The 72,089-nt window shown below is 36.0% G+C and overlaps 1 long non-coding RNA gene across 2 annotated transcripts; it reads left to right on the top strand.

Annotated features, from left to right (window-relative positions):
* Nucleotides 1-38,042: 38,042 nt before the first annotated feature.
* LOC108501663 lies at nt 38,043-64,228 on the top strand. Of its 2 annotated transcripts, XR_001876257.1 has the most exons (5): nt 38,043-38,097; nt 51,969-52,240; nt 52,354-52,554; nt 54,559-54,659; nt 64,186-64,228. It is a non-coding gene; the product is annotated as an uncharacterized LOC108501663 (long non-coding RNA). The 2 variants fall into 2 exon arrangements; XR_001876256.1 differs by lacking the exon at nt 64,186-64,228 and having other exon boundaries at nt 54,559-55,217.
* The last annotated feature ends 7,861 nt before the right edge of the window (nt 64,229-72,089 follow it).

Raw genomic sequence — 72,089 nt, 5'->3', positions numbered from 1 at the left:
AGAGCCATTGCTTATCAATTTTGAATCAATTCATATTAATAGAAACTGGCATTTTTTTACCAGAAGATGATGTACTGAAATTAAAAGTAATGACCTTTCTTTTTAAATGTGTTTGCTGTTACTATTGCAGTCAAAATAGTGAGTTATATGATGATTTGAGAAATCATTGCTATGAAAGTTGCTGTTCTGTTTGGTTGCTTTTTAAATTTCCTGTTGCCCATGAATTGTCTAGGAACAGACCACCAGAAGAAGAATATATCTAACTCTCAGAGTCTAGGCATGGTTTTAATTCAAAGCATGGTTTTATGCCCTATTTCTTCACTCTTAGAAGATAAGTTATAGTCTTAAGGCTAGAATACAACCAGTGGCTCATTCTTACATTAGCACATTTTGTGTTCAAACAGATGAAGACATCTCTTTATCATATCATGTTATACACTGGAGGAAATGGTAGCAGCCTGAAAAATGGCTGTGAATTCACTGGCTCTGGCACTGGATATAGTGTCTTCATAGAGCAAAATGTAGGCATTTTGTAGTTAACACTATTATCCTGTGTGAATTGCTTTGACACTGATTGGCAACTCCCAGTTCATCTTGTGAAGGCTGATCCTTTACCATATTTTCTTCTTTGCTAGATTTGTAGATACTAACTTTAGCAATAGTTAAGACTTGTTGACGCATTAATACTTCCCATTTCTGAACATCAAATAGCAATTATCTCTACCTTTCAGTGGACTGAGTACAGTAGAGCTAAGGAGATTTAAGGAGTTGCTATGAATCCTGCCTCTGAAATCTAGCATATGATAAAGGATTTGAAATCTAGGTTTTTATTTTGAATCCTCATATTTACCATCCAGAATAAGTGGATCTACATTTTCTCTAAGATCTGGTATGTTCTCTAGGCCTTCTCTTAAAACATTTTCTTTCTAAAAGTTAGAAAAAGTTGCGTTGCTAAACAAGAGCGTCCTCCATTCATCTGAATTTCATTGCAGACTGCACTGGAAGCATGCAATATTCCCAATCTTTACAGTTCAGACACTTTTAGATAGCCTGTATTTCCAAGAATTAACAAGAAGCCATCAAATCAGATGAAGGGATAAGTACATACGTGCTGATTTGGATACACATGTGCTCACGATATTTTTAATTTAAACTCCTTTTAACTGTATATATATTAATAAGTTCTAAATATATGCACTTTCACCCAAACTAATATAACTTAATACCAATGCATATTTATTGTTACTAGATTTTTATAGCATTTTTCCTGTATGGCACCTCATAGGCGTTAAGTTAGCTGGATTCTCTAAAATTTGGACTGTTTAGAGAACAATAGGCCCATTCACAAGCAACATTAACTGCTCAACAATTTATAGCTCTTATTTACACTTACCTTGTGCAATATAGGTTGCATAAATCTTCATTGAAACCAAAAAACTAATGTATTTGGATATAATGAAACAAGAAAATATCTGAGATGGCTTTTTTTGTGTTTCATGAAAACGGTTGTTAGGGTTGTGTGTAAGCAAAAATATCCATACTGAATATAAAATGCAATTTCTGAAAATAGTTTTCCATAATAATGTTTCATTTACCTTTTTGTTCTCCCTGCTCCTCCTGCCCCTGTCATTTACTGCCTTTAACAGTGAAAGCCTACAATAAAGATGAGCTAGGAACAGAAGAGGAAAATCAACCTATTTTGTTGGAGCACTGGCTCCAACAGTGTTATAAATGATGGCAAGGCTCCAATTTTTAAAATTGTTTCATTTAAAACCTAAACACTGAATCCCTGTACAGTGTTTAGAGGCTTCTCAGCCTTCTCTGATTCGATTTAGAGGAAACATTTATGGGGTCTAAATTGTTCCTGACAATTCTGAGCAGGGTTGCATTTTAAACAAATATACAAATCTGTGCCACATATAGTCCCAAGAAATATAAAATATCAATCAAATTTCTTTTGGAAACCAGTTTTACTAATAGTCAATGGTTCTATTGTTCTTGGAAAAAAGGTTAGTTTAAAACTGATAACTGTGAAACACACATTTCCAACAACATTCTTTTTCATATGGAATGACTAAAAGACTTCTATGTCTAAATCAAATAAAGGCATCAAAACATCATGTAGATTTCTTGTTCAGTTATATCAATCCAATACAGTAATCAAACATCAGATAAATATCAGATAAGTTCAGGACAGCAGTGTTTGGATACTAAAACTCTTGGTTTGTTTATTTATTAATAAAATAAAAAGACATACAGAAATTCAATACTGCCCTTCTGGTTTTGAGATGTTATAATTAAACAACAGGTAGACTACTCTCAGTGTGTCAACTATTAATTTTTTCTAAGATTTTTCTCTTCTCTTGGCTGTTGCTATACTATTCTATATATGCCTCTAGTCAAAGTGACACACCTGTGGTGAGTTCAGCTGATTTATTCTTCTTTTTGTGAGCTTTACAAAGAGGATAGGTCTGTTCTAAATCAAGATATAAAATGTATACTTGTATACACAGATTCGAAGAACACCTAAAGATTGAATAAGGAGTAACACGCTTCAGTTCTCAATGTGTTGTTGGCAAGTCCTGTACTCTCGTAGATTCTAATTATGTATGTATGTCAATAGCTACATAACACTCTTAAAATACTTAATGTTCCACTAGGTTTTTTAAGTCCTCATTTACTTTACCTTTTTAATATTTTGCTTGTCCTTTTTAAAATTTCTTTCTCTTTTCTTGACAGTTGCCTGCCTGCTCAATTTTTTCTTTTCAGTGAACTTTAATTCTATTTTGTCTTTCTTCCTTAACTTTTATAATTATTTTTTTCTTGCTTCCTGCTAATTTAAATTCTCAAACCTGGAAAGTAGCCTTTATCTGGGTTTTTTTCCCTTTTTCTTCCTTCTTATTTTTTTTCATTTAGAGAGTATAATTGCCTATTACTTTATGTTAGCCCACTTAAGGTGCAGATTGTCACATTTGTTAGTTGCAGCCTGATTTTCAGAGCTGATAGATTCTTTCAAAATCCACTAACTTCAGCCAGATTGCATATTTCTGTGCCTTTCTGGAAATCAAGTTCAGAGTTAAGTTTTCATCTTAATTTACGTCTTTCTGCTAAGCAAAACTTTTTTTAAGTACTCACCTTCCACCTTTCTCATTGTGTGAGAACTTGGCAATTCTTTCAGCTCAAACCCTGCCATTGAAATGACTGGCAGCACCTCCAATTAGCATAACTTCAACTAGTCTGGTGAACAGTTACCATTTCTTTTAACTTTATAAACTGATTGAAGTTCAACCAGTACATCAATTCTCTTTCTAGAAATCTAAAAGATTTACACCAACTGTTTAGAGAAAGTACTTTTTTACTTGCAGCTGTCAAAACAGCCTGTCAGTTCAATTATCTGGATTGCCTATTAGTCAATTTTTAATAAAGCTTCAACTACTTTTCTCTGCTGTTTAATGAATAAGGTCCTTCTGCACACCTTTTAAATATGTGTTTCATGGCCCCTTGGAATTCAAAGTTATAAAGAAAATGTGATTTGATTTACTCATAAGATGCATTATAATTTCACGTGTTGCATGAAACTTCCATTAATTCTGCTTACGGGACCTCCTGCGCTCTTGACATTATTAGACCTTCTGCTGGAAAAAGAATCTTGTGTTGGTAAAAGCACTTTGGAAAATGTGGCACTGTTAAAATGTTTTATTTTAACATCTTCCCATACTCACTAAGTAAAAGAGAGAGAGGTAAACTAAGTGCTTGCTTGCATAGTAATCATATGAAAGGGTTGTAACATTTTATTTTTCTTAAAAAACTATAATTATTACCACTAATAATTATTACTAGTAGAGTAGCAGAGGGCAAAATGAGGAGGGATTGGGCACCATGTACAGCTGTACATGGTTGGTTCCTGTTCATTTGCTTCATCTGCCCCCAAAGTGGGGTCAAGCCTCCTACCAGACAGCCGGGCAGGTCAGATGTTTGGTTTCCTGTGGATACATGTAAGGAGATGCCTCTTTACTGACACCTGTTCTGTGTGTTCAAAGTGATGTTCAAGGGAAACAGCACTCTCTCCTCCTCTTTGCCAGAAAGCAAGTGCTTGGCTGCTTAGCCATGGTATAAACTGAGCCTGCAAAATTTGCCTGTGTGGTTGCCCTGTGAAGATGGTCCTATCACTTAGCAGCAGCAGCAGCCTCTGGGTTTCTTGCCCAGCAGGGTCAAATGGCACTCAGCCACAAAATTGTTGCAATTTTGAGGAGCTGAAGTGACCTTATTACTTGACCTTATCTTTCCTGGCAGCTGCTTTCTTGATACAAGTTTTCATGGGATATTGTCTTTCCGGCTGTCTTCTGCTCAAGCAACAGGATAACATTTTACTCACATCTCTAATGGGAATTAATTTTCTTTCTGTTCTACTTTACACAGCTAATCCTCTATGTGGAATGACACTGTTGATGTCACTGATGACAGTGGACCTTATTGCCTGTGTTAAGCAGATAATCCAGCTGTTCAGGTATTAGTTTTCTATTGTATTGTCTTGTTTTGCATTGCTTTGCTTGGTGGGTGGGGGCAGTGGGTGGTGTCACTGTTTTCCCCAGCATGAAAACTCCAGTCATGTAAGTACACCTGAAATTTGATGAGGCTTTCTCATCTAGCCTTATCTGAACCACTGAGACACAGCAAGTCAAAATCCTTCCCATAAGTGAATATCTACAAATGTTTTAAAATAATAAAGATTTACTGAGTAGGTGATACTTGTTGAAAAATGAAAAAGAATTTGAATAAGAAACATGTCTGACTGTGATAAGACTCAGTGAATGTGAGATTTGAGATTAAATTACATGAACCTTTTATTTAAAGTGACCACAGCAGGACATCATCAGGACTTTCAAGCTAAAAGTTAAGTTTTGTTTTGGCATTACTATAAACAAGAAATCCTAAATCTTCTCCTTAAGGGAAAAATAACCTAAAAATCCCTCCCTCCCATATTTATTGTCCTCTAATAGTAGATATTCTTCCAGTCCTGATCTTTGTCCAGAAACTTTTAGCAGTTTCTCCACTTCCAGCAACCTCTCTCCCTTTCCTATCCTAAGAAAAATCTTTTTTTCTTATAGCCTCTGGGAGACCTGGCTATGTTCCTGCATACTTATCCTCTCTGGGGCTGCCCAGACTCTTCCTGCTGTGGACCCTCTGCTTGTTGTGTCCTTCACACTCTGCTACACACGTCCTGCTCTTCAGAAGCTTCTCCCAGCTGAGCAAGGTCAGCTGCTGTCAGGGAAAGCAGCATCTCCCCTTCTTCCAGAGGATTTCTCCTGGCCCAGGCTCGAGCTGTGTTAACAATGCAAAGCAAAAAGCTTTCCCCTCTGCTGCCCATCTAGGTCCCTAAAATGGAACAGAATGTATAAAAACAACAAAAAAATAAAACAAAAAAAAATATCATAATTGCAAATGGAGCAGATAAACATCCATTTTACTGTAATGTAAAGCCTAACTCTACAAGTAGCCTCTCATCTTGGATGCTTGGAAGCCAGAGAATTTGAAAAGAGATGCTGTTTTCAAAATTACAGCCCGTGTCAGGCATAAATGGGGTCATTCGAACAGGAGATTAGTGTAACCTGCTAAGAATGAAATGAATCATAAGGGCTAAAATGTATCTCTAATACTGTGCAACATTGTAAGTGGTATTATGTCATATTATTTTTATCTAACTTCCTAGATACTCCTATCATCATCACATTAACTCTATATATCAATTTCATCCCCATAATAGCTACATACTACTGACAGAAATTATTGATGGTATACATGGAGAAGCTGAAACACTGAAAGACTAAGGATGAGATTTGGTACTGTGGTTAGGCATCTAAAATAACCTCTACTGGAATGTTGGTCTTTAAAGTAAATCTGTGATCAAAATTAATCGTCTGTGGTACTTAGTCCTGAAGGTGCCTAAATTTTATAGACTTCCTAGTTTTTCACCTGTAGGATGGTACTTAGGGGTCTGAGCTATTCAAGCACAGATTTGTTCAAATTCAGGCCTTCTCTGAGAGTTCAGTTAGGATGCCCAAAACCCGACTTAGCCTGTTACAGGGTTTTATGTGACAGCAACTTGTCAGTTGAAATGCAAAGGCAGTTTAAGTTTTCTTTAAAAAGGAAAAGAGACTGATGGTACCCTTTGCTGGCATTGTTTCTCCTTTATTGTTTAGTAAGAGATGATACATTTCCCTAGGGTGTAAAAGTGGGTTAATTCCATTCTCTGTCTCTTGGAATTTAAATATACTATTTTCCAGGTAAGTGCCCTCATCACCAAGACCATGTTTCACCCATAGCCCTTATGAGCTTCTCTCTTCCTCTGCACAGTGACTTTAATGGGAGGGTTACCCCATTACCCTTTTACCCGAAGAGTTGAGCAACCAATACACTTACATAAAAATCATTTTAAAGAGAGCTTAAAATTCAAGTCTTTCTAGGGATTGCTCAACTTACAATTTGCTGCAAAAGGTGCATTGTGGAAACACAATCAGTGCAGTCACAATTGCAGTTTGTGAAAGTTTTGATGGGTGTTTATCCGTAGCTAGAACATACCTTTTTTCATCAAAGTCCTCACAACTGAAGGCATGATGCCACGTAGGTTCTGAATATCAAGAGACCTATGTAGAGGGGTAGAATGTGAGAATTATATAAGTGGTCATGAAATCTTCAGGATGAATGAGAAAGACATGGAAGTGGCTGCTTAGTGGCTGCTGAGACCATAGTTTTTGACTACATGCCTAACAACTATATTTGATCTTCATATTTTCTCTTTGATGCAGTTGTAGATTTTGAGCTTTAATTCTTTATTTTAGCAGTCCCAAAGTCTTGATTTACAGCATTAAATTTTAACTGCAGGACACAAGGCCTTTTCAGAATGTATATGGCTTATAATTAAAAACATAGATATTCAAAATCTATGCACAAAAGGCATACAATTGCCAGTTGAATTTAATACTGCATATCTTGAGCTTTGATCCCCTAACTGGTGGATTGTTTTGCATGGAATACTCTTCTTAACTCCTTCTGTAGCCTCTCAGCATGACATTCCTTGGTCCTCAACAAAAAATAAACCCCATTCAAGTGAAGACAAAAATGATTGCCAAAGATGCAAGACAGTAAATTACACTGGCTCACTTTATTGCTTTACTTATGGTTTAGCATTTATTAAGAAAAACAGCACAGTGGAAATGGGATTTCTAATTCACAATCCTCACACCCAGTGCTTTTTATTGTTTGTAAAATACTGCTGTTGTTTTCATCTGTAAAAGATGTGACACTAGGGGGAAAAAGAAAGTGACTGTTCATTTAAATAGAATGCTCACAGGACAAAATAAAGTTTTATATCCATTGGTTACCCAGTAAATTGAGATAATTCTTGTTCAAACAGAACCTGTTCCTCCTTATTCTAAATTTGCATTACAAAACTATGAAAGAATCCTTCAGGGAGAACAAGAAGAGTTGTAAGGGAACAGTTTTTGGACAGCTGAAGGAAAAGATGGGCACCTGCTGTTCAGCAAGTTGAGGGAATTGTTGCATATTGCAAATTTTCTGTGCGTTACCAGGACAAGCAGATGGCCAGAGACAGCATTTTCTCCTTATGAGAGGTTTATCTCCTTACATCTTCTAATGGCCTATATTAAGGCTTCCCAGCATTACATTCAGTTCAATTTAACGTAGTTAATATACGTTTAAGCAGTACAAGTTGCTGTCAAAATTGCCTATTTGGAATAGATAACACTTTCAAATACTTTAGCAAGGATGGCAGTAAAAGGGGCAGAAATGTTTGGATGATATTTCAGGTGCTAACTCAGACCCCTGGGGATGCAGCTGCTGCCTCATTCAACATTAGTCACTTGTGTTTCTCAAAAAATTGCTTTGCCTTGCTGAGCCTTCATAGGGGAAAGAATATAACAGCTTTTGTCTCCTGAGAACTATTGCGAGGTTTAATTTATGCTGACAAATGCAGAACTGGTCAATGTTGTTTTTTCTGTAATGTTAGACCACCTTTTCTTTTTTGAAAATGTTGTTTTGTTCATAAAGTTACACTGTCAAAAATATCTTTGTGCAAAGATTATCAAGCCTTTATCAGTTTTGCTATTGAATGTTGCTAACATTTATATTTAAATATATTAAATGCAATTATATAAATATTTAAATATTAAATTATATATTAAATTATTAAAGTACATTAAAAAGTAGTGGATGCTCAAACAGAAAAAACAGGAGGAAGTATGGGTATTCCATAGCATTCAGTAGTATAAGAGTATCTTAAGCAGGACACAGAAGCTGGAATAGATTTTTATCTGATACTTATACATGCTTGAACTGCCTCTTTTCTAACAGCTGCTCAAATGAAGTTAAATGAAAACAATCTCTGAAAATACAGGCTGTGTCCCAGAACTTTTTTATATATCTTATTTTTACTTTCATTTTTTCTCTTCTTGATTTCTGTATTCTTGTCTGTAACAGTTTAAACGGCACAGTGGGGTTTAAGTATGGTGGTCTTCAAACTGGTGTAGTTTCAGTTTCAGTGTTGGACTGAAAACATCTAACATCTGTCTTAAACAGATATATCCCTTTTTGGAAGTAATATTTACCATGCGGCAGCAACCACTGTCACAAACAAAACGATAGACTCCATTATTTTCACTTTAGTGGGATGCCACACAAAAAATATTTGCTGTTACAATATTTCCAGTACACCTTCCAGTTTTTAGTTTTAGTTATTTTGTTTACCTGTTACTCATCATTTATAGTAAGATCTGCTACCTAGCCTAGATCAAATGATTGGAGAATACAAGAAAGAATCTCTGAGAAATAGAAATGTATTTTAGATTTTTTTTTTTACTTAAAGCCAATGTCAGCTGCTCAAGGCAAGACAATTTCTGAGGCTTTTCAAATTGGTTTTGGATTTTGAAGTGGAGATTTAACAGTCTTATCCAAGGGCAACTTGTATCAGCTCTCTGATCAATTCAAGTAACTTGCTCAAGAAGTGGGTGCAGAGCAGAGCTATATGAAACTTTCCATCAATTGAGTTCTGAATGTGGGATTTATGAATCATTTTGGAAAACAGCGATGAATTTCCAGGAGAATGTTTTATTTCTTGTCAGTTACTTGGAGACTGGCCATTTTGATTGGAATACCAAACATCAACTCTTTCCAAGAGTAATGAGCTGACCACAGGCACTGCCTGACCACAAGAGCTCAGACTCAAAAAGTGATAGTTTACATAGTGCCAGGAGTGTCTGGTACTAAGCCTTTCACTATTCCATGAAGAGTATTAGGTTGTCCTTCTCCCATGAAATACTTTACTGCTGATCATCTGCTCCCACAAGTAAGGATATAAGGGAAATAAGTGTGTTATGAAGCTGGAGTTCAAGAAACAGGATACAAAGGCTGATATTGGGAGAGTAATTAAGGTAGATTTTTTTATTAAAGAGAAGTGATGTCTCCTTGAATGATTACGTCTTTAGTGTTTTATTTGTTTTTCTGATGCTTTTGCTCAGCAGTAAAAGAGTAGATGCAAAAATATAGATGATCAAAATGATGTGTTATTGACAATATCTACTGTCTACTTGCTATGTTACCCCTTGAGTCTAATCTTGTGAGACTGAATCATCACTTATGTTATTCAATGTATGTCTTTATAATATTATTTCAAATTGTTTCCCTATATAACCAGTGTTATATGAAACGCACTATAGTTTTGGAAACAGGAATTGAATCTTACTTGAAATAAAAAGCTTAATAGCTTGTAAGTGTTGACAAAAAGCACAGTTCAGCTCTCACAAAAAAACTCTCAATCTTATAATCTCTATTTTTCATCATGAAAATTAGAAGTATAATCTCTGTCACTTGTTTCCTGCCTCTCTCTTATGATGTATCTTTACCAGGACAATGTTCTGTCAGAAGCCTTCTGGAAAAGGACTAAGAACTGGAAACTAGAGCATTACCAAATTTGTTGCATCAGCTTTGACTAAGAAACTTTTATTTCAAGACAGATTTTTGATAAATGTGAAACAGGAATATGTATTATAATAAAATCTAAGTATAATTTGTAGTTAAGAGAACTTTCATGAGAAAACGGGATTTTCATTTTTTTATCTCCAGCTCTCAGGTTCAGTAAAACCCAAAATAACTTTAATTTTTTATTTGCCATAAAATTGAAAAATAAATACTTTCCAGTTCTAAAACAGAATTTCAAGGAACATTTTCATATGATATGCAAAGCACTGAGAAGAATGAAATTTTTATCCCAACTGGCTGTTTCAGAGACTGGCTATCAAACAGTTTCAGTTATTAGAAATTAGTTGTATTTGGAAAAAAAAAAGTGCATAAATTAACCATGCTGTAAGACTCTGAAGCTAGCTCACAAAAAAAGTACACATGGCATATATGTACATGATATATAAGTACACAGACATATATGTATAGAGCTGGGACTCTATACAATTAAGACAGTCATGTAAACAAATGCACACTGAGATGATTCCTCCTCCCTTACACCAAGAAGATGGTAATGTCAGGTGTGTAAACAAGTGTAAGTGCATACATTTCTACATAAAATAAAAAGTTGTTATAGAATTGTTATAGTACTGCCAATGCCAGATTGAACTACAGAAAACCTTACACGTTATAGCGCTTGTGATGAAATAACAAACCAAAACAAAACTCCACAGAAGCAAACCAACTTCTAAATGGTTATGGATGCAGATCCTGCTGAAGTGTTCTTCTATGATGACATAGGATTTTACTGACTTTGCTCACTCCACCATTTTTACTCTATGCAGGAATAACGGTCACATTTTAAAATATTAGTTGGCTTGGTTTTGATAAGCATCCAAAAACTCTGCCGCTCATTTAAATTTTGATGATGCAAAATTGCTTTCTTTGCATTCTGTCATTTTACATTGATTTTATGTGGGGTTTTTTTCCTTCGGAGAAGGTCTGAGAATATCCTTGTTATCAAAGGGGTCAAAAGGACAGTAAAATATGCTGAAAATGTAAAAATGTGATAGAAAGATATCTTTTTAGTTAAATGGCATAAAATTGAGTTCCATACCAACTTCAGCAAGTAGACTATATTTTACAGTATCTTCATTTCTGTAAGTCAAAGTACAGAGAATTTATCTAATAATTATTTTGTTTTATTGCTAAACAGTTTTTATCAGAAATGTTTAGTTTCAGGTAAATAATTATTTTTATCGCTTGAACTTCAGTGATTATTTTTAAGTTTACAGAGCACCAAGTTTTGTGATGAAGTCAACACACCGGAGGGAAGCGACACCATCCAGAGGAACCTTGAGAGGCTTGAGAGGTGGGTCTGTGCAAACCTCATGAAGTTCAACAAGGCCAAGCACAAGGTCCTGCATCTGGGTCAGGACAATCCCAACCACAAAAACAGGCTGGTCACTGAACAGATTACAGCTGCTCTGGGAAGAAAGACTTGAGGGTGTTGGTAGATGAGAAGCTCAACATGACTCAACATGACAATTTGTGCTTGCAAGCCAGAAAACCAACTGTATCCTGGGCTGGGTCAAAACAAGTCTGGCCAGCAGTTTGAGGGAGGTGACTCTACCCCTCTACTTTGCTCTTGTAAGACCCCACCTACAGAGGGGTCCAGCTGTGTCCACCTCTGGAGCCCACAACATAAGAAGGACATGCACCTGTTGGAGTGAGTCCAGAGGAGGGCCACAAATATTTTCAGAGAGTTGCAGTATCTCTCTTATGAAGACAGGCTGTGAGAGCTGGCTTGCAGAAGATGAGGCTTCAGGAAGACCTTATAGCAGCCTTACTGAAGGGAGCCTACAAGAAAGCTGGAGAGGGACTTTTTACAAGGCCATGTAGTGATTGCACAAAGGGGAGTGACTTTAAACTGAAAGAGGATGGGTTTACATTCGATATTAGGAAGAAATTCTTTACTGTGAGGATGGTTAGGCACTGGAACAGGTTGCCCAGAGAAGGTGTAGCTGTCTCGCTCCTGGAAGTGTTAAAGGCCAGGCTGGTTGGGTTTTGAGCAAGCTGATCTAGTGTCCCCGCCCATTGTTCGAGGGGTTGGAACTAGGTGATCTTTAAGCTCACTTCCAACCTAAAGCTGTTCTATGATTCTATGATTCTATAAGGTGTTAGGTGCAGGATTGCATTTCTCAGCCCGAAGCTGTGGAGGCAGCAATATCAGTGCAGTGCCATGCTTCCCTTGGCATGCTTATTCTAGGTACAGTGTCCCTGGAGCTGTAGACCTCATGGTGGTCTGAACCCTAACCCTAGTGGCAGCTTAGGGGCAAGGCTGAGGTCCTCAGAACCATAGATGGCCCAAATCTGAAATTTGCTCAAGTAAAGATGTTTGAGCAGTGCTGTTCTTCTTTTCATGTCTCTTCTATCCCTTCTGTCCCTGAATTTGTAATCTACATTCCTATCTGAAGGCCTATCCTAACCTTAACTCTAACCATAATTGAACCTTGGGACTGAGACTAACATTCCCAGTGGTGTGGATGGCCCAGTTGTGGAGGCAAGGTGCAGTGCTGTGCTTCCCTTGCTGTCTCTTCTACCCCTGGCATCCCTGAAGGTGTAGGCATTGTTGGTGTCTGAACCTTCACTCCAACCTTAATGACAGCTTGGGACCCAGCACTATGGATAGCCCAGAATAGAAATGTGTGCAGGCAGCAATGTTGGTGCACTGCTTTACTTCCCTTGGCATGTCTTTTCCATCCTCACTGTCTCTGGAGCTTGTCTCTCTGAACTCTAACCCTAATGGCAGCTTGGAGCTGCTGTCTATGTTTATGCAACCTAGACTAGAGTTAAAAACATTTCCATTGCATAAATCAAATTGACAACTGTATTGTAATATATCCCCTACTACCTCGCTAAGTCCAGGAAGGAGAATCGGATCATAGTATTGTCTGGCTTGCAGTCCTGAAACATCAAAAAATATCTGTGGGTTTGGGCTGCATTTGTCTAGGGGATGAACAGTATCCACCTGTTCACCGGATGACTATGGAGCTAGATTGTTTGAGTCAAAGTTCAAGGCTGCAACAAAGAAAAAATTGTTTCTTCAGGATTGTCTTTGATTAGGTTGCTGTTTACAAAGAAATCTTTTAAAAGGAATATTCCAAGATATGTGGGAGCATCATCTTTCCTTGATATCTCTTTATTTTTCAGTTATGTTCTATTAAATGCAACTGTTTTATGGGCTATTTTCATTAAGCATTTATTTCCATCACAGTGACTCACGGTTGGAATCACAACATATGTAGTTCTCTTAGTTCAGAAGCCATAGAGCTGTAAATTAACTCTAAATAAAAATATCAGGGAATGGGTATACTCACTCTCATAGTCTCACTCTATATACGTACATGGTTACAGATGCGTACGCAGGCATAAAGTAAAAAATATATTTTAATTAATTAATTAATGCACACATACAGACAAACCTCTACATATATATGTAGTGTGAATGCATACTTAGTGATATTTACATGTATTGTAGTGATATTTAGATATATAAGGATTTGTGTGTGTGTGTATGTGCCTGTAAAATTCCAATTTTGTGTTCTTCATCCATTGAGTTACTTAAATTTGGAAAGGAGAGGGCAGAAGAATCTGCTTTTTGTTTTGTTTTTTGCATCTGAAATGGCTGGCGATGGACACATTCTGCATTATAATATCCTTAAGCAAAATGTTAACATTTACACATTACAAAGTTTTTCTCTAAAACAGTTGTAGCAAAAACATTAGAGGCTTTTAACAGTTTTTCCTTGACTAATGTGTGCTTTGCACATCCTAGAAATAGAAGTGATCTGAACGTGATTCTTTTACATTTACATAAATTGAAACAATTCAAATATAAATCTTCTTTATTCTTTTGTGCAGGCTATTTACACCTTGAGTTTAACGGAGTTTCGCTGCACCTTGCATAGGCAAGGAAAGACTAGAGGTAGGTAGGGAATATGCCCAAAATTTTAGCTGTTTATCTGCAGATTATTACAGGTTGAGAAATACCTTTTCCCACTGAGGTGGAGGATGCAGTGTAGAATACTGTTTCCAAGTGTCAAATGGCTTATGAGGGCTGCACCTGGAGTGACCTGTTGAGGGAAAAATCCTTCCCAAAAGGAATAATAAACTTGCAGAAACTGGAAAAAAAGCTTTACTGTAACCTAAATGTGCACATTGGTAAGTTTGCTTAACCATTACCAAAGGTATAATTAAATAATTGTGGTTTTTTGGAGTAGAATAATTTAATTCGTAAAATAATGTTTATTTAATTTAAAATGAAATTATAACCCATTTTCTAATGCAAATACTCTAAAAAGCTGGTGAGAAAGGGGATGAAAAAGCCCTCTGAGTTTGAGAAAGACATTTTGATGACACTTACAAAATATTTAGATATTTTTACAAGGTCACAACATGTTACTAGATAACTGTCTAGATGTCTGAATGATGAAGGGAACAAAGTAATTGCCATTTGCAAAGTTGTATTTATGTATCTCAGTTGATATGAGAGGGACATATTCCAATTCATTGGAGTCACAAATGTCACAACAGTGCATGGTCTTCTAACTCTACAACAGAAAAAAAAATAAAAAAACCCACAAAATATAGTAGAATAAAAGCAACAAAATCCTAGTGACATAAAAATCATTACTTTTTGTAACATGGGAAATTTAGGGAACATGGGGAATTCATATTATGAATTTTGTTGCCGCTTTGTTTTTTAACCATCAAAGCAGTAAAATCCTGTAGCAAGCTGCCCAGAGAGGTAGGGGGATCTCTGTAATTGGAGGTGTTTGGCAACCTGCTTGGATTAGACCTGCTTTCAGTAAGGGGTTGGACTAGGCAACTTCTAGGTACCCCTTCCAGCCTGTCAGTCTGTGACTGTAATTGCATCATTCTGCTGAACCATCAGAAGATTTTAAAACCAAACTAAAATAATTAATTCATAATCTCTCATCTCCTGTGTTGTTCAGACTGCTATTTACAGTGGCACTTTTAATATTTTTATTCATGATGGTGCCATAGGCTTTGTTGCCTTCTCTAGTTAGCTGCAACCCTCTGCTGTGTTTGTATATCACCACATGGGAGGCATGCATCTTTTTGTGTTCTGGGGTCCCAGTAGGCTCTTGGTTTTAAGTCTATTCATCACTGTAGGGTTTGTCAGCTATTTACTTCATGAACATACAACCCAACATTGATCATTTCTGAAATATGTTGACTTTGTTGTAAATAAATAGTTCTATCAGCCACAGGTCATGTCAGATTTTCTACAATTCTTTATATATATTGCAGACAATATTTGAATACTTGAAGTAACAGTAATTAATCTTTCAAAGTATCTTTCAAATGGGGAAAGTAAATTAACAATATGAATGCTGTTCAGAGTCCCTGCAAAAGAGGATAAAAAAAAGAATAAATGAAGTTGGAGAATTTGGAAAAGAAATTTCCTTTGTCTCATGTGAAAAAGGACAGACACTCCCAATAATTCTCAATACCAACTTTCAGAAACATATACAGCTGTACATGTATCATATATATCTGCATACACAAAACCACACACAAATGAATGGCTAAACAGTGAGCTTTGTCACCACAACTGTCCTTCTGGGATGATTGGGAGTATGAAGATGATCAAATATCAAACCAATAATCAATAAGATTCCCTAGTTGTTCATTTTTATATACATTTGTTTTCCTGCAATTTTTCTCTGTCTTCTTGGAAAAAAAAGATTCTCAATCTTAAGTGCACTGCATCCTTTCAAGTTTATCAGATTTGAAACAGTATTTAACCACCACTTGAAAAAAAAATTCATTGGGAGGAAAAGCAATTGTCAGGACAGTAAGAGGAAACTTGTTGTCGTTTAGAAATGGTATTCTCCAATTTAGTGCTCCCACTAAAACCACACTGCCATGCATTCCGCCCTCCCTCCACCCCCTCCCCCCTGCAGGTAGCTGGTGAGAACTGGAGGCAAAAAAGGCAAAGATCGTGTCTAGAGATGAGATAAGAAAAACTTACTGGAAACAACAATGAGACAAGAAAACAAACAGTAACAGAAACAATATTAATAACAGCATATAAAAGAGTAATTCACATACAGAAATGCTCACAGTGGAGCCCGTGACCCAGTCAGAGCCACAACTGCTTCCTCCATCTCAGGATAGGCATTACCCAACTGCTCTCTCCACCAAGTTTGCCCGATCAGAAGCAACCTCTTCTCCCCATAAGAGAGAGTCTCTTTCCCCCAGCTCCAGCAATGGCGTGAGGTGGTGTAGAATAACCTCTGGGTCCTAGGCATGCCCCTCCCAGTACTGCAAAAATGAACTCTGTCCTGGCCAGAACCAGGACAAACTGTGACGAAAAAAAAAAAGCCAGTGAAAACTTATTTTGGAGGCAATTCTTACTATAGACAAAGTGCCCAAACAATGAAATGCATATGATACATATCAGTCATCCTAAAACATATCATTCATTTAATTTCTTTGATTTAATTATACATGTTTTGCCTCATTCAATGCTTTGAGTGTTGGAAGGTTTGTCCAATGAAGAAGCAGAAGTCCAACTTTGCAATAGGAACTTCCATGTAATATATTTATCATGTTACACCAGATTCCTACTTTTTTTATTTTTGGAATGGAGTATACAAAAAATATCGGTTGAATGATAATGAAGAAATTAAAATTATGGCATTGAATTAGTCAATATTGGCATATCTATAGAGAAAAAAAAGATTCATATCTTTTAACAGATTGAAAAAAAAGTTAAAATTTTATTTAGAACCAGTCTTCAGTTAAATGTATGTAAAATACATGAAAAAAACCCTGACGTCCAAAATATTTTTATGTATTTTTTCTGCCACTCCAAGTAAAATATTTCTAAGAAGCCCAGAAAGATGAGAAATCACCTAAATCTTATGCAACTGTACGCAGCATGAATAACTATGGTTAATATTTTTGAAGATGACATCATATGACTACTATAATTTGCTTTATCAAATAATGATAGAATTTTTTTAAAAAAGTAAATATTTCAGATGCTTTTTGTTCTAACTGTGATTTTATTTTCTGTTGCAATATTATATGCCATTAAAAAGCAGTGATTTTAAATTAAAAAAAAAAACAAACAAAATATGATTTGAAGACTGTTAAGTATTGTCTTTATCCAGTCTATTTTCTTTTTCTCTTCTTAAACAGAGAATTCCAGCAGTCTAAACACAATTTCCAGTTTCATGTTTTAAACAAAGATTGCTTTCATCAAAGCTTTTTCAATATGAAAACTAATAAACACACAATTTAAACTCAGATCCAAAGATTGTATGAAGGAAGAACTTTCCGGGCCTCCTTTCTTCTTATTTCCATGCCATCCATTTGAAACATCACACTTTTTTAGGAACTAGTCATCCTAGTCTTCCCTTGTAGTCTGTGAATCATATCATCTGAATGATATGATTCTTTCCATTTACTACTTTAAAGAAACAGTTTCAGGAATGGTAGTTTAAGCCTAGGCTTGAGGTGGGTATCACCTTACCTAGTAGGAGGACTGCAGTATACATTTGTACTTCATATGACCTCCTTACAGCTGATGGAGAGAAATAAACAAGTTCAGCATACTTCAGCATGGGAAATAAATTGCCATGTCTTTAGCTGAAACTCCTGGCAAGTAGAAGCTTCAAAACCCAACCTCTTGCACTGCAATTCTAAGAAAATAAATATTTAAAGCAAGCTCAAGATAATAATAGAATGCAAAATCATTTTGCAGTAATATGTCCTTTCTTTCCTTGCATTCTACTTAATATGAATGACATTTAACTTATCAAAAGCTTGAAATTATGTTCCAACAATCTACTTTCAATTCTAAATCTACAAGTCTACTTATCTTCAGAATGTATTTTATAATTGAGACATATTTTTTATATTTTTTGTTATTATTAGTTATGTTTATGAGTATAAATTATTATAATATGAGGAGAAGTTTATGAGATAATTCTGTCAATCTAATTTTTTAACACTTAAGGCAATAATTTTTTCAGACCTCTTTTGTACATACCAATTAAATTCTATAGTTCAAAAATAAAAATGTATATATATATTTTATTTTATTTTAACAGTTTTTGGTTCTTAATGACCCCATGACAGGGTATTTTGAGGGGATTAATGATCTGCTAGAATAGGTTCATTGCCCAAGGTATAGAGATTTAGGACAGTCATTAATACAGAGGAAATATTTTGTACTTCAATCATTGCTGTCAAGTTTCTTAATGTATTCAGACTTTAAATAAGCTCTTAAAGACTGTGATAATGCAAATTTCAAACTTGAGGCATCTGACAAGGCTCACATTGAAACAATCTCTTAGGAAAAAGATCTTCTTCAAAATACGTCTTTCTAGCCCCTTATCTATTTTTTTTCCTTTCTATCTGACCTACTTTTCTCCTGCACTTGTCCTCTGAAGTCCTTCAGTAATCAGGCTGTACATCTATCTAAAGCCCATGAGCAAAGTTTTTGGCCTTTGGCTGAAAAACTTTAAATAGCAGTACTGTCATACAGCCCACTGAAAGACAGATAGGCATTCATGTGAACTGAACAAGTCTCTTTAGAGCTAGATATATGTATACACACACACACACACATAGAGAGAGAGAAATACATTGATATATATAAGTGCATAAAAATACGCAAGCACAGACATTTAAGTTTTTGCTGAGACTGCTGAAACAACTTAAAATATTCAAACTCGGACTTTGTTAAGTGTAAAGATCAGAAAATACTTACTTTGTAGCTCTGATTTGCATTAATTTGCCTGTGATAACTTTACAAGAAAATGTAAATTGAATTAAAAAAATGGTTTTCACTAAGGTTTTTTCTTTGTCATGCTAAGTAAATCGAATGTAGTATAACAAGAATTTAATATTTAATTTACTCCTTACTTTGAAAGTATCCAAAACTTGGATGACTTGGTGACTTGGGCATGTTTTAATCTGATTTACTTTGGAACTTATTGTTCACATAACAACAAGCTTCTTGTTTCTGTCTAGTTTATTTGTTTTTTTAAAGGAAGGCTTATACTCTTACACAAAGAGTTGTGGGAGCACCTCTTTTGGATGGAATACACTCCAAAACAAGACAATACCTGCATTGTCATCCTTATTATTGAATTTCTGCAGGGCAAAGAGAGCCCACCTGAGACCTCCAACAAGGCCTTGCTTGTGAAGAAGCCACTGACTCAGATCAGCCCTGGACTGCCCTGATACAGCCTCTTCCTTCTCTTTTTTATAGTCTATCTCAGTGCCTTTCAGCACATCAGTCTCACCTCTTCTTAAAGCAGGAGGACAGCATAGCATCCTGGCTTAATAGTTTGCTAGAGCCTAAGGCAGAAGAAGTTCAATTTTTACCCAAGTTAGCTATCCTGCCTGATATCAAAATTGCTCATATGCATTTTAGATGAACTACATGGGACAGTTTTCTTGTTAGGATCCAGTTAGATTGAACCTAGTGCTTTTCCAGACACTTTCAAACCACCTACAAAGCACCAAATTTAATCTGCTGTGTAATCATGAGAACAACAGCATTATGATTATAATCATCTGTTGAATGAGAAATTACCAATCAGCTTGAAGGTTGCTTGTAGCCACCCTTCTAATTCGGTTGCCTAATTCAGGAAGATGAGTAAGAAAGAGTGGATCACAGTCTGGAATTTAAGTGATTAATTAATTTAATGAACTTACTTTGTCAACTTTATTAAGTCTTTACTGATCTTGCAAGCCCATGTGGTTTAAGCATATACGGCCTATGATAAATTTATATTATTGTTACCAGTGTTTGTCAGTTTTAAAACATTTACCCAACTGCTAACTTGAAATTTGTCCTCCTGTTAAATGTAGCTGGAAAAATCACAGAATATTACGAGTTGGAAGGGACCCATAAGGATCATCAAGTCAAACTCTTTAAGCGAATGGCCTGTACAAGGGTCTAACCCATGACCTTAGTGTTATTAGTGCAATGCCCTAACCAACTGAGCTAATCTCAGGGTCAACTGACAGTATATGGCTTCATATTTTTGTATTGAAGCCTACTTAGATGTGCTGAATTCTTAAGTAGGTATATATTTAATTTCTTTTCAAAGTTAAATTATTGTAATTTATCTTGAAATTTGAAGGCAAGCTGAGTTGAGTCTTTCCTCATCATCCTCATGAGTACTATATTTCAGTCATCTTCTCTCCTTCACAGAATCACAGAATGGGTGAAGCTGGAAGAAATCACTGTGGGGGTCATCTGGTCCAACCTCCCTGCTCAAGCAGGTCTCTTAGAGCATGTTGCTCCAGATTGTGTCCAGATGGCTTTTGAAAATCTCCAGTGCTCAGTGACCCTCAGATTCACTCCAGTATCTTCGTACTATGTTTTCAAAGTACCTTTGAAACCATCTTTAAGGTACTTACTTAGAAAGTAATACTTGGAAATTCAAGTAATGATTTCTGAGTCAGAATTATCTCTCTTGAATTGTGTCAGGTGTAGCATACTAACAAGGTTAAAAAAAAAAGAAATCTTGTTAACATAAGCAGGTATTAACAGTATTAAACGCACATTGGGAGCACATCTGTTTTCAAAAATACCACACATACATCTGTCAGAGGGCTTGTTCATGTAGGTAAACCATAAAAACTACTCTGTGATAGAAAAAGCAGTAGTTCCCTATAGAGCAAGAATGATACATGTGCAAATGCAGGCTCCCTACTTAGAGAAAGGGATCTATTTACATGTAAGTCATATGTACCTTTTTGGGGCTATGTTCTTCCTTGAACAGCAGTCTGCGATAATCACAGCAAGTCAGGTTAATTACAGTAATAGTCCATGTACCACTTAGCACGTCTTAGCCTAAAGGCTTAGAAAGTGTTAATATTCATGCATAAGGCTTTTGCTGGAAGCTTAGAGTTTGCTTAAACTTACAATTCTAACATTAGATATTCCACAAAAAAAAAAAAAAAAAAATCCTGCATTGCCTATAAAGTCAAGGATCCTATCCAGACATTTAAGGTGGGGTTTGTTTTATCTAATTTTCAAAAAGGCTTTTTCATGCTCAATGCTGTGGCTTCTTTGATGTTTATAGCTCTTTTTTTTGTGGTTTAATGGGTAGTTGAAAGACACCTCACTGGGTAGCATACTCATAATTTACCAACATATGACAATAGTGAGTCAATCTATTTCATGCAGGGCCAAGTAGAGGCAAACACTTCCTAATGGAATGATGAATACTGTCTGATCTGATGATTCACCAGATAACATTCCACCTGTTTTCTGTGATTATGTATCTCGGTGAGCATTGTTTCCTGTGTTACAAAGTTGTTTTGCTGTTGTTTTTTCGTGTGTATGTGTTATTCATGCTTCATTCTATCCAAAATGGATGTTAATGGTGCACACGTATCCGATGCCTGCTAGTCACCGTCAGAAAACAGGATGATCAAGTAACAAGTAATGGAAGAAACAGCAGATGTTAGTGAACCCAATATCCCTCACTTTTTGGTCCAGTTTTAAATATTCTCAGCTGTGTGAATTTGAGGGAAATATGCATCTTGACCCAGAATTTGCTTTCGCTGCCAGAGACTCGGTTTAGTGGTTGTGGTGGCAGCGATGATGATAGCAGGCCCAGAAGCAATGTTTTGAATATGTATGCCCCCTTCTCATCACAGAATCAAAGAAAGGTCTGTGTGCTGTGAGTGGAAGATATGCAGTTGCTTTAGTTTCTTCTAAGACTGTTTCTCTGAAGGCATTCCTTGCTTTGATCAGCAAGTTACCATAAATAAAAAACATAGCAGTTGCATAAAAGAGTCTTTTTCTCAGGAAAGAATAATGTATTCTTAAAACTCGGCAAGCCCATAATCTCTGCATGTGGTATGGCTCCAGATCAAGAGCAATCCTTTCTACTATTTCCTGGTGTATAGATAGTGTGGTTGGATGATTTGTGATATGTTTTTTCTTCTTCTAGGAACAGCATATATAGTAAAGGTTTGGTTATTGTTTGGATTTTTTCTTTCCAACTAAGTAAACTCTTTGTTTAGCATAATAGTGACAGTTCAAAGTCAGTTATTTAATACTGGAAAAATAAAATGTTGCATTCAAGGCAGAAAAAGAATCCTGATTTATATAAAAAGAACAGTTGAAATAAATGAGAATACTACAGATTGTTAAAGTGTTTGGAACAATACAAGATGGGAAGTAGAGATCACCACTCTCCTCAGTAATGCTTTAAGTAAAACACAGATAGACAAGAAACTTTCTCACATATCTTGAAATTATGCAGAAGTATATTTTCCCATCATTATCTATACTATATTTACTGGAAAGAGTGTAATTTTATCTCATAGGTTATAATCCTTCTGTGCACACAGCACAGCTGGCATGAATGCAGAAAGTCAAAGAATGTAAAAATGTGTAAGTATTTTTGTTTGCAGGTCTGTATTGGTTGATCTGATGTAAGAGACTGAGAGTGTTTTAACATGTGATAAAATGTCTTAGAGTACTGTATTCATGGTCATCTTAGAGAACAGCAAAACCACTTGGACTTTTCTGTCTTTCAGCCACCACTAGGATGCTCACTTCCTAAGAGATGTTTGCTTTGTCTCTGTATTCTGCATGGATCTCTTGCATCCTCTTGGAGTTGGGGAGATAAATCTGAACCTGTATTCATTAGGGAAGAAGGGCCTTAAGGTGCTGAATGGGACAGTTCAAACAAGTATTAAATCTTACACACTGAATTACAATTTGCATTGTTCTTTGGCATTTGGCAAAACATTTAAGGACTTCCTCTGTATTTTATAGAATGAAGAAAACATCAATTAAAATGTGTGTAGCTATAGTTTGGGTTGGCTTGAAGGAGGACAGGATTTACATAAGCAAAAAGAAAGTAAGTTGGAAGGAGAAAAATAATTCATGGTTTACATAGCAACAACCTTAGTCTCCTGTGTTATCAAGTAGTGTACGTTCTACAGGATGTGATCTATTATGCAGAGTCAAAATATAATTTCACCTTTCAAGACAGTTCCAAAGAGAAACTTACTTAACAACACTGTCTGTACACAGGAAAGTGACAAAAAAGTTGCTCAGCTACACCACCAAGGACACCATGCTACATCCTTTAGATGTGAGAATTGCCATCACATAACATACATATATATGTAAATTATCTGAAAAATATTATACAATACTTTGATTATACTTATTCATTATTTTGTCACAGAAGACACAGATATCATCTTTCCATTTATTTCTTGCATTTATTTCCAAATAAATACAGTATATGAGATAAAAATTTGTTAATCACAGGTTACTGCAACATCTCTGACGTTAGATTTTCCAGGTACAGTGAACCAAGGGCACTTCTGTCTTAGGCTACCTTCACCTGAAGCATATGAACAAAAAAGAAACAAATGCAAAATTCTTTTATGGGTGAGATAAACACATGTGTCTTTCAATGTGAAGTACAGATTATTCTAAACAGTTTGGGATTAAATTATGTTGCTGGTACAGTGGTTCGATAGGCATTGCCTTAGTCCTCCATCAATTTTAGCTATAACTCCATTGGGATAAATGATTACTCCCCCCTTCTTTTCATAATTCTTGAAGATTGGAAACAACTTATTTAAATACAATTAATTAAAGTCCTTCAACATATTCCGTCCGTAGTTAGCCCTTGCAAACTAATATAATCATGAGCTTGAAGAGACCAGCACCTTGATTAAAGATGTAGATTGTTCTTGAATTGCCACTTGAGTTATGTTAAAGAAAGATACCTATGACAGTCCTCAACTGTGATTTTCTTAACTGAAGATTAAATTGCTCAGAAACAGATGACCAATTAGAACAGTAGATGATTCAAATGTGACAAAAATTTACAATAAATATTAACTTATTCTGGAAAATAATTTGAATATTGATTATTCCATTATACTCCAGAAATACTCATTTTTCAGACTTTAATTAAAAGTCTGAATTCACATGGTTTACTGAACTCCATCAAGCATAACAGCACACAAGTAGACCATGGTTCCCATAGCCAGTTAGTTTAATCTGTTAGCCTCTTGAAAACAAATGGAAAGCAGGAATTACTTGCCACAACTCTGTCAGGATAGCACCTTTAAAAACTTCTGTAAAAAGTTCAATGGTCTTTTTTTTCCTCTTTTTAGAGGAGGCAGATTTTCTACATGTACGCTAAAGTAAATGGGGTTTTCTATTTGCAGGATTTTCCTGAAATCATTTCAGTTTCCTAGTGCTGCCAGGAATCAAAAATCAGGAAGATGTTTTCTGTGAAATTATTTGAAATAACGTCTCCATTCTGAATGGAAATCATTAACCTCTGTGGTGTGTGCCCACCCAAGCAACCATACCACTCCCCTCTTCAGATGGACAGGGGAGAGAAAATATAGCAAAATGTTTGTGGGTCAAAATAAGGACAGGGAGAGATTACTCACCAGTTACCGTCACAGGAAAACCAGACTCGACGTGGGGAAATCAGTTAAATTTATTAACGAACAAAATCAGAGTAGGATAAAGAGATATAAAACCAAATCTTAAAAACACTTTCCAGCCACCCATCCCTCATTTCCAGACTTAACTTCACTTCTGAATTCTCTACCTTGTCCACTGCAGCAGCACAGGGGGATGGCGAAGGGGGGTTGCAGTCAGTTCATCACACGTTGTCTCCACTGCTCCTTTCTTCTCAGGGGGAGGACTTTTAACACTCCTCCCCTGCTCCAGCATGAGTTCCCTCCCACAGGAGACAGTTCTCCATGAACTTCTCCAATGCAAATTCTTCCCACAGTCACAGTTTTTCAAGAACTGCTCCAGTGTGGATCACCCATGGGGTCACAAGTCCTGCTATCAAATCTGTTCCAGTGTGGGCTTGTCTCTCCATGGGGTCACAGGTCCTGCCAGGAGCCTGCTCCAGCATGGGCTTCCCGTGGGATCACAGGCTTCTTCAGATGCATCCACCTGTTCCAGCATGTGGTGGATGTTTGCTTCCCTGTGGACCTCCATAGGCTGTAGAGGGAACAACCTGCATCACCATAGTCTTCCAGATGTGCTCCAGCCCCTGGAGCACCACTCATCCTCCTTTTTCACTTACCTTGGTATCTCTCACATATTGTCACTCCTCTCTCCAACTACATTTGCACAGGTTTTTTACCCTTGTTCTCAAATCCATTATCACCACCACCAGTGGGCTTGGCCTTGGCCAGTGATGGGTCCTTCTTTGACGTGGCAGGCATTGGCTCAGTTGGACATGACGAAAGCTTCTACCAGCTTCTCATAGAAGCCACTTCTATAGACCACACCCACTAAGATGACCTGGCCATGCAAACAAAATAAAACTTCTAACACTTCTCTTTTCAGAATGAAAATATTACCTTAATAGAGAAGATTCTGGCTACAACAGAACTGTCTTGTGAAGCAAAGGTCTAGAAACAAGTAGCTGAGTACATAGAGACTGACTGACAAAATAATTTCAAAAAACAACTATTTCAGCAAAACAGTAGAAGAAAAGCTGACTGTATATATTGACACTAATGAAGAGAAGCAGAAGGTAGAGACTACCGTTAAAGATTTACCAATGAAATACCAGGTAGGTGACATCTGAGAGAACAGAACTTTCAAAGGAACTAGCAGAAGCTGAAAGGACTCTGGGAAATTATTACTTGTCCATTCTATCCTCTCCCAGGTGCCAGATAATTCCCTGACTAACTTATCATCTGTATTTTACTTTTTCTTCAAAAATGCTTTTGTTTCTCAGGTAGAGCTTAGTATCAATCCTGCTGCAATTATCCCTGGCAAAGGGAAATTCATGCACTGTTTTCTATTTTTTTCTCTGCTTATAATGCAGGTACAAAGAGAAAAACATCTATGTCAGAAAAAAAGCACAAAAAAACCTTATTTTGTAATCTAAATGGGTATTATTTCCTGCAAATATTTCAAACTTACTTTTTTTTTTGCGATTGTCCTCCGGTTTTTGCACCTTTATTGATTAGGATAAAATAAATTGTTGCATCTCAAAGTCTGTATCTCTACAGTACTGTTTTGGAATACAAATTATAAAAGATTTCTCTGTTTAGAGTATACATGCAAGTATGTCTATGAAAATTCCAAGTATATTCATAGGAAAATTTACACATGCATTTAAAGAAGAAAATGCAATTGAGTGAAACTTTCCTGAATATAAAGACAAAAAATACAATCAAAATCTCATGGTTCCATTTGGAAAACTAAAAATGTTTTCTAAATCTGTTTTGCTTAGTTGAGATAGTTATTAATTTTTTTATACCAGTTGTGAAGTGTTTAGTAAATGAAAAAGATCTTTCATTTATAACATCATGAAATACTTTGGGGTTTAGGACTTCTTAGTCACTAGAATGGTCATCTGGCACATGGTATCAAGCAAGGTGAAAAATAAGTTAAAAATTTGAGTATTTAAGACAGTTTATAAGGAAATTTATAAGGAAATACACCACTCATTTTACTTCCATTTTGTTGTCATATTCTTATTATTTTATTTTATTTTATTTTATTTGCTATGATTGAAGCCAGACTAATAAAATTAGAAGAAATTATTTGTTAATTTGGAAATTTTTTTCAGGAATTAAACTTTTTGCTTGAGTTCTTTCTGGAAGAAGCAAAATGGTCTTATGTTTTGTGAATCAGTAGTAAGTAAAAGCTTACTCTGATGATGCCTTAATATAACACTCTGGAAGAATAAACAGTTGATAAATGCAGAGATTTGATGACACGTATTTTCAGAGAAGCAATCCCATTCTCCTCCAAGCAACACTTACAATAATCTTTCACTTTTTCTTTGGACAACTATTTCCCCAGTTTTTCAACAGTGTAGTTGCAGTGGGAGATCTACCATCCATGGGGAAATTCAAAGTGATGCACCCAGCTGAATAGAAGCTATTATTTTACGTTTGATAATGACCTTGCTTAATTACAACTGAAAGCATAACCTGACTTCACGGAGCAAGCTGGTAAAAAAGCAAAATATCAGCTGTCTACCACACCACCTGGTATCCTAAATCCTTCTTAGGCAGTTCTTTAATCTGGGGAATAGTAGAGAGTAAGTGCTTGCTGCTTTAGCTCCTAACTTCCTTCTATCCAGAAACAGCTAAGTGTGTCATTTCTTACAATACCAAATTTCCCTGTGGTACTTGGTGCAGCAAAACAACTAATGCTTCTGTCCTGCCTTCCAGAGATGACAAGGACAAATTAACATTCCCGTCCAGTCAAGCTGAACTCAGAGAGCTGTTGCCAAGGAAATGTCCTCTTATAGTTAATACCTGCACATCTGGAGGAGGATGGGGCTCAGTCTCACTTGCAACCTAGTCCAAAGGCATAGGAAGCTGATGGCAGAAATGGGTAGTGCCAGCAGGTAAGACTGAGCGGTCCACATCCATTCTGTTAAGCGTAAATAGCACCACCTTGTGTTCTCAGCCTTCCCATTTGTAAGATGGCCCTACTGTAAATCATTCCTTTACACTCTTTTCTATAGTAATTAAAACAATGCTCTTTGCTGTGCCCCTGGGTTAATACAATTTGTTTTATTCACAGCCTAAGTCATTTGCCTCCCTGCAGCACATTGCTATATTGTGTCTATCCAGCAGTGTTGAGGGAGCAAGTAGAGTACATTCCAAGGTGTACATAAATCCAGTTCAGGTTATTTCAAATGAAATAATAAGGTAAGTGCTTATGCTCAACTCCTGTGGGGAAAACTCACAGGAAGATAAAGAAGGATTCAGGAAAATCAAAGCATTGCCTCAGATTCCTTCATTTAAAAATGTGAGAAGAGGGGGAAATACAAAGATGAGTGTAAAGAACTAGTCACTCTGAAAATGTCATAAAGGACAGAGCCATGACCACCATGGAAATACCACCCCCTTCTCTCCAAGTCACAAATTCCAGTTATTAACACTGACACTTAAGAAAATCAGAGGAAAATTTTAAAGAACTGTAAAAGAGTCTACCTTAGAAACTAAACATTATAGAAAAAGCCACAAACCAACTAGTCCAGTTCATCTAGAGAAGGATAAGAACAGAGCAAGTATATATAATAGTAATATCCTCCCAGCCTCTGATAATTTTCCATTTAGAGGCATTCCTGTGTATTTTGTTGCTCAAATATATATATAACAGATTTTAGAAGTATTTCAAGTAGTATACAGATCTTCCTGTGAAAATTAATGCCATCTCTTGGTTTTGGACTTGGCTTTCACTGAGGTAATTTGATAGTGACTTGATTTTTAGTGAAAGAGGGAGGAAGCAATCACTCCCTATCATCCTTCTTCATGTCACTGATGATTTTTTGTGGAATTCCTAGTGACCTCTTTCTTGAGCTGAAAAGTTCCAGGTTCATTCATTGTCCACCATAAAGAAATTGTCACTGAAGACCTTTGATCAACTTTGTTGATCATGAATTTACACATCTGCATAGTAATCTTTTCTGGTTAGTTCTCTATTCCTTTCCTAACAATTTGATTTTTTGAATGCTGTCAAGAACTGGGCTATTTTCATGCAGTCATTTGTCATGACTCTAAACACTTTGTGTTTGTCAGCACAGAGTTCATTATTTTATATAAAAAATAGGATTGTTTCTTCCCACACCTGCAACTTTACATGTATTTACATTGAATACCATTGACAAGTCATTCAGTCTCCGAAGGTCCTTATGAAATATTTCACAGGTATCTCTCAACCTAAGCACATTGAGAAACCTTGTTTATTCTGATTTAATTTGGGTAAAATAAGTTTTTGTGTGAACTTTTAAGCAATGGAGTTTAGAGGGGATGCTGAAGTCAGTAGGGAAGATGAACCAAATACAAATGGGATCTGTTGTAGTCATTAGCCACTGAAACTATTGCAAAAGACAGTCTTGGGAACTGAGAAGGTACAGCTTGTACCTTTTGTTTGATTCACTCTATGTTCCAACAAACCATACTCTTCAGTTAACAAAATATTTAAGTGGCAATCTGTACCTTGGGAATGACTTGCTAGACTATTGTCTGGATAATGACAAGAGCTTAGAAACAGCACTGCAATGGACTCATATTTGTCTCAGTAAGATCAAGAACCTCAGACCTTTGGTTAGCAAGAAGCAAAAAGTACCTTTAATGTGAGATCCATTCTGAGAAGAGGAAAAAAAGTAATAATTTGCTGAAGATTCCTTGTATTCTGCATATTTCTTGAATTCTCCCAGTGGTTTAATTTGAGCTATTTTGGAGTGAAATACTGCCCCATGGTAATATATCCTATAAATAGAATCCCATGATTACAAGTATGGGAAGAGATGTCTGGATCATTCAATTTGATCTATCATTTTTGCGGTACTGAACTGTTTTATTTTTCTATTTTCAATCTGTAAATAGTCTTTGTAACTCTGCTCATTTTTGAGCAGGATAATGATAGTTATAAAATAATTTACTTTATGATGAACTAGTATATTCCCTGTTGTTTGTTTATGAAGAAAAAAAACATTTAAGGAAGTGATTAAACAGATGTTTATTGACATGAGTTGTACCACTTTGGAGGAATGTGAATAATGAGGTTTAACTTAAGAGAGTATTCACAAACAGTAATAGAAAGTTACATATCTAGATCAACAGGGACCTAGAAGCTTTAAGAGCAAGTGTTTCAGTACTTACCTTGTCTGCATTTATTTAGCGAAAAAATTCTAAAGGGACAGTGTCACCTTAGCACCTCAAAAAAATGATGGAAAACAAGCATAACTAACATCAAGAAAACATTTCTTCTCAGGCAGCATAAGGAGAATTACCTGTCACCTGTGACTTGTCATTTGCTATATCTTTTCAAACAGATCCTCTTTGTTATTGACTAATTGGAAGAACAATAGTGGGTATACGAAATATTCCAAGAAAGATAATGAAAACCCTGGTTTCTTATTGTTCTATTAAAAATGTTGCAATTCATCACTTAACATCATTAGTGGTTGATAACTGGAATTGTGTCTCAGTCAACATAAAGCATACCATAGTAGCTGTCTGTATTAAAATTTAGATGCTGCCTGTTGAAAATGGATAGTAATTTGGTGATTATTCATATTTTTAAACATTCTGAATTACACTAATTTATTATGCAAAATTAAATTGGAGTGCATAGAGCATATGGATTTTTTCCATTTTTTTATTCTTATTTGTGGCAGTGATGAATGGCAGATAATTTATAACACTGAAGTTTAATAATTAAAATGACTTTTATTATTCTGTTTACTAGTTTCTTCTTTCTGCAGTCTCTTGTAATTTTGCCACATGATTAGCAACAAATTTTGCACAGCAGCACCTTCTAATAGAACACAGCATGGATAATTTTCCATGCAGATTCAATCTCCGTCTATATTCCACTAATCCCTTGATTGTTCCTGGTGAAAATAATCAGATCCCTGTTGTGTTCCTGATGCACTGAGCATTTGTAAAGATAATAACAAGATTCAGTGCATCAAAGGACTCAGAATATGCATCTGCTCTTTGGCCTAACTGAAAAGGGCCACACAAGGAGCCTGGTCGATTATTCACTGAAGATTAATTAATACAGCTTCATTTGTAGACTGTATCTACTTGCAGTGGAAATATGGTGTTGCGGGGGATTAATCTTACCCAGCTCACAGGTGCCCACCATGCTGCTCTTTCACACTCTATCCTCAGCATAACATAGGGATAAAATAAGATGAAAAATCTTGCGGGTTGAGGCAAGGACAGGGAGATTGCTCAACAACTGCGATCATGGGCAAAACAGTCTTGACTTGGGAAAGATTCGTTTAATCTATTGCCTATTGGTAACAAAGTAAGAAAGTGAAAAATAAAACCAAAACCAAATATATTTTCCCCCAGACTCCCTTTTTCCCAGGGTCAGCTTCCATCTTGACCCTTCTACCTCCTCCACTCCAGGTGGTGCAGGGGGACAGGGAATGGGTGTTGTGCTCAGTTCATAATGCTTAGTCTCTGTCACTCCTGTCTCCTCATGCTATTTCCCTTCTCCAGCATAGTTCCTTCCCATGAGCTGCAGTTCCTCAAGAAATGTTCCAGCATGGGTCCTTCTCACAGGGTGCAGTCCTTCAGAAGTGGCCTGCTTCAGCTTGGGTTCCCCATGGGCTGCAGTTCCTATCAGAAAGTCTGTTCCAGCATGTGCTCTCCAAGGGCTGCAGCTTTCTCCAAGTCACATCCACCTGTTTCAGCACATGGTCCTCCATGGGCTGACGTGTCGGTATCTATTCCACCATGGGCTCCCATGGGCCATAGTGGAGACCCATGGTCTTCTGCATGGGCTGTGGGAGAATCTCTGCTCTGGCTCCTGGAGCACCTCCTCCCACTCCTTACCTGATCTTGGTGTCCTCAGGGCACATTTTCTCTCTCCTCTGAGTTGTTATGCAGCACTTTTTACCCTTTCTTAAATAAGTTATCACGGAGACACCACTGGTGTTTGATTCAGCTTTGGGCAGTGCTGCATCCCTTTCAGATCCATCTGGAACTGCTTCTGTTCAACATGGGGGCAGCTCCGTCTCTTCTCCAAGTTATCTATGCTGCCATAGTCTTGCCACGTAAACCCAGTGCGGGTGGTAAACTAGCCAGCTAACCAGGAGACTTTTCAATTGAAAAGGAACTGATGCCTTTCTACTGCCTGCTCACTTGACAGTCAGTGGGACCCAGATGATCTCTCAGCAGACGCAGCTTAATAACAAGCCAAATAAAGAGCCCAGGCAGTGTAATGTGCTTTATGAATTCCTAATACTACACAACACTGGTATGAAAGCCCTACCCAAGTTTACATGGTTTACTACACTTCAAGTTTTTGGTTATCTATAGCTGCCATCATAGAAAATAAGCACTTGACTAGGTGTGTCCCATTTGGTTTGGCTGACAAATTAAACTAGATTATAAGGATTTATCTGTTCAACTGGGTACAGCTACAGGCAAAAGTCCACAGCAAGGTGCATGCTCCTTGGTCTTGCTCTGAAACTAAATACATAAACTATCCTGTTTCCGTGACTCTTATAGAGATGATCATACCCTTAAATTTAAACATACATTTTCAGACTCTTTCAGAACTGGATTTTTCAGAGTAGTAATTTCAGCTTGTATTAACCTAAAAATATGGAGTCTCTATGGATTAGAGGTTCATTTATCTTAAGCTTCCTTTTTACTGTGCAATCTAACATGATGATATAGAACAAGGGAATAAAAAAAAAACTTGTAAATTATATTTGTACATATTTAAGGACCTTTTGCATTGCTAGCATCATAGAAAGAGACGTTAGTGTAAACAATATTCTGCTTTGTTGTGTTTCTCATCTTACACAGAAAAATAGCTACAGAATAGGTTTTGAAAAACTTTTAGAGATGAATTCTTTCTGTTTGTGCTGATTGGTAGAACTTTCACTGACATCAATAAAACATAGACAAGGACAGTGCAGAAGATTTGAAAATGCCTTCTAAGTGCTACAATATGGGATTTTGCATTTAATTACGCAAAAGCGTCCCTTGAAATTCTTACATTTGAAATACTATCTTCCCTTAGGGGAAAATGAAAAAAAATTAGTATTACATGTTTTCCATAGTCAAAGAACAGCAGAAACATGGATCAAGTGAAGAATTAAAAAATAGTAATTGAATTGTTCAGAAGGCAACATATTTATTAATCTCAGAAAGCTTTTCTGCTGGAGAATAAAATAGGCATCTATCATTCATTACCACTTTAAATTATTACGGATATTTCAGGTGTTGCAGCAAGTGTTAATGAGACCAACTGTGAAGGTAAACTTTATATATCTGATTCTTCCTTTCTGGAACGACCATTTGTATTCAATTTTTTGGGAGGTTTGAGGGCTAAGTAATTTGGCTCCTGATCTTAAATGTCAGCTAAACCTTACATAGCTGTCTCCTACTGCATGACTACTCTGAGTGTATAATTAGAAGTAGATCTAATATTTCTTCTACATTGCAGCACCACAGTGTCTCTCTTACTTCATAACCAGTCTCATGTTGTCAATAATTCAAAAGAGTTCAAGGAAGGATTGAAAGATTTAAGCACTAAATTTTAAATACTGTTTACCCTTGTGTCCCTTTGTTTCTCCATCCCAGGACCCTGTACTCACAGGGATCCCATTAGCCAGCATCTCCTCTGGCATCAGTATAGCAATAAAGCTTTAATTCTGTTGTAGTAACTCCACAAAACAGAGACAGCCCTTGATATCTGATGATATTTCGTTGTCTTCACAAAAAAAAATAGTATTCTGACATCAGCCCTCTTTACGATCTGCGTATAGTATAAAAAGAGCAATATATCTGAGGTAATGCTCTATCTGCCATGAACCACTTCAATGTTTCATTTCAGTCACCCCAAAAAAATTATTAATTTGAAAGATAAAATTTGTTTTATTTTTCTGTCTTCAAAAATTGACAGCTTCCTCCCTCTCTTTTAAGTGTTGCAGATGGTACAAGCATACAAAAGACTGATGTACTACAGACTTTCATGATTCTGCTAAAGGTATTTTACATATATCTACTTGTTAAATTAAAAGTAAATTGCAGTGTTGAAATATTGGATTTTATTTTACAGTATAATTAAACCCAGATATCAAATATTTGGAGGGAGGATATTAGAAAGACAAGTAGAAATTGAAATGTGTGGCATTCCTTATAAAATATCTTACCAAAATGTGCTTTGCAAGCTATCAGTATTTTAAATAACTGCAAATAAAGTGGTCTTTTTCTCTTCTGGAAAATTAGGTATTGTCTTGAAAATAAAAAATAAAATAAAATAAATGGAAAATTCCAGCTGGATATACAATAAAGGCAAATTACAAATAACTTTATCTTTTCCAAGAAAGGTGAAATAATAATATATTTCTGTAGTGTGATAGGGGTTTTTTGTGTATCAAGATGCTAAATCACAATGACTAAAAACATACAGGAAATTAAAAAAAATTGTTTTACCTAATCTTTAAGCACGCAAGTAATGCATGGCTAATTTAAAATATAAATTTAGAGGTACTATCATTTTTTTTTGTATGTATGAATCTTACGTGGAGAAAAGTGCTTAGAATCTGAAATTTAAAATGTCCTATTACATATCCTGAGGAAAACCTTCCTTCATTTAGAAAGACCTATATTGGTATGTCAGTTTCATTTAAATACAGTGTGAAAAAGTAGCATATGAAATGTGTACTTGGAGAAAGATTGTTGATGTCAGCATTTTAGGTTTATTACAAAGAGCAGCTCAGTAATAGCAGTAATACCACTCAGAAGTTGAAGGTATTTTGTGATCAACTTTTTGTAATATTGAATTTTCATGAAAAATGTGACACTAGCAAGTAAAAGAAAGGTGACTTTGCATGCTATCTCTTGCATAAACTAGAATATCAATTATCTCTACTTTGCTTCGTTGTGGATTCACTGAGCATGTACATTACATTAAGTTTTGTTCACAAAATTTTTTTCCTAATGTGACTCCTTGTCCCAGCATTCATGTTTTTAGTATATTAAAATAACATCAGTATAAAGAAGAAAGTCCTGGTGCTTTTTAAAAACAAAATGCTGAGTTTCAAATGTTTATGATTAATTATAATAAAACACATATATTATGTTCCTTTAAGGATTTCAAATATACATTAAAAGGAGTAAATCTCACACAATTTTGAGGTCTACTGCAGTAAGTTTGGTGAAGTTCTAATTAAGTATGAGGAACTCAAATAGTGCTGCTATAATGAATCTATACAAAGGTGGGCTGAAACATATGGCACATACAGAAAATATAGAAGATAATGAAAGAGAAATTCTTTGTCCGAAACTTCTGAATGTACCTAATACTGGAGCAAACGGAAGCTCGGAGTGAAAAATCTTAGGTCAGAATATAGCCATGCATCTTCCAGAGAAATGGTTCAATAACATACTGAGCATCATACACACTATATGCTGCCATGGCCACTTACTCTACATATTTTCTCAAAATAGCAATACAATGTACCATGGAAAACCAGGGGTTTAGCTCCTCCTAAACAATCTTTTTACTAGTTCAAAAAGGCAGAGGTTAAAATGGGCACAATGCTGGTTGCTCACATAGATATGTGTCTAATTGTTTGTACTTGTGGCTTGAAAAGAAAAAAAACCATGAAAATACGTAGCGGATTTTACCCACATACACAGATGAGTGTATTCTAGCTTTTGACAGTCGGTCAGGACATAGCATCCTGTGGTAATATACCACATGTGCTAATACTGACACTTTACTCTGGGGTCATATTTTGGTCTTAATTCTTTAAAAAAAATCCACAAAACAAAAACCAAAACAAACCATCAAATAATCAAAACTTCCAAAAAACCCCATTCACTCTATATTTTGAACTGGAATGAGATATATTCTCAAAGATTAAAGATCAAAGAATATGTATTTCTTTTCATGTCAGTATCAATAAAACTTTGTCAATCATCTGATAAATCTGCCAATAAATCAACTTTTCTAAAATTTGTTAGGCAATGGACAGATGCTAACATGAATGTTAGATATCTATAAGTGTTATATTTTGCTATTAGTAATATTTTTGCATCTGACACCTTTGTTAAGCACAAACCCATAATCTAAGTTATTTTCATTTTAAAGAGCAATGGAGGCTGTGAAAGGTATTCCATTGGAAGCAACTGCAACCATTCACAAGGCCAGAGCAGGATATCTTGGGCTAGACTGCTTTTTTGTACTGCTATGCCATTCATATCCTAAAAAGTCAAATTACTTCCATCTTCAGTTGATTTTTTGGTGTTTTTTACGAACAAATACACAGACATTTATGATTTTAATAATTATGTTTAGAACCGCCTCTGAAATCTTTCAATAGTAGTGATTTTTCTTTCTGGAAAAAAATGTCAGCACTTGTAGCTATACAGATTCAGCATTGGCTTTTGTAGGCTTCTTTTCTTCGTGGTATTAAGTTATCAGGTGCTGGAGCAGAGTCTCCCGTGTTCTTCAGCTAGTATTAAGGAAAAAGTTCCTTAAACATCAGACCATCTTGGGAACTGCTTAGAACTCAATATAAGTTAGTGATATGTTAAAACACTGCTCTGAACTAAGAGTACAAATGCATTAGGAACTAGGCAAATAGGGTATACGTCTATTTTACAATACTTTGACATGATTCTGAAAAAAATTAAGCAATATTTTATCATACGATGACATGAATTAGGGTATAAAATATACCAATATTAATAAATAATAGAGCATTTGGATGATATGGAGCAGTGATAACATTGAGATCTGTGAGATGGCTTAAAATACCTTTCTTGTATTAGTTACCATAAGATCACACGCAGAAAACACTTTTTTTTGTGTGAGAGATGAGTAATTTTCTGTTGAAATATAAAATATTTTGTTATTAGATAGTCCCAGAACACCCATAAGGAAAGGGAATGTTGTTTCCTCCTTCTGAAAAAAAAGCAGTATGAAAAGAAAAGAGAGACAAGCAGAAATGTAAATTATGATATCTGAGTAGAGGAAAATGGGAATTGTACAACATCAGTTTTCAATCAGTGCAAATCCAGAATTCTATTTCTGTTCACTCTATTCCTTTGGGCTTAATTTTTAAAATCTTGGTTGAGAACCACATTTTAAACACTAAATTGAGATAATTTTTTTTCAGATATACAGCACTGAAGAATTCCCAAAATGCACAGTACAACACTGGGAAATAAAAGCAGAGAAAGATAAATACGAGAATTGTCTAAGGAAATAATGACACACTGTATGAACATTTTAGCTCTGTGGTAGCCTGAAGATCAGCTATAGAGTACAGTAGGTATTACTGTACATACAGCAGCGTAGGGCAGGCAGCCATTCATTAGATGTGTGGCATATTCAATCTTCGCTCCAAAAAGGGTTGTACATTAGATCATACATGTGGTTATTTGTTCACTCTAAAACAGTTTGTCTTGCATGTGATGTGGTGTATCAGTATATAACTCAAAAACCTCTTGTTTTGTAGCATAAGGAAAATATGTCTTACTGAGAAAAGTAGACTGTCTTGTTCAGAAGCAACTATCACTATTGAAGAGGAAATAAACATAGTGGGGGTTGTTGTTTCCTGATGGCTGAAGTGTGTCCAATGTATTTGTAAAATGGCATTTTTGCTATTGCCTAACTTGTCCATGAGGCTCTGTGATAAATTATAATGCCATATCTTTCAGAAAAGAATGTTAACAAATGCCAAGAAATTATCTTTGTTCATTGATCTCGCAAATCAAGTACAGGATTGCTCACATTTTTTAAGCGCCACAGGACCTCCAGAGCAAGTATACAGCCCCAACTGGACAATTCAGGTTGAATGTATTAGGTGTCTATGCTGCTTTTTCAATAAATAGAGCTATACAATCAACAATGCATACATGACAACTGAAGAACTACCTAAAGAGAAAAAAAAGATATACTCACAGTACAAAAAAATAAATATTACCTATTTCTATCTAGAACTTTGCTGTGTGATTCTAGACTGTATATTAAGGCATCATTGCTCATTTAATTTTCAGAATCTGAGGTTTTGGTTGTTGTAGCTGTTTCTTTCCTGAATGTAGCATTTAATAAACTAGTGATTTTCCTTTAAAGACTCATAGAGACAGGCTGTTCACAAAGTGAGAAATCTAAGTTCCCAAACCCTGAAAACTCCGAAGGAGACATGTAATATGTTGCACCTACTCAGATACCTACCTGAAATCAGGTGACAAGTGAGGTCACTGGATAACAACAGAACAGACCAAGCATTTCTCATACAAGATAAAGGAGGTCAATAGACTCCCTTTCAGGAAAATGCTCATTCTGCTTGAAGTGATCAAGACCATGCATATTTGCCAACAACTCAAAATCTGTATTTCCAAACCAACTGTAGTGGGTTTGTGTAGTTAAATAACACTTCCTCTTTCTGGGAGGAACAGGATATTCCATATCATGTTACATCAGTCCGACTATAAGAGGGAAGGGAGAATTAGCTCGGCCCTTCTTCTTTCTTCCGGGATGGCCCTGTAGGCAGCTACATCTGTCCAAGACACCGTTCTGTGGGGGAGGTAGAATTTTTTTACTGTTAGTTTCCTTTGCCTGTGTGTTTGTAGCGTTACTAGTCTCTTCTTTTTTTTTTTTCTCTCTGTGTAAATATAAACTTTCTTCCTTGGTAAGCCCAGGTTTTTCATGTTTTTTCTCCTTTTGCCTCCCCTTTTTGGGGGGGTTGGAAATCTGCGCAGGCTCGGTGGACACCTGACGTTCAGCCAAAGTAAACAACTACAAATTTTGCTCCATTGGCTGGGAAAACTGCCAAGGGAAGATTGCCTCATCTATTTGTTTTGCTAACCTGGGAACATGTAACAAAAACATGGCAATTCACTCAGTTCGAGTGGATATTCCTGTAATTTTACTAACAGTTTTGATAGGATGTGGGACTTATCCCTTAAAAGACACAGAAGGGAAAGAAATCAATTTTTTTTCTCTTCTTAATTTTGACATAGAGTGCCTGATAATGAAAGCACCCCCAATCCTTACTAATCCTTACTTGAGTTGTCTGACTATATTGCTGCTCATAACCAATGCTCTTAAAACATTATAGGGAATGGGGAAGGTAGTGTTGTTTTTGTTGCCTTGTGCCAGGACAAAATCAACTTCGAGAGAGAATTAACTGGCATGTTTTCTAAAGGGGACAGTTCCCGGGTGGCAAGGGATGTGGATGAATTTAGACAGGTTCTTAGGGCATCTAACACCCCCTGTTGCCTGGGACTTCACACCAGAACAAGCGTTCAACCCCAACAAACTAATACATCATTTAATGGAAGGCTGCCTTGCCTACCCTGATGGAAACCAGCAACTTCTCACCCTGTACTGGGGACTGGCCTGTGCCTACCGAGCTGCTCTTCAATACTCTAAAAAGACTTCAACTGAGGCAGGAACCCAAACCACGACATCTGAAGTCAGTATTGTCCCTGTAGTGAAAAGGAAGACATGGGTAAGGAGATCTTCAGGACCTACAGGCCTATCTCCACGATTAGTAAGGGAGGTAGGGGACAGATTAACGGAAGTAACAATGGGACAAGAACAGGAGGCAAGGCAAAGAGCCAGTTCACAAAGAGTCAGTTCCTCACTACAGGAAGGTTGATCAATCAGAGGAGAAGTCAGACAGGTAAATGAAGTCATCCCACTGTCGAGTGCCACTGTGCCAGACATGTTGGAGCTCCAGTACAAACTGGAGTCCAAGGCAGCAAAGTGGTATGCCACCACTGATATTGCAAATGTGTTCTTCTCCATCTCCTTAGCAGCACAGTGCAGGCCACAGTTTGCTTTCACGTGGAGGGGGATGCAGTACACCTGGAACCAACTGCCCCAGGGGTGGAAACACAGGCCCTCCATTTGCCATGAGCTGATTCAGGCTACACTAGAGAAGGGTAAGGCTCCAGAACACATACAATATATTGATGACATTACTGTGTGGGGGCACACAGCAGAGAAGTCCTTGAAAAAGGAAAGGAAATTATCCAGATTCTCCTCAAAGCCGGTTTCGCCATCAAAAAGGGTAAGGTCAAGGGACCTGCCAAAGCAATCCATTTCCTAGGGGTGAAATGGCAAGATGGACATCATCAGATTTCAACAGAAGTCATCAACAAGATCATACTGATGGCTCCACCAGCAAACAAAAAGGAAACACAAGCTTTGCCGGGGGCCATAGGTTTTTGGAGGATGCACATTCCTGAATACAATCGAATTGTGAGTCCTCTTTACTTAGTGACCTGTAAGAAGAATGATTTCCAATGGGGTCCCGAACAACAGCAAGTCTTTAAACAGATTAAACAGGAGATTGCACATGCCGTGGCACTTGGACCAGTCAGGACAGAACCAAATGTGAAAAATGTACTTTATTCCATAGCTGGGGATAATGGTCCATCCTGGGAGAATGTGGTAGTTTAGTCTAGGCCTTCCTTGGTGACCAGTCTGTAACCAAGGAAGTGCCCAGATTTACTCGGTGTTCCCTATGATTTTTACGTAAGCTGAGGTATAAGAAGAAAGGAGGAAAGGCCTTTGGCCCTCTTTCCTTCCGGTGGCTTTGGGGGTGTGGGTTTTCCCTGCTGTTGAGTCTGTCGTGTTGGGGAGTGAGGCCTGGTAAGGCCTTGCGGACCTTGGGAGACGAAGGTTGCCAGCAGTCGTTTCAGTGTGACTTTCTGTTGTCCCAAGGAGAGTAGTAAGATATTCTTTTGCTAATTCTTTTAGTTGCTAGATCTTGGGCTATTGATCGTGTATATTTTATTTTGATTTTGTTCCTTTTTTTTCCTTCCCCCTTCCCTTTCCCTTTTCCTTTTGAAATTGTATATATATTTCAATTGTATGTAACTGTAATATAAGTGTAAATATAAATATATATATATATATATATATATATTGCTTTAGCTGCCTCTCTCTCGTTTCAGTTCTCTTGGGTTTTTTTTCCCTCTTCTCCCTTGGGTTGGGGGGGTAGTTCTTGTGGTGAGGTTTGAAGACTTGGCAGGGAGCCAGCTTCAAACCACATCAGATAAGTATAGATATGGGGAGGCCTGGCGGGTTGACCATATCACACTGCCACAGATCCACCAAGGTAAATGCTATGTTCTCACCATGGTGGAAGCAACCACTGGATGGTCAGAGACTTATCCGGTGCCTCACGCAACTGCCCAAAATACCATTCTGTGTCTTGAAAAGCAAGTACTGTGGCGACTTGGCACCCCAGAGCGCATTGAGTCAGACAATGGGACTCATTTCAAAACCAGTTTAGTTTCTACTTGGGCCAGGGAACATGGCATTGAATGGATGTATCATATCCCGTATCATGCACCAGCCGCTGGAAAAGTTGAGTGATGCAATGGATTGCTGAAAACTACTTCGAAGGCATAGGGTGGGGGGACTTTCAAAAATTGGGATCAGCATCTAGGAAAGGCTACTTGGCTAGTCAACGCTAGAAGCTCCGTCAATCAAGCCAGCCCTGCCCAAAAAGAGTCCCTTCACACTGTCCAGTAATTCACTTGAGAGGTATGTTAGGTAAAGCAGTTTGGGTTAACCCTCCCTTGAGCAAAGGCAAACCCATCTGTGGGATTGTCTTTACTCAAGGACCTGGATACACTTGGTGGATAATGAGAGAAGACGGGGAAACCCAATGTGTGCCTTAAGGAGATTTAACCTTAGGAAAAAAATAATTTGTATTCTGAGTTGTATGTTGCAGGAAAAGTCATCAGATGAGGAACACCCAAACTAAGGTGATGCTGGTGTTCAATGATGAGACCACCATAGAAGACAAGACCTGTACAAGTGCAGGATATAGGCGAATAATGGGATATGGGTGAGATGTAAAATTGTATGGAATAAGGGGTGGAGATTGTAGTGGGTTTGTGTAGTTAAATAACACTTCCTCTTTCCAGGAGGAACAGGATATTCCATATCATGTTACATCAGTCCAACTATAAGAGGGAAGGGAGAATTAGCTTGGCCCTTCTTTCTTCCGGGATGGCCCTGTAGGCAGCTGCATCTGTCCAAGATGCCATTCCGTGGGGGAGGTAGAATTTTTTACTGTTTCCTTTGCCTGTGTGTTTGCAGTGTTACTAGTATCTTCTTTTTTTTTTTTTTTTGTCCTTGTAAATATAAACTTTCTTCCTTGGTAAGCCCAGGTTTTTCATGGTTTTTTTCCTTTCTTCTCCCCTTTTTTTGGAGGGGGGGGGAATCTGTGCTGGCTTGGTGGACACCTGGCATTCAGTCAAAGTAAACAACTACAACAACCATCCCATGACTGATTACACATCCACCAGGATTTCAAAATTGTTGAAGAAAAAAAAAGAGTGAGCTGGGAATATCTCAGTGAGAATGCTTGTAGTAGATATGTATTTTTAAGGTTATATCAGTTATTGATAGGGATGATGATAGGGAGGAAACAAATGTGTTGCTATTTTATTGCAGACAAAGTCAAAGAATGTACATTCTGCTAATTACAGGAGTATTTAACTGTTCTCATGGTTGTGACAGATTTGCACACCTCTGCCTACAGCATGATCACAAAATGTTCATAAGAAGAAGCTTTATACAATGACTCAGCTGCAGATCTCAGTCTTGATTCTGCAAGTGAGGGGATACTTCACTGATCATCCCTCCTCAAAGAATCCCCCAAAAGTCTGGCTCAGATATGTTGCCAAAGTAAGGACATCCCAGAGTAAGGCCATGTCACACTTCGGAGAGTGTGTATTGTACTGTGGCACAGAGGACATTCCTGGAGAGGTTCAAAATTATGCCAGATAACTTAGGCTGTAGAGTGGCACAAATCAGAAGAGTTTAATGTTACCTCTTCTTGCAGTCTTCTGACTTGTCTGCAAATTCTGTGCTGTGCATATCACAAAACCGCAGCCCCAGTACCAAGATTTATCAAAACTGTTTATTTGCAAGTTGGAGTCAGGATCCTGATCTAAATTAATCAAATACAATAGTGATACTCGAGGTTATTTAATATGTTCTGTGCTGATTTGTTACTTTTAGGATTAGTACAAAAACATTCCACAACAGCATGCAAATGAAGTTAGAGTACCTTGCAGGGAGATATCGTGTCCAGAGGATCTCACCTTTGAATAAAATGAAGGGAAATTTTGCTGTTCAGAGCCCCTCCTCTCCCATTCCCCCACAATAGAAGGAGTGATACCAGAAAGGACAGGAGAGACTGAGCTTAGCAAATAGACAGATGGGTATCAGGCTGACATAAGGCCTGGAATATGCAAGTATTGTTCAGGCAGTCCCAGGGGATTTACAATGGCACATTTTTTGACATTGAGGAAGTTACAGTGACCTCAATGACTTATTTTTAATCTTCATTGCATACATCTCTGCTATGCTGTATTCATATTGTAATTTGAACCAGATCACACCCTTTGGTAAAACAAAGGAGAAAAAAAAAAAAAAAAACAAAACCAAAAAACATGGAACAGGGATGAGAGATTTTGTTCACACTGAATATGTAGCCTTGCTATGTGGTAAAATGTTATGAGCAGATGTTGGTATGAGGAGAAGCAAATCAGGAAGATCAAAATGATTACAACATGGTTGAGAGGCTGAATTTAAGTCTCTTTAATAAAATAAAAGATCATTGGCTGTCAAATAAAAATGGGAGTTTATACAAAACATATGAATACATGAACAAGAAAAATATAGAAAAGTTGAGCTTGAATCAGGATAGATAAATCTTTTAAAATTTATTATCTGGTCCAACAATAAACAAATACTTTACAGTTTGTTGTAAATTTTAAGACTGATAGAAAACTGTTCGTTGATATTCAGACTGGAAAAATACAGCAAACTTGCAGTCTAAGGGATGTGCAATATCCATAGGTTTCAAACCTGAGAGAATAGTTGGAAATATTATTATAACTCTTCAGACTCTGCTTCCAAATCCAAAATCTTTTCAATAACAAAATATTTATGAGACACTTTGAATATTTTTTCATTAATATATTTCTGCATTTAATTCCAAGTGTATTTATATTCTGATTGAATTAACAAAGATGTAAATCCAAAGCAACTCTACTGAAGTCATAGGAAATAAATTAAGGTAATATTGGTTATTAAGCAGGTTGAGACTCAAGCTATTAATACTGTTTAAAATTCTGTGCCTTCCACATACTTCAAGATAGCATGAGGCCTGTTATGTTTCCTCCTCCTTCCTACTCTGTTTTTTCTCACTGTACAGAGAGCAGCAAAATCTGTGTGTTCTTTTCAGGTGACATTCCATATTAAGGGCCAGGTCATGCCATCAATTTTTAAACGCAACTACCCACTGAGATCAATGCAGAGTGCTACTGAAAACTGACAGTAGGGTGTGACCCTATAATGCCAAGAAATACCTCTTTACTTAACTAAAAACCTGGTTCTAGTCACAACAGCCACCTACGAGCATTAAATACTGCATTTGTAGCATTCCAGTGCTGATGTGTTATATCCTACTGTGTTTTCAAATGTGATCATTGCTTATACTTTTCAGCTATCTAAACTTCATTCTAGTTCATAATAATAAGAATAAAAACACCCAACTGCAGCAACACCATAGTTTTAGCATTGAGTAAAGAACTGCTGAGGCTGTAGGTCCAGACCAACATATACATAATGCATACATGCATCCTTGTGCTCTACAAGGCTTTATTGGTCTCTGTAGGATCTCAGGGTAATAGTCATAGAACCACAGAATGGTTTGGGTTAGAAGGGATGTCAAAAATCATCTAGTTGCAACCCCCTGCTGTGGTCAAGGATGCCACTCACTATACCAGGGCCCCATCCAACCTGGCCTTGAACACTTCCAGGAGTGGAGAATCTGCAGCTTTTCTAGGCAACCTATGTAGGTGCTTCAGCACCCTCTGAGAAAATAATTTCTTCCTTTTACCCAATCTAAACCTGCCAAGGATGTGGTTGACCTTCTGGGCTGTGAGTGCACAGACTTCTGTCCTGTCCTTTAATCAAAGATATCCTAAAAGATTGATGTACATCTTTAGCCACACAGTAAATACTGTAATGAGGGCAAACAGGGGTATTCAGAAGTCAGAGCATGAAGCAAATGGATAAGGTCTTTGCAAAACTGAAGTCACCAATTTGTTTTCAGATTTTTACTCACTTCTTTGCAACTGTCATGCGTCCTGCAAAAAATGATGATAGTTTTTTAATGGGAATAATATTCCGGCATAAATTTCCAGATTTTCATGTTCCAGCATAAATGATTTCAGGTGAGGTGAGTATTAGAGAGGTATTACACAAAAAAACAGGTAAAACGTTACAGCTACAACTGTAGCTAGATCATTACAGATAAACTATGCCAGCAACTATTCATCCTCTGCATTTTAAAAACTCATTTTGATTTTACTGAGCCAGTCAAAAGAATTAATGACCTAATATTCATTCCACTCCTCTGCCTTGTCCTCATGTATTTATTTCCACACATAGACCTTACTCTATACAGCTAAAAAAAGTTTTGATTCATTTCCTAGTACAGGCATGTCATTGCCTTTCCATGAAAGAACAGATGAAAAATGTTTGCTTAGGTATTGCTTTAGTATGGAGGGAATGAGCAAGGGAATGTACTCCAGGCATGCATTGAAAGCTTCTAACTCCCATAGTTTAGAAGTACCCTTACAACTGTGACATTTTCAAAAAGGATTTAAAACCAGCTTTTCCAAGGGGCTTAAAGATTGCATTAAGTACAGGATGTGATTTTTAAAAGGGCAGAAACAGATGACATGTAACTTCCAAGTTGCTTTCAAAGGAAGGCTGAGTTATTAAATGCTAAAGTCACCTCTAAAATGTGATTTAGGCTGTTAAATCAGGTAATGGTTTTTGAAAAATTTACCTTCCATTAATAGAAGGATAGGGTTCTGTGTGAAAGAGGAGATTTTTTTTGACACCATTTCATAAGTTCTAACACTTTTTGACATAAGAAGACTTGATCAGGCAACTATAATTTTCAGGGAATTAATAATGGTTTTTGAATCCTCATCTTGCAAAATTCAGCCTTGGGAACTTCTTCCACCAAAGAATGAGTGAAATTCCCTAGAGTTTAGGAACTTCCTACCTTTAGTGAGTGTGAATCTTATCCTGTGAAACACTGGATTAGAAATTTGGGGTCTGCATTGTTGTTTTAAGTATGCAGGGTTGTTAAATGTCTTCATTTTGAAGCAAAAGGAAGTTTGACAATCAGTATAAAAGCTAAATTCTTCCTCTAGCTAATGTCCAAACCTGTTTTACTATAGCTTTTAAAAAACTGAAGTGCAGTTTCTGGTAGAAAATAATTACTTCTGTATCAGATCTAAAATATTTCTGTTCCAATAAGTACAAATGAATTGTCAAAATCCCCTCCTCCTGTGATTACACTGCAGAAAGTACCATGTTCTCACTGTAAAAAGCATTATGGACAGTTATAGGAAAATATGATATCTGTTCCAATTACCTTAAGCATCTTTCATTAAGCCAAGTTCAAACTGCATCATGATGGTGACCTTCATAGTAAAAATACTTACAATACAAAAATGGGGTGGATGGTTGTGGTTTTGGTTTTGGTGGGTTTTTTGGTATATAAAAGACTACAAAAATTCATGTCTTAGATGATGGTATTTCTAAAGCCAACTGCTTCAGGAAAAAAAAAGTATTATTGTCACAGTCAGAGCACAGATCTGCCCCGATTTCTCAGGATGCAAAATACGTGTTTTTACAAAGTATCACAAGTGTTGCTGTCTTTAATGTGACATAAATTGAGGCATGCACATAGGAACAATTGTAGAATTCATTCAGTTTCTGCTGCATATTTTTGATGTTCCATTTATAACCCTGAAAATGACAAACATACCAACAGAAGGATACAAATAACACCATAATAGAAGCTTGTGGAATACATTATGCCAATCAGCTTTCCATACAACACTGCATCAGCTTTGCTTTCTACTTGGTAGCAGAACTCCAGTTTGTAAAATATAAGAGATATTATATCTTCTCTATTGCCTGTGACACTACAAAATACTTCCATCAGTTACTGTTAACGTACTGAAAGTTACCTAAATTACATATCAAGGTCAGAGCTCCACAGTACCACCTAGCTCATAATGCAATTGCATAGTTTGGCTTTTTAAAGCTACACATATTGCAGGACCCAGACACCCGTAATTTACTGTGACATGGAATTAGATGAGGTGCAATCTGACACCACGCAATTACCAACTTGTGATACAGCACTCTGGTTTCAGAGGCCACACAATATGCAACAGGGGAACTGTCTGCAGAATTAGGCCTAAAGCAGATCATATACATAGTAAGGGTATTTCAAAGGAAGACCAAAGCATTCTTTCATTGTATTGTTATTTGTGATATTGGACATCATTCGTCTAGGTTGTTGTTGCCGAAAGTGTGTTTTCAGTAGAAGTGAGTAACTTTAATTACCCTCTCTTGTTCTTGCTTACAACAGGGATGTCATAGCACAGAAAAAAACCAAGCATTCCTATGCTGAGAAGTGCAGGTATTTTGAAGGCTGAAATTTCTTCCTTTTTTAAAAAGCACAGTCTCGAATTTCTGCTTCATTAAAGTGCTAAGAAATTAATCCACTTAGGACACTGGTTGTTCTTCGTTCTCTCTGAATTTTGTGAAGAAGAATCTCACAAAGATGATAAAAAGATCTCTTTTTAATCATTGCTTTTTCCTATGATGTGAATTAAATAATTATATCAGCTTCTGGCCCATATAATAATGTCACCTGCTATATTTATTCTCTGTGGCTGTAATGAGTTTGGAGAACACCTGAAATGTGCACAGCAGTTGGAGAACCTCTGTATCTAAGTTACATCTGTACATTTACACTTGCTGCTGTTCTACATAAAATTCTTCAAGTGGTAGCACAGACAAAAGAAAAGTGTTTTCAGAAAGATTCACTTAGTGTAAAGCAGACTTGATGGGAGGAAGTCTTCCCAAATACCTTTAGCTATCAACTCTATCACATAATCCACTTTTAGAACTAATGAGAAACTAACCTTAGAAAGATAAAGAACATTTTTCGTCTGACTGCACCATAGTCTGCAGTTGAGGGATTGTGCAGTGGTGGCTATCAAGAATGGCACTGCCAGCAATGGGTGAAAGAATCTCAAGTCAGTCAAAATACTTGTAACGTGTAAAAAGGTAGCATTAATATGTTCTTTTGAGGAGTCAGACGTTTCCTAGGCTTCAGAAGAGCACTTGCACACGCGTGCACGCGCGCACGCAAAAATCCTTTTAAACTACCAAGTCTGCTCATTTGAGTAATCGCTCAAAGGTGAGTAAAGGATCATGTCATTGCCCTTTGGGACAAGCTTTCATGAAAAACCTACTGAGTATTTCAATAACATTAACATGTACGGTGTATAAAAAGCCTTCAATATGAGCTTACTTCAATTGCCTGGAAGTTTTTATACTTGCACATGCTGCATAGCTAGACATTTCCCTCTCCTTCTTGCTTCTTCTTATCTTCTACTCCTTTTTCCTGCCATATGCCACTAATGTAACCAGAGGCCATTAGGGCAACTCACTCCCAGGCTCAGATATTGGAAAGTACAGTAAATGATCAAAGCTCAGGGTCAGTGTGAGCACCTGGTTGCCTTTGATCACCATCATTAGTTATGACAAGCAGGAATCCCTCTTGTCCTCTCAGAAAAGTGTTCACGCTGGTGGTGTATTTATTTTGATCTCATACTGAGAATAAAAGTAGCCTTGTGATTAAAACCTGCAGCATTCTGCTGGAAAGCAAAGTTACCTCAAAGTGATGGGGATGGATTGCATGTACCTTAAAAATGAAAAATATAGTATGATGCTTTTAGTCCACAATGTCCTTGTCAAAAAACCTGTTCAGAACAAATATGTCTAGCTGTCTGCAAGGAGGATAAAATGCAAGAGCTTTAAAAAGAAAGAAAATAGACAGCTCAGTCTCTTTTTCAATCCTGTTGTCCTGTTAGCTCATAGTTCTTTTTGTGGTTAGAAACATCTTCTCGTGTTCCTCTAAATTTATTTTTCATAAATGTAAAATAAAATTATACTCCATTACAGACTGATTTTAAATTGGTAATTTCTCCTGAGTTTCATCTGTGATACATTGGCTCATTCCCTGCAGAGTGAGTATGTAATTTTCTTCAAAATGCATTTTGAAAGTCTGGTTATCCTGTGTTTATTCCATGTGAGTGTCTTCATTAGTTTAGATTGCAATCTTTTTGTTTGAATGTAGTCTTGTATCAATTATTTTCATAGGTTAATTGTTACGACAGGAGGAAAGTGGAAATCACTGAGCAACTTTATTTCTGGCTTTTAATTTTAATTTACTCTTTCTTGTTCTGTCTAAAAGGATGGGAAAAAAGTACCTTGTAGTTTTTGACATCCACTTGCTCATTTGAATTTTCTTTCTTTGATCGTAATTTATTTTCCTCTCTCTAATGCTTTATGTTCCAAATTCAATTGTATGCAATTGCATGAAAATAACAAACAGTATGAAAATAGGGAATAGTAGATAATAAGAGGAAAACTCACAACAAGCCTAGGTGGTAAATTAGCCATGAACAATAAAAAAAATTGACTGTTCTGGTCTAGTGATTTTCTATCAGTTGTCTGATATTCTGTGGAATACTTACATGATTTTAGGAACCCACTAAATAGGTGTTCTGAATTAGCTTTTACAATAATCTTCTCTATTCCTCTCTCTCTCTCCTCCCTTCTCTCTCTGCATTTTGGACACACACATGCACATAAACACACATACACATATATGTATATGTCATTGCAGGAAAAAACTAGTCTCCAGACTTAATAATTTCCAAAGAAGCTACCCTTGGTAGACAGGCATATTGTCTTTGCATTCCAGTATCTAATTTTTAATATTTCAGGTGGAGGGTGTTCACCAACATGTTAGTTTCATGAAGAGTTTATCACACCTATGAACAATGTTTCACTGCACTTCCCACTGATAACAAATACCTGTACAACTCTTGACCAGCTCTGAAGGTCAGTTTGAAATTTAGACTCCTAAGCATTCTCTGGTCACCTCCACATTATATTACACAAAATCATCTTTGTGTGAATTAGCAATGGCAGGCCAGTCCAAAAAGTCTGCTCAACCTGCTTTCACATAGACCATTTGTACTTTGGCATTCAGTTCTGCTAAAATTGTGTTGAAAACTGATGTTTACTCTTCATACCCTATTTCTGTACAGTACTTGAAAAGAAATTGTTTGAGTTTCTTCCAATGATAATCAGGTATTCTTTTCTCTTTGTTCTTCCCATGGTATGTGTGGGAAGATGTCAGGGGGTAAAAATTAGAGGAAACTGAAAAGTTATATTCACATCCTAACGGAAGTTATAACAGTACAGACATTATAGGTGATGGCAGTCATTGGCAGTGGATAACATACTTGAATAAAGTGGGAAGACCCATTGAGGGGTCTCCCTTACACTGTTGGCTTAGCAGGACTGTTCAGTGAAAGGTCCCCATAATGAGATGCTGACAGATTGGTTGGGCACAAGAGTCTCAGCTGTCCTGGGGCACTGACAGACAAATCAAACACTAAGGGTCAACAAAATCTCCCCTTTCCATGTGACAGTAAGTTACTATCTACTCTCTTCTTCCTAGCTTATAGCCCCTTTTCTTTTCTACATGGGAATTCCTTATATATAAACTTCATGAAGTAACACGTATTTTCTCAAAGTGAATAGTATTGTTATAAATACATCAAATTTTTATATGTTTTGGATTTGTAAAAGGTAATTTGAATGAAGTTATCTATTTCTGATTTAGCTATTCCTCTATATTGCAGTATGAATCATGACGGAAAGTACCAGGAAGTAAATAGATTTGAATTTAGGAACATTTATAATAACTTAGAGAGATTAGTGGCCTTTATAGATTATCTTAAGCAGTAAGAGGGCTAGAAATACTTACTTCATAATAAATATCACTTTAATCTAGAATATACAACACATTTTACTTCCTCAGAAATTCACTTTCCTCTCATGTTTCTTGGATGTTCTTTGATAGTTCTTACTTGTATTGCAGTGCCACCAAAGGCAGCATAGGTACTGCACAAACACATGTTCATCCTAGGTGAACAAAGACTAAATGGGAAAGATGTATTAAATACCAATATTGAAACAAACATGATTTGGTTACAGCTGCCCCACAACGTGGAGGCAGAGTTGAAACCAGAATCCATCTCAACAGCCCACTACATCACTGCATTTAGCGCTAAATCCCATCATTTACCTAAGTGAGCTGCATTCCCAGTATTGCCAAAGTTGGTCATGTATTTCGGAACACTGTAGGTGGTCTGAATTTGTTAAAAGAATTTTCCCAATGCTTGTCTATATTTTTAATAGGTATGCAGAGCATAAACTAGCGCTCTTTGTTCTTGTAAATGACTGTGCATTTCCTAAACTGCTCTGAAAAAGAACTTGAGAAAAAATGTCTTTTTTTCACAAACTGATCTGCTGCCACTTTAAGCTACACTGCTTTTTTTTTTCATTCTGTGTTGTTTGAGATCTCATTTAGTTGCAAAAACATGAGCCTAATGCCGCAGACATATGGATGTTTAGGGCAGCATGTTATTGACAAATTCTTTAGACTGATGATTTATTTTGTACATCAATGGACAACACTTGTTCTGTCTATGAAGCCTGTTTTCTCAACTCTGCTCATCTGGGAGAGACATGCTGTGCACAAATGGATACATAGTTTGTTTTATCCTATTGAGCCTTCTATGGAGCCATGTATTTCATTCTGATTTATGTCTGGTTTAACTCCTTCAGTCTGTTCTTTGACCTGCAGGTATGCCATTCCAAACTAAATTGCACTTCAATACATAAGTGGTGCTCAAGGAGAAGGGGAATGCTAGGGAGAAGAACTATTCCTTAAACAGTATGCTTGCTGCGAGATTTGAAACATCACTTGAAAACGATGCATTGAGCCCTGTCAATAGCATTTTTAATGCAGATGAACACTAGTGACTTCAAAAGGGCTCAAAATGAAAATGTGCATCAAGTGCCTCTCCTGAATTTGCCCTGCTGATGCCACTAAAGTCAGATCGACTGAATTCAGTAGGATCAAACCACGTACTCTCAGAAAAGTAAAGGTTTACAAAGTTTGCAAAAGCTGTATACTGCTGGCATGCTGAATAGTGTTTTCCATAATCACTGGTATTTATAATCACCTCAAACATTTCGGGTTCAACAGAGGGTGTTTGTCTTGAATTCCAGGAAAACAAAACACAGTCATTTTCTGGAAAGAATCAGCTAATATCATGATAGTGTCTGAAGCAGACGTACTGTATAGTTGCTCTAGCTAAAAGTTAAATGCTACATTCACTTTTTATAATGTATTTAATTTTGGAACTAGGAAAATTTTCTTTTATTTCTTCCGTAGCTATTGGAAGTAGTGAAAAAGAGTAAGGTTCTTGAGTGACATGAGGTCAGATGTGGAAAGTCCTCAGGGATACTTCTTGGGAAGTCTGAAATCATATGATGGCACAAGAGATATCTCACTGCATGGGATGAAGTGAAGTTACCCTTACTGCAAGCATAATTTGACATATTGAATGTGCTATCTTGACAGCTGCCACTATCAATAATTAAATAATATGATTACCAACTTCTCAAGTTACATTGCACAACACTGCTTACTCTACAACCTTTTAGGTAAGTACATGACATAATCCTAGATGGATTTCTTATAAATGGTCTTGCACAATCTGACCTCCTCATGATTCTTCATGTGTGAAGCAGTGTTTTGACTTTGTGCACATTTGTAGGTCTGAAGATAAAAGCTTTGGCTTCAGCTAGAACCCACTTACCTTGGAACTGGGACTTGAGATAAATTCGCTAGCGCATTGCAAAACTTCAGGATTCCTCCTGGGATACATCCTGGGACGACTCCTGCAACCAACACAGTGAAAAGAAGAGAATGTTGATGAAAAAGTAAAGTAAATTAAAGTCGTTCCAGAAATATTTGTGTAAGTACAGGAAATAGTGAGATCACAGCATACCTTATTGATGCAAATCAGAAGCATGATTTATTCTGATTACAATCTTGGTAATTCCAAGAACAGGGGATTATTTTTAAAAGTAATTTTTACAAGTGTCTTTAAATGCAAAGTGTTACTTTCAGATTTTTGTGGATTTTTTTATTGTTAATGTGTTTTCTGCTCTATGATATTATTAATTTATGAAATGAAAACAAGTGACTCATCAAAATACAAAAGTGTTTTAGCTCCAAAAATTTCCATATTTTAAAACCTTTCAGCTATTTCTGTTCTTGTTTCTGTAGTAGTGGATCTTGTGAAAAATATCATTTTTACTGCTGATTCAAAGATCTCACCTTGCAACTGAAATTGTTGTCTAGCCGGTTGAACAAAAAAGACTTAATTTAGTTAAAAATTCAATCATAAATGTGAAATCTGTGATTTACCTCAGGCACTCTTTTATGGTGGGATTTATGGTACATAATTCTGGAAAGTAGGATATCCACAGCTCTCATCAGTTCTACATATCTAAACTAGCCTTTACAGTGGGACTGTAAATTCACTGTCTTCTAAAACGGGCAAAATCCATTAAACTTTAGTGGATTCTTTCCCCCTACGTTGACAGTATGCAGAACCTGTAGCTTGGTGCAGTTGATTGACTTTTAGATTGTTCAAAATAAATGAAAAGTTCCCAGCACCAAAAAGGCATCTCTGAGACTTTGCAAGGGAATAGGATAAAGATCTGATTACAGGACCAAGACCTAGAGATTATCATGACAATATCTTTCTGCTATTTTTGTGACAACTATTGTACAAAATTATGAAGTGACAGAAACAGAGGTCATTCTGTCAGAATCTTAAAATGTGCAAGCTGAAGGCCCTATTTGTTGTTCTTTTCAGCTGTCCTTTTAGGACCAGCTCACTTTACAGTGCATTTCTCTTTTTATGAGAAGGTGTCAGCTGCGAAAGGTGGTCTTAGATAGATACCAGTGCTTGTACTTCAGAGAACATTGGAGACATGCATACATGAACACATGTCTATAGTTATATATGTGTGTTTATATACAAAATCAATATACAGATGGAAGATATGAGATGAAAAATAGTATAAAAAATTAAGTTTTCACCGATATTTCTACAAATAATTTTTTATAGTAAGTTTATAAAATTCTGATGCATTCAGTGATTTGAATGAAGACCTTGATTTCCACAGAGGCAGAGGGCAAGAAACACATCATGACTGAATAGTGAATAAGTTATGATTATTGTACCCCCACAATTAAATTTATGGTGAATATCTTGCTCAACTCTATTATGTTTTCCACATGTAAAAATTATGAAATATTTTACAAAAAATCATTTTCCTATTTTTAAATTGGTTATATCTGCACAACTCCAAGATAAAGAAGGTTTTATCATATATTAGAAAGCCGAATTCAAACCAAAATACACTTTTAAAACTATAATGATAAAAACTATAATTTTTGTCTTTTTCTTTTAATAATTGACTTACTGATTTTCACTGATTTTCACAAAATTTCACAATAAATTAATTTAATCCTAGTAAATTCAAATACTTTCAAGCAGTTTTATAAAAAAATTAAATCATGTTTTCCTTTGGTTTAACATTCTGGCTATATTTGATATTTCATCCTTCTAGATTTCACCTGAAAATTTGGAATGACTGAAAAATTGACCCTGTGAAAGCTGATCAGTGCTTTCTGGTTGATTCTTATTAATAAGATGTTCTGCTTCCTAAGAAAATATTTATAAAGACACAGTGATTTGCATGCATTGATATACCATATTTTTTTAAGAGGCATGGTTAATGTGTATAATTTTTGTATTTAAAGGCATAACATTTTGAAAAGGACTAATTATATCCTGCATTTTCACTTGATGACAGAGTATCAACAATTTTAAGTGACAAGCAGTTTGTAGAAGAAGCTTTGCCACTTTTAAATGTCAGTTAAAAATAAAATCAATCTCTTTCAGACTGTGGATTTCAGGAAGCCATGAAGGATTGGTGCTAAAAACCACTGAAAGAATAACTATTCATTTGAAGCTATGCAAAAAAAGAATTTGAAAATGTTCAGGTACAGTGAGTTATACTAAAACCTCAGTAAATGTTGCTTCAAAATGTCACTGCAGCATGTCGCTTTTGAGGCAGTGGACAGTAGCAGATCCTGACGACCCATGGAGTATTAGATATTGAATTTTTAATGATGCTCAGTGTATTATTCTGTTCTTATTATTCACTCAGCATCTATAATATCAGTACAGACCTTGATATATCAGTACATTCTTGTTTTTCTACTCAACACTTCCTACCTTAGAAATTTTCTGTCACAGAGTAATTTACCTAACATTACATGAACTATTTTTACTTAGGCAAACCCATTCAACAAGAAATACATGTTTTGTAAATCTTAATGTTGGTCTATTTATCTCAGACTGAATATTACTTTGGAAATAGTGTGGCTTTATTCATAATAAAAACATAAGAACCCCATGCTTGTGCTTTGGCTTTATGACTTGGATATCTTGCAGCAGATGGCTGCAGATGCTAGTATTTGGACAGCTGAATTATGAAGTGATGATATTTTTTTGCCACTTAATCTGTCTCTCTGTCACCCTCTTTCTCTCCCTCTTTCTCTCTTTTCCTATTTCTACCTCTCTACACCTCACATTTACTGTTAAATAAAAATTCATACTATTGACTTAGCCGTGTGGTCTCATTTGCACCTTAATTTGGGCAGAGGCATCTCTCTAATAATTTTAAAGAACCTGATCATAACATGTCCCTATTCCACAATCATTATATTTTCTTCTAAGAAGTTTTCAGGAGTTCTGACAACATTTTTGATGCAGCCCAGGATACTGTTGGCTTTCTGACCTGTAAGTGCACATTGTCGGCTCATGTCCAGCCTCACAAGTGGAAAATATGAGGAAATATGCACCCTCATAGCAAAGAAGGACAAAAACATTCTGGATTACATTAGGAAAACCATTGCTAGCAGGTCAACAAGGTGATCTTTCCCTGCTACTTATCTCTTGTGAGACGCATCTGAAGTGCAGGGTCCCATTCTGAGCTCCCCAGTACAAGACAGATAGGAATGTAGTGGAAAGAATCCAGCAAAGGGCCACAAAGGTGATAAAGGGATTAGAGCATCTTTTGTGGAGATAAGGCAGTGAGAGTGGGGATGATTCAGTATGGAAGAAAACTCAGGAGGATCAATAAGTATAAAGTTGTGATAGGAGCAAATTGTTGTGCCCGGTGGCAGGACAAGTGGTGATGCATACAAGTTAAAAAACAGGGAATTCCATCTGAATATAAGAAAAAACTTTTTTGATATGAATTTAATCAAACACTGGAAAAAGTCTCCCAGACAGACTTTGGAGGCAACAAATGTAGATGACCCTGCTTGAATAGGAGGTTTAATCTAGATGATCTCAAACTGTCCCTTTCCACCTTAACTATTCTGAGAAATGGGGCTTTATAGCTTTCTGAGAAAAAATCTGCTATGCCACAAACCTGCCATTAGCCAGGACTGTTTTATAATCTGAAAGTCATGGATAGCCACGTTTGGATCTTTAAAAATGTATTTTGGCCATTCCAGTTAAATTAATGTCAAATATTATGCTCTGCCAGGGGAAGTTTAGGTTGGATATTAGGAAGAAATTTTTTACAGAGAGAGTAATCAGACATTGGAATGGGCTGCCCAGGGAGGTGGTGGATTCTCCATCCCTGGAGGTTTTTAAGATGAGACTAGATGTGGCACTTAGTGCCATGGTTTGGTAACCACAGCGGTGTTGGATCAAAGGTTAAACTTGATGATCTTTTCCAACCCAGTTGATTCTATGATTCTATGATTTCTAAATATGATTTCCAAATATGATTTCTAAACCTGAATTTTAAAAGAGATTCATAACAAATGATAAAATTAAAAACAAATTCAAAAGTTATTTAAAAGACCAAGTACAAAGATAATTCTTAATATTGAAACAAGAACAAACTGTATATAGCAAAGCCCTACTATGAAAAAATCTCCAAACCTATTTTTGACACTCTCAAGGCCAAAATTCAATTTTGTTTCCAGTAGGCAGTCTTCTAAAATGGACTTTCCTGATATATCTTCCTGTCTTTGATATAAAATATGGAATTATTTTCTGGGGAGTGTAGTGAAAGACAGAAAAGTAAGGAGTATATTAAAAGTTTGTTTCATGGTGCATTAATTTTCCAGAACTGGAAAGACTGAAAGGTTTGTAGAACATCCAAGTTGTATAGTTGTGGAATTTAATTTTGTTAATAAGATTTGTAGCATTCAGCCTTTTTCTATGATGTTCAAAGTATTCCTCCTCATTTTTCTATCTTAGAAAAAAAGGTCCCTAGAAATAGAAAACAAAATCCTGGTTCTTTTGAGATGAGAGACAAAGCACCCGAAGGGGGTAGGATTTCACCTAGAAGTTACTACATTCAATTTGATTATCTCTTCAGCTAGTACATGAATTGTGCTTAGAAGTGGAAAGCTTTCAGTCCACTTTCACTCTGGGCATAGATCCACTGAAACTCAGGAAGTTACATGAGGAATATGCTTAGTATTTTCTTTGAGAAGGGAGGAAGAATATTACTATAGAGATTTTAGCAGGCCTATATATGTATATAATTTCTGTAATGTTTTAAAATAAAGAAAAATTTCTATAAGGTTAGTAGGAGATTAGATCACCTGAACTGGAAGTATATGCTGGCAAGAAAGTTTTGCTTGCCAGCCTTGAGAATGTACTGCACTGAAACTGCACTAAAGATATGCAATTGGTAGCGGTGATAGTGGGGTGTTAGCTGATTTTATTTTCCTTATGGATGAAGCTTTTTGTCTTTTAAAAAACCCCGCAAACTTACATAAAAATATTTTTATCATAATACATTAGGTTTAAAATGTAACATCTGCATGAACATATAAGTGTACACACCTGGTTATTTGGCTCTCATTTAGTATATGCAGAATTCAAACTGAAATTTAATTCTGTATATTAATCTTTACTGCTCATACATGGTGCTGTGCACTTGCTCAAAAAACTCACTGAGAAAGGCTTAATCTCATAAGTTTCACACTTAACATAGAAATCCCTTCTCAAAGACCTCTGAGAAACTGTGCAGTAAGGATAGGTAGAGCACTGCTTATTACAGTCTAACTCTTTGGGACATTTGTTAAAGGCATTTTCTTATGAGCATTTTTTCTCTCTTAACTAAATAGACTAGGCATTGGTTTTCCCAGCTCTTCCTAAAGCATTTAAGTAACTTTTTGAGATATGCATTCTGAAATGAAGATATTGATTTTACCTTCATAATAATGAGATGAAAATTTTTCTGTTTCATGATGCAGTAATACAACTTACTTAAACCATTTTTAAAGGCAATGTAGGATTGTTCTTTCACAGTTTCTGATTTTTTTAAGCTGATAAATCTTAGCAACTGGGAAAATTAATATGTGATTAAAAATTATATTTTCTCATTTTAGTTATCTTTAAAGACAGTAAGGAAACAGTAGAAAGTATGATCATAGTATGATGTATAATACTGCTTGGATGCTTTTGTCTTCTATTTCTTTTTGTTGTTTCTATGTATTATTACATTTCTATACTTGATGGGTTCACAGCAAAGGTAAGGATTGTTAATAATCAGAGAAAACATCTGAGGGCATGAAACTTATTCCTATCACTGTTTGCAAAGTCAGCACTGCTCCATTACAGTTTGTTCCAACTGTAAACTGAAGGCAGTCATAAGGACCCTTAGTAACAATATAAAAACTTGAGATGATGAACAGTTTACCATGCTCTTCAGAAAACTGCTTCAAAGATTTATTACACTTATAACCTTTATTGTGAGCAGTTGTCACTTTATTTGCAGTTTAAATCTGTTTGTTTCCTCTTCCAGGATTAGGACTTATCTCTGCTTCCTACACATCTACTTTTAGGAAATGTCTTCCTGGTATTTGCTTGCTGATCTCAAGGTTACTTTTAAACCTTGCCTTTTATAAAATCACTGGCCTAAAATAAAGTGAAAATAAAAAATAATCACATTTTTAATTGCAGTAGCAGTTTCCAAAAGCTACATCCTGGCAAAATGTAATAAAATACTTAAATTAATAAAGCACTTTTAAAAAGTCCTTAATACAGAATCATTGAGTATCCATGTTTCAAAAACTTTTTTTGGCACTTTGTAGGGAAAAAGATAAATAAACCATACTTAATTTACTCTGTGCCTTTAGTTGAGAACTAGGGGAAAGTCTAGATGGTTCTTCTCTATTTTTAAAGCATAAAAAGATTTAAAGTAGAATGCCTGATTGGCTCTAAAATATGTTATATAGGGCATTCAGGAATGATAAAATTTAGAGCCTAAACTGCTGATAAAATTATGTAACTACTTTATCATTTAACAATTATTCCTGTTTATATATAAATATTCCTGTTTATATTCCTGGATGTGTGAACAGAGAGGTGAAAGCATAAATATAAAGAAGGGCTGCTATGATTCACATTTAAAAACAAGCACCTTGTAAGCTGGGAGGGGAAAAAAGTAAGCATGAGAAATCTAGTCCTAGTTTTTCTAGGATTATGCTGTAATTGGGATAGAAATGAAAACTATTTTTAATTTTGCACTGCAAATCTCGAAGTACATTCACTTGCTCCAATTTAACCCTTCTGTATTCATTCTTGCTTATTTATCTATGCAGTAGCTGCATTGAAAACATTTGCCAAGGAAAAGGACACTTTACCAGCTAAACAGATGAGTCATTTTGACGTTTAAGATATTAAAATGATAAAGAATGTTTCTATGCATTATCAAAATCTGTTGACTCTGTAAATAGCTGAACACTTTGAGAGAATGTGTTTTCTACTGTGATTTCCGCTAAATTGAATTGCACCTTGATAAATCACAGGACTCAAGATTTGAAACTTCCTATTTTAAAACTCAGAGAGTGAAAATTAGGAAGATTGACAGTTTGTCCCCTCAAATTTTTTATTACCTGCTCTGGGGTAACTGTATAGCAGAGCTCTTTTTTTTTTTACCCCCCAATGGTACTGCAAGCACTCCAACTTTCTGACAGGAAGTGCAAACTCAAGCCCAGACTACACTTTCCTTGTCATTTCTACTGCTTCTTTTATATTTCTTGCTTTCATATGTAAATAGTGATGGGTTATACTGGTGATAAACTTCTACTCTCAGTGTTGTTTAGCATTTCATTTCTTTCTGTTTCCCATTTTTAAATCCCTTTTCTCCCATTTCCTTAATTATAAGAATAGTGGAGAGTGAACTCTTCATATTAAAGTTCCTTTTTTGCCTTGGGTTCCTCCCCTCAGTCCCATTTTCTGTATTTATTGCTAAGGAAACCAGAACTTAACAAAAACCCTGTTTCAGATAATTTTCATCAGGAATAAGATATAATGAAAACCAGGTAAACAATAAAGTGATACAGACAAAAGATTCACTTCTTGTTTCCAGTAAAAGAAGTATGTTGTTTGAACTTCAGAAACTTCTACAGTTAATGAACATCACACAATTTGTCAGAAATTTATAGGAAGCAGCAATATCCTTTTCCAGTGTTATACAACTAGAATGCACCTATTCTGTTTAACTAAAAAAAATGAATAAATAGGTACTATCTAACGAATATTGGGGTATTTTGATTTCTTGAAGGAATGGAAGAAGACAGATTTCTTTTGTTATCATCTAGTACAGTAAATTCTCTTACTTTGTACTAGTGTTACTCCATGAGGCTTCAGCGTCAACCTCATTCCATGAACTTTTCTTCAGATAGATTCTCTTTTTTGAGCTACGAACCTGTGCATTACAAAAAGAGAAAGAAAATGAAAGTCAGAAATTGAAATTGAAAAAAAAGTTTAAAAAAGGTGTAAAGACTAACATCACATGATAGATGAAGTTGTAACTCTAAACATGATGTCATTGTCAAAAGACAATGCTGCTTTTGAATTTAGAAACCATTTTTGAGATAAAGTGAAAAGTTGTGACTGGAGAAAAACTTAATTCTGTTCCTGCATTTACAATATTTTGTCCTCACAACCAGGAATTCCTATTAAAAAAAAAAAATCCAAAAAGAGACAACAAATACTATGCAACTTCAGCATAGCAGTGTGTGGCTTTAAGAGAGACAGCAGAATCAACTGTATTGCTCAATCTTTTCACTCTCAAACTATAATAGATTTTCGCAGGCAAGTTATAGATTCACTTTGTGCAGAAATGTCTTATATAAGGAGAAGTTTTGAAAATTCATTAAGGGCTGTAAAGCTCTGGAAGGAAATGTAATCTATATCAATGGATAAAACAAGTTGGTGACCATCCTTCGATCCTGAGGGCAAAGGTCAGAACCTGGCATGTGTCCTCACAGGTTAGCCCACTCTCAAACAACTCTGAAGCCTTTTCCAGATTTCTCATCTGAATATCCTACACGCAATGATAAGTGGAGTCGGGTCAACATTAGCTTTCAAAAGTATATTTAATTAAATAAGGTCATTGACATTTGTGATCACTAAATAAATTCTTTGAGGTATATTATCTGGGTAGTTATTAATCATATTTTGAATCAAATAAATGAGCTCTGAGACAGGATCTTTCGTTTTGAGTTGTTATGTGCAACTCCCCTATAAACAGCAGTTCATTAAAGTAGGTCATTAGCATCTTCTATTGCAGTGAGCATGTGCACATTATGTTACACAGATCATGTACTAGTTGTGTGCTAACACATTATCTAAAACAGAGTTTTTGAGTATGTGACTAATTTGCAGAACAGAAAATGAGACTTTTCCTTTCACAAGTTCATCCTTGCAAAATGCTTGTTTGTTTCATTAGGGTATAGGTCCATGGGAAGAAAGACAAAAAAGGAATCCTACAAATGCTTTTTGTAACTTAATCTCTCAGGATTAGGTGTTCATAGAGTAGGATTTGAAGATTTGCTCTTGGTTCAGGTCGCTACACTGTCATGTAAATCAATTCTGCTGCCATCATTACTTTCAAGGGAAACCAAGAGAGACTAATCTCAAGGAGTTTCAAAACTCCAAATCCTGAAATCAGTATTCGATTTTTATTCAAGTTCCTGCTTGTCTCACTTCTGCTACCTTTATAGGGAACACATAGGGCAAGCCCCTTCCTTTGGAGACAAGAAGAGCTTTTGGCTTGGCTTTTGCTGAAGACCCTGAATTTAACACCTGAAGGCAGGCTGAAGGCAGTTTAATCAACATCAAAACTATCTCAGGCGATAAAAGAGTTAGTTTCATTTAACACCTTTATTCAATATTTTTTTAAAAAACTCTCTTCAGGGTATGACTATTGAAGCAACAGATCATGAAACAGAGGTATCTTAACCAAATCAAATTTTTTTGCCAAAATTCAGTAAGACAGTAATCTACATCCTCCTACATCCCTTACAAAAATCTGCTTTGTTGCTTAGGTCCAAACCTTGAAATACTTGCTAAAAAAAGCCCTATCCTACAACTACACAAAATAAATGAATCTTTCTTTAGCCCTCAGCTCTTATGGGAATTTCCTTTGGTTTGAAACCTCATGTTGTAGGTTTACCTCATATACCAAAGTGCAGTGTGATCTCTGTGCTGCAACCTGCTTCCCTAATAGCTTCAGCAATACCCTCCTGACATTTTTACTCATAGGACATGCAGTCTTCTCTTTCACTGGCTGCATACAACAGTCAATGCATGCTTTCCACGAGGGAGAAAACCTTTCTTCTAAACTCCTGTAGTAATTTCCTCTAACATTTCAAGAACTACTTTGATCCTGTGACATACAATTATTTGCCTTTTCCATAAAATGGTTTCTTACCTGCTGGAGCTCATCCAATGTGCCGTGACTTTCCCAGATGTAAGTGTAAATCTTTCACACTGTTAACATTCCCTCCTGCAGTAACACTTTTCTACCTCAGTATTCCTTTGAATTCCAATTAGGATGTCACGATTCTGATTTCAGATGTTAAACCAGAAACAATTTATTATACTGTCTCTTTTCAGTCAGATAAATGTGTATCTATTTGTTTTCATATAATTTCAGTTTGTCAATAATCCAAACATCCAAATCAATATCAACTATGATTTCTTGACAGATCTTGTCTAATCTTACCCACAATATAACTCAGTGATGATAATTTTGAAGATTCTGAGCCTTTTAATGTTGAGGGAGGACAAATTACTCTAAATGCTAATAGTTCAATAAATGTATAAAAAATATAGAATATTTAAAATAAGACAAAGATTTTGCTTTTTATTGGCATTTTAGCAAAGACTTTTAAGTCCACCATGATAGTAAAATGTTACGTGCAGAGACTTAGAGAAAGTGAGTATATCTAAGCTCTCAGTAAAACTATGGGAAAATTTCTCTTACTTCACTGAAAACACTGTAGAGGAAGTGTAGGGCAACTTAGGTCTGAAATGTCCATGTTCCATTCTTATGTCTCAGTGCACACTTTGTACAATACAAATAATGCAGTTTTCATATCTTTGGAATAAGAAGACCCATTACTGGACACAAATTACTAGCATTTGAAAGTGTTATACGGGACTTGATTTTCAACCACATCTCTGATTTGTTTTTTCAAGATATATGAGGAAAAAAAAAGCCTGAAAGGTAATTCAGAGGTTTGAAGAGAAAACAACAAATATCACGTATCTTTTCACCACACATAATGTATCTGGAGGAAAGAATAAGCAGTTGCTTAAAAAGATATTCTTTCCTTCATCAGTTTAGCAGATGTTTTCAGATGTTTCATATCAAGAGAGAATAACTTTTTTATCAATTGAATATCAAGGTATAATCTCTCAAGCCTTAAATGCAATTGAACTGCTTGAGCTGAAGCAGTGTCTGAGATTAAGTATGTGTGTCAAAATCTCAGGAATTCTGAAATTCTCTTTTCTGCCATTTATATTTTGTGTGAATGTGGATGCTTTGCTTTACTTTTCTGTATCTCAGCTCCCCACAGTTCCACTCCATGATAAATGCAATTATCTCTGGATGGAAGTATTGAATATCATTATAATGACCTTTCATGTGAGCTTGACATGTTTTTAACAAGTAGCATTTTGAATACTTAAACTCCTAGATGGATCCAGGTGGAGATGAAGCGGACGGGAAGAATTTTTGTTCCAATATGGTTTTTTTTCCTTTTAAATCTTATCCTTAGTTCAACAGTAAAAACAATAAATTTCAACCTTTGTAACTACAAAGAAAGTCAGGATTTTTCTTTTTCCTTTCTGAAACTGGAATATGTCTGTTTCAAGTAAAAAAAAAAAAAAAACAAAAAGAAAAATGTGTTAGTTCTTCTGAATTTAATTTTCCTTGAAGTGCTACTTCATCACTTCTTTCTGCAAGACAGATTTTTACCAACTTTTTTCCCATACATTTGGTCAAATAACATGTTCACATTATTCTTGATTTTTAAGCATATCTGAGCCTGTGTGTCCCAGTATTGTTAGATAAAATACAGTAGGAAGGAGGGGTTGGGGAGGACATCCCATTTAGAATGGGATGGAATGAACACAAGGGATAACTGCTCATGTATAAACTTATACCTATGCAAAATTTGCTTTTTCTGTTTCAAGCCCGAAGCAAAGCTGGTGCAGTCCTTTGTCCTACACATCGGTTGTTGAAAAAAAAGAAGGTAGTTACCTGGCCCTACAAATTTCTTCTCTGTTATAAACAGTGGGCAGACGGCAATGAAAATGAAAGTAATGTTAGTGCTCACTGCTACAAGAGAATAGATCCTAAGTAAAACTACCCTGAACCTGTGAACATTTAAATCACTTAAACATGTGTGGAGTTTCCCTGATGTCGACGTTATTATTCCTCTGCCGAATTTAAGCACATGCTTAAAGGATTTGCTTGGCTGGGGCCTGTGAGCAGAAGCTGACCCTGCTTTTTTTTTTTCAAGTGTGCATAGACAACTGCAAGAAGTGTGTAATGTAAACCAGTGCATCTAGTACAGATTTTCAATGGTAAAAAGAAACACAGCTGCATCAGCTTTCCATCTTTTGGATGTATCTTTCAATTTTTTCCTCTGATGTCTTGAGAATCTTCACATTTTAAGGGAAATGACTTCTTGCTTGATTGTAATTTCCATAGTCAAAAGTTTAATATGTGTCGCAAAAACTTATTAAGGCTGAGAGAGATTTAACTTACACACTTCAAGGTGTCCTTTTAATTGCTAGTGTTTCTAAAAGATGCAATCATGCTTCTTTGGTACCATTTAATAAAGTTAAATATATCAATCAGTAGCTTTCTCCTTCAATTTTATAATAGTTTTTGAAACAAAAGCTGCTTGTATCTGGTCTATTGTGTCCAGGGGAAATGGTGAGAGTGTACATTTCTTTCAGAATATATAACCTAAGATCATAAACCGTCTGTCTACAAAGTGCAGAAATATTTTATTGGCAGTCTTTCTGGGCATAGTCTGGAAATTAAATGTTCCCCACATGAATGGGAGTATAGCTGTTGTGAATCACTAAAACATAAACATACTGATGATATTTGGGTTCATATGCACATGTTATATGGCCCTTGCTATAAACCTAAGTCTGAGCTGCATGGCTGCCAAGCAAGAAACAGTGGCAAAGGGAGTTGAAAAAGGTAACTTTATATTAAGGTGGGGGGAAAGAAGTAAACATTTTCCACATCTCCTTTAATAGAAGAGACACCAAGCTACATTTTTTTGATTAGCAAGTTCCTCTTTTAACTGCGGGTCTTTTCATTGTTCTAATTTACAGTTAAACTCCCTGAGACCTGACATGGGATTTAGTAAGCTTTAGATAACATAATCTCCATCTAATGGGAATTTTTGAAGCCAGTCACTGAGTGTATGAATTATTATAAGAGAAGAAAATCAAATTTAATATCAAAGAACTAACTTTGGAAGTTCAAGCAGCGGACAATATTCATTTTCCATCGACAGAATTGTTTAATAAGAATCTATCAGCAGTACAGGAAACACTAGGTACTCTGACAATAAGTGAATCATGATGGCTTATTTCCTTTTAATTCTATGATCCCAGCTGGAACAAGGTGTGATTGGAGAATGGTTTAATTGTTCATAGACATCTGTCTTTGGATTCAATTGAAAAATAATATCCTGGGTATAAAATGGCCTACAGAATGTTTGACATTTTTATATCTTTCACAATCAAGGCATTGTCAGAAAGTCAGGTAGTGGAGCTCTGAAAAACTTATGGATATATTTAAAGTAGAAGAGAATAAAACCCTGGTAATATATCAATATACACAGCTGGAAAGCAGATGTTCAATTGAGTGCACCCAGTTCTTAGAGAAAGCTATTAAAACTGTTACTTACTCAAATGAGAAATTTCTATAATTTATTGTTCTTGCATTTTTGATTTCCCCTTTTCCCTTCATTTTATGCAGACTATAGTGCCTAATTTTTTTATATTGTTGAGGTCAATTACCCTGAAAGTCTGTCTTAGTGCAGCATACTAAATGATTTCTAAAGAATGCCCAAGGCTACTGTCAATCAAATTAGCCAGTGACTTATGAGTTGTTTACTGTACTGTGAAATGAAGTGATAAATGTTTGTCAACCAGTAAAATGTGACATTTAGTATTGGATATACCCACTCAAAATAGGGTTTGCATCAGCTTTATTCACTTCTTACCAAACTGGCACATATTTTTGACTAAGTTCTGATTATGAAAGGAGACATATGATATTAAGCTTTACAAGGTATTGGTAAGCAGACAGCTTAAGCCTTGACAGGCCTTGTGTGGTCCAGTAACTGAGGTGGCATGCCACTGAGAAGTCATATTTTCCATCTGCCTGATAACCAGTGTCAGAAAGAATGTAATTTTTTTTCTTGAATGTTCTCCTTCCTGTGATTCAAAACAAAAATTTTGAGGGAGAACCTCTGGTTCAAGTAATTCAAAAAAGGGTGATATGGAATGAGGAAAGGATTGGGTATTTTTTTACCCCTTTTAGATGTTAACTAAGTTGGAAATTAAAATCAGAGTGGGATATTATCACTTGATGTAATAACATATTAAGAATAAGCTTCTATTGCATGATTTCCTAGACAATGACTTCCTAAAGTACTCCTCTGAGGTTACACTGAAGAGAAACTCTAGCCTTCCTTCCAGAGCTGTAAAAGCTTAATTAGTAGTTTGTGAAAGAAAATCAGAGCACTGGAAGTCCAAACCAAACAAGAGCATCATTTATATTTTCTCCAGAGGGAGATTTCCTCCCACCAAATGTTTTCTTAAAAATAAGATTTAAATGTTGCAAAATTCCTGTTCACGTGACACAAAAGAGAGCTCACCTCTTGGCCTACTCCAAATAGCCAAGCAGTTCTGTAAAAAATATGCTAGAAATGCAAAGAAGGAAAAACTACAAATAACTTTGGCTTTTTCTCAGTATTTAAATTCTTGCTATAGTTCCCTATAAAACTCTTCCCATACGCAATGACAATTTGAAAATTTGTTTCACTGTCCATGATGGATGACCATGCTTTATTTTTGTCATATTATTGTCTTTTTAGAAATATTTTTACTATAGATGGAGTCCTTTTTACATGTAATTACTATTTGAGAAACAAAAAAAAGCCACCAAATTCTTAAAAATTTTAAAATTAAGGCAGTATCAAATAAGGTGTGCTGACTAACAGACCCAACCTTAAGGAAATAATCACACATATTTACTAAATATTTAAATTGAAGATTGGAAATCAACCTTAGTCTTGCATCTGAATCTCTTGTTACATTATGACTGCTCATTGGATATTTGGTCATTGAATTCAAAAAGAATATTAAGTTAGGCACTATTACATTGAAGGTATTGTAATTTTAGGGGATTTTTCATGAGGAAACTGAACTGTGTATTCAAATCTTACCCATTTCTCTTTCAGGAAAAGCATTTTTGTTCAACTTTTTGAAGACTGATTGACACAACAAACCATTTCAAATATCTTCTTTAAAAGGATTAATTCCACTATTAAAGGGATTAAAATGTGACATGCTAAGAATTTTTGTGTCTTATGCAAAGGAAAACAGATGTGGTAGTAAGAGGTAGATGAGATATCTGAGGAGTTGATTTGATTTTTTGTTGCTCATCCATATTTATTACCATTTCGTTCTATAGTCTGATATCATTGTTTTAATATCTGCAAAGATGTGTTTGAAAGGACATTTATAGTGTTTGCCACAACTGTGGCAGAGATCCATTTCAATTTATGTTTTGGTTTTTTCTTAGGTCCTATGCAGTGCAGATCAGCTTGATATAAGTGTCCTTATTCTAAATGCACATGCACTGTTCAAATTTGCAAACATCTTACCTTTATGAAAATAAACTGAAGTAAGCTTAGAGATGGTCAGGATTGAAATCATTAAAATATAATTTTTCCTATTGCTTTGTACATATTTAATTTAATCTTTCAATTCCAGCCTTTAGCATGTAATATGACATCTGGTCCTCACAGGATAATGCCTAAGTGAGGAAATATATTGGGGATTCAGCCGAATCCTTAAGCGGAGACTACTCAGCTCTTAATATGTGAGGATCCTCATCATGGTGCAAGTGAGAGCAGGCAAGTCTTTTGCTACTCCTAAAATAACTGTTAAGCTGACATGGAAATGTAAGAGCAATTATGTTGTCTTTTACAAGATTTTCCTTTCTTTGCATCTCAGGGGAAATCTTGAATGGGCAACAGCAGCCAGCTTCCAGTTTCTTTTCAGACCTGTCCAACAATTCAAAGAAGCCAAACACAGCAGGAGGAATCTGTTTCAATACATTTAGTTCTTCTGAATGTAAACAATAAAAATAAATAATGATCATCATGTAATATAATGTACTAAAATGATTACTTCCCACTAAAAAGTAATTTTTTAGAATCTTTTGTAATTTGCTTTAAGAAAATATTGCTTAACTCTCCTTTTCTTTTTTTTTTTTTAAAGTACACTAAGTACATAGCTGTATATTTTATGGACAGCATTTTCAATCTTTTCCAGGTGAATCTAGGCATGCATGCTTTCTCCGTCCTCTAATAATCTGTGACCTTTCCTTTTCCTCATACCAAAGCTTAGTTTTTCTAGGCCACTTAACCTATACTGGGTTGCCTCCACTTGACCAAAGCATTATAGCACAATATAGTTCTGTATTTTTTCAGTCCTGCACCTTGTAAAAGATGTGAAAAACATGTTTACATCACTGTCTTGACATTTCGCAAATGCTGTTTTGAATTTTCTCGTTTCCCCTTCAGTCTTGTAAGTCCGAAAAACTCCTCCAACTTGTCCATCATTCTTTTTACTCTGGTCTGCTCTTGCTTTTAGGTACAGAATGAGTCTTTCTGCCAAGGGAGTATGCAGCGTATTTTCAGGTGTTTGGTCAAAGAAAGTGCTCATTGATCCAGGCTTAAAAGAAGTGGCAATGCAGCATCTCAGAGGTGTGGTTGTCATGCCAGTAAATGGAAGAATTCTTAAAGCATTTGGTTTCAGTTTTTCACATCCTTTTCCAAGGAGTAAGGCTTCAGCACCTTCTTCTTGTAGCAGACTCTGATATTTTCTGTGTGTAAATTAAAAAGAGATGAGGAAATTGCACAGCAAATAATCACAGAATCAGACAATGCAAACATGTCTGTGCATTGCAAGTGTCTGGAGACTGCATTTAGAGGATTTAATCCCATGGCAAAAGTTCGACCTCATCGATCACATCTTGACCAAGCAGAAAATCAAAGCCCTGGCAAAGAAGTGAAATGGCTTTACATGTAAAATTTAATTTAAAAAAAAAAAAAGTGAGTCTGAAAAAGCAGGGTCTGGCAGCACTCCTGGCTTTCCTCTTCTGGGAAAAAAGGTCAGCATGCAGTCAGCACATACAGCTCCACAGAGCACACAGAAGTCCTTGGTCAATCATTTTAGAGAAAGTCACTAAAATAAATAGTTAAAGTCCTGTTGCTTTCAGTAGGGCAGGATTCTACCTAGCAAGTCTGAAACGAGAGAACACAAGTGACTCCCTACAGCAAGAGTATGTGAGCTAGTAAGTCTGAAAACAGAAGCAGCAGAGTAACATTCTTGTTGCAAAGGAGACAACAGAGCATCCATTTTTGCAGTTTCATGACCATTCGCATATGACTGAACTGTATGGCTGTGCTCTGTATTTTGATGTGTGCTGACGCACTCCAAAAATATGCATAAATTAAAGATCCAATCATTCCAGCCAAAGATGGCTTCAGCAACTCAGATCACTGCTTTCTTTTCTGCATGTTCCTCACACCAACTGCAGACAGTAAAACAGAGATTCAGCATTCTGTAAAATCTTTGTTGTGACATTGTCTTGCTGCTGTAGGCAGTTCGCAGTCCTTAAATGTAATCAGATATTATTCTTCCTTTGGGTTTTCAGCATGAATTTTGTTACCTCTTAAAAAAAAGAATCACTTTCAGTCCCATATCCATACAAACCTCAGGCACAGTCTTTTCTCTTCTTTGGCCATGACTCCTGCAGAGTTCTTGCATTGTTAACTCATATCTTCTTTGATAAAAAACTATAAAAGATGTTATATTGCTCCCCCCACCTGGCCTCAGGAGCAGCTACTTTTTCAAATAATTTCTGTTTTGCCCATAATTTATTGGCGATATTTGCCAACTTGTTGAATACTTTACACTGAATTCCTGATGTCAGTGGCATACTTCACCCTGCTGCAATGCAACTTACATCAACCTGCTCAGGGTCTGCTGTAGATACCAATGCTCTCACCTGACCACTCCCCACGAGGTAAACTGTTCTCCCCTGCAAGTAGAAATATTACTACTCCACTTCTGGATCTTAGCTGATCTCTTTGGAATACTTCTACTAAATTCCTCTACCCTATTGCATTAGAACTCATTGCTCTTTTACAAGCATGTTCCGCTGCTTGTGCTTTTCTACTCCTTTTATATTTTGCATTTTTATGTTTGTTACATTCATAGTGTCACTTTCAAGGACATAGTTATACATATATTCATCCATTCTCCGCATGTCTTGTAACATGAAGGAGAGTATAATCTAGAGAATATTATCAGTCTACTTAATTTTTTATATAAAATATTGACAAAAATGTAAACCTGACCTTTTTATGGTAAGTTTTCTAGTATGGTAACCAGCTAAGGTGAATGAGAACCTGCATAAGGGCTTGTAAATAAAGGAGAGTAGTGGAAAGAAGCATGAGATGTGTAGCTATCACATAGTCTATGCTTGGCAATGTTTGTGTTAGTGACTGGCCATATGATTGTGTGAAGGCATATTATTGTTCCTCTGTTTTGGCAAAGAGGTTACAGGATTGTGAAGAGAAGGAGAGTAAGAGGCAGAAAAAAATCTACAAAGAAATTTCCTGCTGAACAGCAATGAATTTAGCAGAAGCTATCAGATAAAGATCATGGCTGAAATATTGAATCTGCTGTTTGCATCCATAGTTATCATGCTGGCAGATGCAATTATAAAGATTACATGGCAGTGAAAAGAAAAAGCCACCTAAATATGTCTACTTTTCTAAGGACTGCGATGAAGCTGTGGTCTTTAAATATTTTTAAACTGGTAAACAAAGTGATGCAAATCCAAACAAAGGAACATATAGAAAAGCTAAATGTTACTTTAATGTGTTCTCTGAAACTGTTTTGACAGTGATGATGTAGTAATTTTTTTCCTATTTAAGTAAAATTGTTTGTACACTACTGGAACTGTTAGTCAAGTATATGCCAAACCATGCTATAATTAGTATAGTCTCTTCTGTAGTGTACCAGTTAATTTGGTTTTTTTGTCTTTATTAGCACTTATAAAGGAACTAGTGAAATGTTTATGCCTCTGAGACTCCCCTAGCTGTGGTTAATAGTTTGTGTTAAAATTCCTCCAGAACTTAGGCATCAAGTTTAGGGCAGTCATCAAGTTTTCATTTATACTGGTTGGGGAGAAATTTCTACTTGCTAATAGTTTAGTATACAAGTCGTCTGATCAAATATTCATTTCTTTCTTAAGGTGTGAAGAGTTGCATACTAAACTTAAGCAAGAGTGCTGTCTAGATTTTTATTGACTATATAGAAAACTTTATCACTTAGCTCTGATTTAAATTTCTGTATTGTACATAGGTAACTTTAAGTAAGATTTAAATAACTAATTTCCAGATGGATAGAGTTACATAAAATTAATTACAGCTGGTGTATTATCCTGATAGATGGATAAAATTGGTCAAAAAGTTTCACATTTTCCAATCTTAATCATTATCTGTGATCAATTTCCCAAACTCTTATTTCTGCTGCTCTTCTGGAAGATATGCAAACAAAATACTAAAATAATCCAAAATTAAGACTATGTGTCTTATATTCCTTCCAGAAACATTTTTGCAGAGCAAGTGTTAATGACATCTCCAGCTGCATGAGTCCGTCCACATTATTATTATTATTAATTTTTTTAAATGAGGCATTTATTGAAACAAGACTCCTGAAAATACCTGTATGGTTTTTTTTCCTGCTAGAAACATAACCAG

This window comes from Lepidothrix coronata, unplaced genomic scaffold (genome assembly GCF_001604755.1).
Source record: "Lepidothrix coronata isolate B3197 unplaced genomic scaffold, Lepidothrix_coronata-1.0 Scaffold4, whole genome shotgun sequence".
Lineage (NCBI taxonomy): Eukaryota > Metazoa > Chordata > Aves > Passeriformes > Pipridae > Lepidothrix > Lepidothrix coronata.
This window is presented reverse-complemented; position numbering and strand designations above follow the sequence as displayed.